Here is a 71,287-nt window from a genome sequence, read left to right as displayed (position 1 = left end):
TTATGTCGTTGAAGTCCCCGTAATAACAGAAGTCGGCGCGAGACACCATGACACACGTGGAAGCCTTGCTGAAGACTGCCGAGACGGCTTCGTCGTCGCCCAGCATGTTGTTCAGAATCCCGCAACGGCGGAGCAAACTGACGTCCCTCGCGGAGTTGATGAGGCAGCACAAGAAAGTCAGGTAATCCTTGACGTATTTGGGGCCGGCGTCCTGGAGATGCTCCTCGTGCGCGATCAAGTTCCTGAAGATAATCTCGAACGTCTCTTCGACAGCAAAATGCGGGATCTCGATTGCCCCGTTCACAAACCTTATGTATAACCAGGGGGTACGCTTAGCCTTCTTGAACCTGATCCCGGCCTCGTGTAGCTCTGTGGCAGAATGTATATACTCCCATCTCTTTTCGTCGTGGCAAATATGTCTATTAGACACCAATTTGGCAACAGAAGATGATGCGAAAAGGTGTACTAGACCGAGAAAATGCTTCACGTGGTCGGGTGAAATCCCGTACGATATTTTCAGAAAGCTCTCCAAACCCGGAGGCATGGTGCAAATATAATGTTCTCGGACACAATAGCCGTACCGTATGAATAAGTCGATGATGTTGTCTCGTGGATCTGGAATTTTCGTCATGGTGAACAAATGCACGACAATGAAGAACGGAAGTTGATTCTCGAACAGCATTAAGTCCCGCCATATACCGTGGAGGATCCAATCCATTCTGAAGATAGGGTCGTTTGTATCTCTCAACATTGTCATGGAGAATTTGCGGAGAAACTCAACAATAAAACAGCTGTCGAGAAGCATCATTTCCACAAACTCGTCGTTGCTAAGGTTTATGGAGTCAGCATAACACCCTTGTGCTCTTTTCTGCAATTTCCTCATGGCTGCGACGTACCTATCCACGCTTGCCTCCTCTGTCCGTTTAAGAAGCAACCGAAGATACTGCATTTTGTGTCCTTCCATCATCCATAGATGGCCTTTACCACGGTGATATGGTCCAATCGACAGTATTTCTGGTTCATAGGCCTTTTCACTTTGCCTACGTAGTCGATCATGGACTCTGTAAATATACCACTCGAAATGTGCACCAGATAGGTGAGTAAGCTTCTCGTCTAAACGAAGGGAGAGAGGATCGACGGCACATGCATCGGGCATCATATCTCATAAAATGGGTGGAAACCCTGTCCAAATTAAGCGGTACTACTAAATTAGAACACAATATAAACAGAATATACAAGATTTCTTACTATCGATCGAAAATTAGATGTAAAATGTTTTATCTATAAGTTGCAGGAACAGAAAAGGCCTGATAGAAGCTTACAGACCATGGCATACTGGACAAGGTTTCTAGAAATATGTTCGTGAACTTTCCTAAGCTTACATGCCATGGCTTGAACATTTTTTGGGTTTCACAGCATTCGAAACTCTCTCTCTCTCTGCCCGAAACCCTCTCACTCTAACTCTTGAGTTCTCATTAGGGTTTTCAAATGAGTATCTCTTCACCTCATGCCACAAAATATTGCATAAGGTACTAATTGGACAACTAAATTCTCTCGATTTTTTGGTTTTAAGTGCGAATTTTATCAAACGTTGTCACATTTAGGCACCTCAACTAATTCGCAGGAGACCAATTTCACTGTCTACTATTGGTTGCCAGTTTAAAATCAGTACATTCCTCATAAACTGGCCCCGCAAAAATTAATGGCACTTGAAGGTGTCCTGTTTAAAATTAGTACATTCCGTATAAACTGGTCCCGCAAAAATTAATGGCACTTGAAGGTGTCCAAAATTCGAAAAGGAACAAATCCCTAATTAAGTTCTTGACCACCAGGCTAATACGTTGGGTTCTAAGCTATGTAAACTTACAATGATTTTAAGAGCTGAAAGTCACGACCAGTTCCCTAGCTAGCAGCCACCTGAAAGGCCAAGACAATGATAGAGATGCAAAAAGGACTTGCAAAACAACAAAAATCTTACTTAAGGCAAAAAAATTTCTCAATATAAGAAAAGTGGCAACTAGGGTTCACCCTTTTTATAGCCAAAAAGATACTATAGGACTGGCATTCATTTCCTACCAATATAATGTCTTTGGCACTAACAAGACTTTTGACTTCTAGGTCATCGCTAGAGTGCAACTGGTGGCAAGAGCAACTTGTATAAAAGTATACATGGAGAAAGAATGCTAGGAATTTTATATTCAACAAAACAGTGAGAATAATTAATATTGGCGATAGACCTTATGATTTGATTTTAAAAGATAATTGTGATCAAATATATCATGGGTATATGATCATCGGATTATTTGTAGTCTTTTCAAGAATATTTATTTTCGAATTGCAAGATGAACTGGGTCGACCTCAGATTCAAATAAGGGAATGTTGACACATGACCCAAGACAAATTCAAAGAGAAGTCTAGTCCAAGAAGAGGTCCCAAAACAAATTCAAAGAGAAGTCCAAGTTAAGAAGAGGTCATTACCTTCAACCATGATGTACTTATATTAATTAAAAATATTAGTCACACCAAAATTCATACTGATAATGATTTCTGTAAATGCATGGATCAAAGCAAATTTATCTTCTATGTGAGTCAGTTTTTTCTTATTCTGATCATTCTATAAACATGGGCTTTGTGTCATTATTTTTAACATGCTTTATATAGTGAACGTTTCTGATTATCAAAATGATGGAGCTAGCCTATATGCTAATACGGAAAATCAGTTGCAAGTTTGGTTGCCCTATGCATTGAACTGACCAAAGAAATACGCGTGGTTGCAATTTGAAATCTAGGAAGACTATATATATGGAGTTTGGAATCAACTCCTCCAAAATCCACTTTATTTTTCCCCATCTTCGACAAAAACAACTTTTTGATTCAACTGATTAGTAGAGTATTGATTGGGACAACTTTGAAAAGATCTTCTCCATTTCCAAAAAATTAATAATAATAATGTTCTCCACAAGCTCATGATCAATCCCCCAAGTTAGCGGTGGTGGAGCGAACTTAATTTGAATGGAGTAATAATAATTAACTTCAAGAGGAAAACGTACGTAAAAGGATTAATTAGAGGGTTCAAAGACTGGACCAGTTCCCTAGAAGACACCTCAAATAAGAAAGTTTTACTTAATGTTTAGGAAAGAAAGTTTTACATAATGTTTAGAACTTTTCGTGCTTTGCGAAAATTTTCAAGGCATGAGGTGTGAATGCGGGTTAGTTCCTGCGACCATCACTGACTTAGGGTATTTCTCCTTTTACTGCCAAAACTGGTTAGGACTGCTAGCATCCATTTTCTAGCAATTCAATTGTCTTCGGTCCTAACAAGACTTGGTCTTTTGGATGGTCAATGCTCCCGGAGTGAAACCGATGACAAGATATCCAGCCCGTAGAGCATCTCCAACCCAACGCTCACTCTTTCTCCATTTTGGAGAATCAAAAAGACATATTTGTTTAAAAGGGGGTGTTTGGAGCACAACACTAGTTACACACTCTCTAATCCCATCTCTCCAATATTTGTCAAATACACATTCATTTCTTTTAACACCAAAAGTTTCCCTTCAAATCTGTAGTTTTTTATTGGGATAGATTGTGATATATCGAAGATTGATCGCATTCTGAAGCTATTGTTGGTACATTTTAAACAGTATCAATTTTTCATACATCGAATCTATAGGTATATATATTGAGCTATTTCCAATTTACATAAATCCATTTTGTGAGAGAGTTTCCATACATGGAACTCAAACTTCGGTCTCCATTTTGGAGGCCCAAAATGGTGATGGTATGGAGCCTTTCCATTCTATATTTTGTCACATATCCATTCTCCCTTTCGGAGTTTCAGTCCTTTAGAGGGTTGGAGATATATGCTCGATCTCTTAGAGTTCCACAATCGTATATTGGGATCCTTACATGCATGTGTGATTACTTGAGCTTAGCTATGCACAAACAAAAGTGCTACACACACAACGGTTGTGTAAAACACAACACACAACTAATCTCTAGCCGTCCATTACTGTAATAAATAGCTAGGATTCGCTCAAACTCTTCCCCATAAAAGTTAAACTTTTCCTTGGAAGAGTTTTTATAAAATCTAGACCGTCTAAATACATCTGGACGGTCAGAATTACGCACACAACTAACACAACGGTTGTGCAAGTAACATTTTTGACAAACAAACTCATTCAATCCACGGTATCCACCCACCCTAAATTTACTTAATTTAACCCAGTTAGAGCATCTCTTAGGGAGGTAGTATAATTATATGCCAAATATAGCTTTGGTGATACAAGTGCCTAGTTGAAGAGCTCTTTTGGAGGAGCTTAATACTTTGTTTGGTTTGCTTTTCGAAAAAAAAATTTCAACTCAAAAAACACTCATTATCTCTATTTTCAATAAACTCTCATTTCTCTCTTCGCCCATTACCCATATCTCCAATCATTATTCTCATTTCTCTCTTTATCTCTCTCGATTCATTACACTACTATCTCTAATTATTACCATAATTTCTATCTCCACTCATTATCCCAAAAACCAAACTAAAAATTTCTCAAAAACCCATCCAAACACAACATAAATTGTTTTGACCACAGGTGGAAAAGGTAGGTTTTGCACCACTGCCATTTGTGGATTCCATCATACAATATTTATTGTGCTAATCTCAATCGTTTCATCTTGTAGAGCCCGTAATAACATATATCCTAAAATGAGCTTGATCGGACATCAATCAATATGTCAAAAATTGAATTTTGATTTATAAGATGTGCAACTATAGATAGTTTCATGACTTTAAAATGATCCACCGCCCATTTTATGTACCAAAATTTAATTTTTGATATGGCTATTGACGTTTAATCAAATTAATTTTTTTGTGGATGTACTAAATTGTGGGCTCTCCAAAATGAACATTTCAGATTATAACAAAAAAATATTCAGTGAGGCCTACAAGCTATGACGGAAAAACCATTGTTTTCACGTATGGCGGATAGAATTCAATTTCCTGTTGGATAAGTCTTTTCAATAAAACTCATCCAGAATTTATATCTTTATTTGTATCACATCATACTTCTTTGTAAATTTAGTTACATGATGACTATCACTACAATATTTGTGCCTTAAAATATGTTTTTTTTCAAGGGCATAATTGATAGGCACATAAATATTCATATGCGCGCCTCCTATTTTACCATTGCTAAGTCTATTTATATTGTTATTTGAAGTTTTAATGCTTAATTTTTGTGTTGTAGATATTCGGAGAGTTTGATATAAAAATATGCAAAGTTGACATATTGAACGGTGTTCGACGTTGGCCCGTTCGAATGCAATCAAGTGGAAGGACTGGACTGCAATCGGAGTAATTATTCGCACGTCAATTGGCCAGGGAATTGTTGCTCATTGAAACCAAACAAATAAGAATAGACTTTGGTACACCAGTGGGCCCAATAGTTAGTAACTATTTTGACTAAGTGGGCCACTATGGAAATGGGCTTACACGGCTAGGAAAAGGAATAAAAAGAAATATAGGTTTTGTTGGAGGTCGGCAGAAGGACCCATGAGAGGAATAGGGTTTTATTTTATTATAAAACGTGAAGAGCAGCTTGTGGAAAAAAAGAGGAGGAGTGCTTGACGATTTCCTAAATCTAAATTAATGGGTTGTCCCAATCGTAGAGCGGAGACCATCGTAGGGCGGAGACCGTCGTAGCACAATATCCGGTAAGACCGGAGTCGAATCCACTAAGGACGGTGAAGTGTGTGCTATGGAACCTCGGGTTGTAGTATTTAAATTAGCTCTTAGGTAGCCACCCTTTGTCTTTTAGTTGATTAATTAACTAATACTAACAAATAACTTGCTCAAATGATTAAAAAGAGAGGCACGGTCGTAGGGAATCCGGCGTTCGCTACCCAATCAGAATCCGCTCGCTTTTCAAAGTTCTAAAAAGGGTTAAATTTAGGGAGAATTGAAAACTCCGAAAGATGCGAATCCTAAGGTTGCCGGTCTCGTACACAGCGGCGAACAGGTTTTGGTTCCCTGTTCCCGCTCACATGAGCCCTGGCAATGCCTCGGATCGTCCAACGGACGTAGTTTGCACCAACTCAATTTATTTAATTAAATTAATGTGCAGAAAATTGCGAGACGAATCCTAATTGGGTCGCGGCACGCCTTTACGCAGTGACCAAACCTCAGAAAAGCTACTCACTTTATTAAAAATAAAAGGAATAAAAATCTAGAATTAATCATGCTTCTATTACTCGATACGAAAAATAAACAAAAGATCCAAAATTAAACAAGAACCAAACTAACGACTTTAATAAAGAACGAAAATCAATATGAGTTACCGAAGTACGAATAATTGAACAATACTTTAAAACATGTTTGGAAAAACAACAAAAGCAATAAAACTAACAATATTCGGAACTCGACAGTCAACAGCCTTTTTCTGTCCGTGGGAAAATTGCCTCCTTTTCGTTCACAGCTCTGGGTCTGCTTTTTTTCTCCGACAGCGTGATCCCCAGAAGATACCACGGCAGCCCCTATCTTTGGTTTTTTTTCATCCGTGAGAATAGTGCTTCGTGCATCGGAAATCAGTCCTCCTCTTCAAAAGCTGCTGCTGCTTCCTTTTTATATTATAATATAATAAAATCTATTCCCTTTTTTTTTGTTCCAGCAAACTCCAATATTTTTTCATGGCCCACCATTTACTTGTTAACTAATAACATTGGACCCAGTCAATGGAATTGTAACCCGTGAACTAATTAGTGAACTCTTGACTCCATATGACCATTCAATGGTTTGCTTCAAACACCATTTAATATTCTAACTCTGTGCTTTTTGTATCAAACTCTCCAACTACCGGCTTCAAGATCTCGCAATCCAATCTTGATGTAAAATCCACCTTATTCCTGCAAAACTTAACAAAAACCCAAAAATAAGACAAAATACGGCATCAAATGGAACATGAGATAAAACGCGCCTCTAACGCGCTAATTCACCCTACTTAGGCGCTCATATCTATGATATCATGCGCCTATCAAAGAGGAACGGGTCTGCCATCAAGATTCTTTTTTCTCACGCCATCAAAGAACAAAAATCCGAGACCGGCGGAGATCAAGACGGACGGGGCTGCCGAGAATTTGGTTTGGATAATTTTTCTTTCCAGTTTTATTCCTTTCAAGTTATTTGAAGTTTTGTTCAATTATTTGCATTCCAGTAATTCGTTTTAATTTTTGTTCTTTATAAAAGTTGTTCGTTGGTACTTATTTAACATAGATCTTTCGTTTATTTTCTGTATCGAGTAATAGAAGCATGGTTAATTCTAGAGTTTTATTCCTTTTATTTCTAATAATGAGTGAGTAGTTTATCTGAAGTTTAGTCGTTGGGTAAAGGCGCGCCGCGACCCAATTAGGATTCGTCTCGCAACTTTTTTGTGTATTAATTTAATTTAATAAATTTAGTTTGTGAAAACTACGTCCGTTGGACGATCCGAGGCGTTGTCGGGACTCATGTGAGCGGGAACGGGGGACCAAAACCTATTCGCCGCTGTGTACGTGGCCGGCAACCTTAGGATTCGCATCCTTCGAAGTTTCCAATTCTCCCTAAATTTAACCGTTTTTAGAACTTTGAAAAGCGAGCGAATTCTGATTGGGTAGCGAGCGCTGGATTCCCTACGACCATGTCTCTCTTTTTAATCATTTGAGCAAGTTATCTATTAGTATTAGTCAATCAATCAACTAGAAGACAAGGGGTGGCTACCTAAGAGCTATTTTTAATACTACAACCCGAATTTTTAGTCAGCACACATCACCATCTCTGTGGATTCGACTCCGGACTTACCAGATATTGTGATATGTCGGTCTCAGCCCTACGCTTGGGGCAACCAATTAATCTAGGACTAGGAATCAGTCAAGCATTTTTGGCGCCGTTGCCGAGGACGGTAACGTGTGTTAAAGAATTCGAGTAGTTGGTTTTATTTTTATTTTCTTTTTAGTTTCTTTAGTTGTCTTAAGTCAACATAGGTAGAAGTGGGCAATCCTCCATCGTAGGGAAGCAATCACCTCTAAAGTCTAAGTACTACCGAGACAATATCAGGCGTCTCGTAGCCATTGAGAGAGAGCCAAGAGTAATCATGGAGGGAGAGTCTTTTAGTGATGATTCTTTTGATATCGGTGACCTTTTCGTTGATTTAATAATTGAGCCACCAATAGCAGAACCACCGATGTCGATGCGTGCACACATGCATCCTGAGATGACCACTCCTCTTGGTCCAATAGTTCTACCAACTGAGATGGTGGAAGCACGCAATGCTTTCACCATAAAGCCTGGTACGCATAATGCCCTTCCCCTGTTTTATGGGAAGGAGAATGAAGATCCGTATGAGCACGTCCATCATTTCGACGGGTTGGTGCACACCCTGGCCGCCACCACTACCCAGTGGGAGAATGCTTGCCTTAAGGTTTTCCCAGCCTCGCTCAGGGACAATACGGATAAGTGGCTGCGGATGCAGAAGCCACAGTCTCTCAAGACGTGGGCTGCTGTCCGAGATTTATTTTACAAAAAATATTTCTCGGAAAGTAAATCGAAGTACCTGACTCGCCAAGTCCAATCGAATAAGCAGAAAGAGGGCGAGTCATATTTAAGGTGCTGGGAGCGGTTCAAGGACTTGCTGTTGTCCTTACCACATCATGGTTTCGTGAAACAACAGTTGGTGTCATTTTTCTATTTGGGCTTGAATGTTTCTACGGTCCAACAAATTGAGTACCTCTATAAGGAGGAGGATTTTCTCGACAAGTTCCCAGACGGTGCGTGGGACTTTCTAGACGAGTTGGCTGAGAAATACCGAAGTTGGGAACCTTCCGACCTCGGTGATAGGGCCATGACTGCACAGGGACCCAGTGGGTCTGGCATTTTTCCCTCAAGTGTGCGAGAGTACAATGTCCAGTCTCAGCTAGATAAAATGGCTAAGCAGTTAGAGGACTTGAAGTTTAAGCAAGTCCATCAGGTGAGTGAGCTAAGAGTTGAGGAGGTTTGTGCCTTATGTGAGTGTCCAAGGCATTTAGTTACCATTTGCCCCGCTTTTCCTATGGTGAAAGAGACCTACCAAAGCAATCAGGCTGAGGTGAATGCAATAAACCAGCGTTGGGATCCGTATTCAAATACCTACAATCCAGGGTGGGCCCAAAACCCACTTTTGAGTTGAAAGGATCAAAAAGCCCCGGTGCAACCCCAGGTACCACCTCAGCCACAAGTTTAGCAATTTCGGCCTCTTCAAGGCTAAATGATCCAGTTTCTTTACCCCCCTCAGCAGCAGCAGGGGTTTGGTCCTTCATCTTTTGGACCACCCCCTGGCATTAACCATCCCCCACAGGATAAGCAGACTGATGCGATGATGAAGGCTCTCATGCAGTCTTAAATTAGCTTCACTGAGCAGACTAAGCAGGCAATTGGTGACATTAGGACCCAATTGACCCAGTTGACGGCGGTAGTTGGACAAGTCCAGCAGGAGAAGAGAAAGTTTCCTTCTCAACCTCTAGCTAATGCCGCCGGTACTCATTATGTGGGCGATTCTTCTGGCCCAAGTAATCCGAATCTCAGTCTGGAAGAGGCTAAGGCGATCACCACTCTCAAAAGTGAGAAAGTGATCGACAAGAACTTACCCCTAAAGCCGAAATTGGTGCCACCAGCAATCGTTCCAGACTTAGGAAGTGTTCCTGAGGTAGAGAAAGATGCGGAGTCTCCTGAAGTGGTGTTGCCTGCAACTGCGGCCCCCACGACTCCAACGCCACCCGTTGCTCCATATCCAAATCGCTTGGTGGCGAAACCTAAGGTCAATGTGAACTTTCAAATGCTTGAATTATTCAAGAAAGTTTAGTTTCCTATCTCCTTGATGGAAGCTATTGACGCAATTCCTCAGTTTGCAAAGGTCTTGAAAGATCTGTGCACGTCAAAGCGGAGAACCAAGAGTCAGGACAAAGTGCTTCTGACGGAGCAAGTGAGCTCCATTTTCCAGGCCAATATCCCAACCAAGTGCAAAGACCCTGGTTGTCCCACTATCCCTATAACTATCGCAGGCCAGAAATTTGATACGGCATTACTGAATTTAGGAGTAAGTGTCAACTTGCTCCCATATTCAGTATACTTGAGGCTTGGCCTCGGCGATTTGAGAGCCACACCTTTCACACTACAGTTGGCTGATCGGAGTGTGAGAGTTCCGAAGGGGGCGGTGGAAGATGTTTTAATTCGGGTGGACGAGTTCCTTTTTCCAGTTAACTTTATTGTCATGGATACATGCCCGATTCCGGAGGTCTTCGAGAAGACTCCTATTATCCTTGGTCGTCCTTTCTTAGCCACCTCCAATGCTGTGATGAAGTGCAAAACTGGAAAAGTCCAAATGTCGTTTGGGGACTTGAAAATGGAGGTGAATGTGTTTAATGTGGATAGCCGAGTCGATGATGCTAAGGAAGTGCATGAGGTGAATTTGATCGACACGCTGGTACAAGAGCATGTCGATAGTATTTTGTATAAGAATTCTCTAGAGATAGCCTTAACTGCCGAGAATGCATCATTCTTAGATTCTTTAGAGGTAGAGAGTTTGATGGAGATGTCTGCGATCGAGGATGTATGTGGCACCGCTTGGGACCCAATTCTTGAGCCGTTGGGTGCCCCATTGTCTTAAGTTTCGACGGGTAGCTTTTGCGTACCACTTTCTTCACTAAGAAGAGGACCCGGTCCCTAGCGATAGGGGTACCCATCATTGACTTGAATTTTGTGCACAATATTTGTATATTTGTTCTTTTATTTCTTATTAAGCAATAAATTTCAAAAACAAAAAAAATTGGAAAAGGAAAAAAAATTAGCATAATGGTCTGGTATAGCTACCTGGTCGAAGCTATGTGTGTAGTACTTAGGAGGTTGGGTCTGACGGCAGGCGCGTAGTTAGCAGCGAGAATTCTGTATGAACCATCTGACTTTAATGTCCAAACTCTGTGGAGATTGCTTCACAAACGGAGTGGTGGGTAAGGAATCTAGAAACCCCAGAGGGAGTGACAGTCTATTAGATGATGACACCACTTCTCAAGATATCGTTGAATCCTATGCATACTGTCCTTCCAACAAATAGGGAAACACAGTCTTTGGCCAGGGAGAAAAGTAGTACCCGTATCTTTCGCGTGAAGAAAGTAAATGATTTTTTTTTGTTTTCCTTTTATTTCTTACTTTATTTATTTCTTTTAGTTATTTTTCTTACTGTTTTGGAGGCTAATATTTTGCAGGTTGTTTGATCCAAGTTGGGGGGTCTCCCTCTATCTATAGTTTACTCTGCTTAGCTCCTCTTTTTCGAGGTAATATCTATCCTCTCTTTTATGTTTATGTCCTATCTTTATTTTTTCATGCTTTCAATGCGGACATTGAATAGTTCAAGTTGGGGGGAGAGATCACTTTGTTCTTTATTTTGTTAAAAAAAATTGAAAAAATAAAAATAGTAGGATTCTTTTTGCATGAGACTTGAAGGCTGTTGAGATTGGCTCTAAGTTGATTGAGTTTGTGATGTGATAGTCATTGTTTTGATATTGTGGTGGCATAGTAGTTCTTTTTGCTAGCCTGTCGCGAAGAATTGGTCATGACATTTATTTTTAGCACATTTGCACTTCACGTCTATTTGGGTTTTGGTTGCTTGTGAGCTGTGACTTGATTATTCTCGATGGCTAGTTTAGTGGAGACTTATACCCATGTGAGTTTAGAGTCTTATCTTTTCTTGGAATGGTGTCAAATAAATTCTTGTTTGTCTCGAGAGAGCAAATTCGTTGTGGATCTCATTATTTTTGTTGTCAAGTGTTGCGAATATTTTAAAATTGCATTGGGTTTGAAATTTACATGGTTGTATTGCCCATTGGAAAGGATTATAGGCCATCTTTGCTATTTTGAGCCGGTACACTTCTTCCTTTCATATATTCATCTCTTATGAGCCCGTTTAAGCCTTTTGCATGCTAGCATTTTTCTTGTTGAGCTCCACCATCTATATTGTGTCTTGAGAATGGCTAGTTAATGATGTGAACTAGTGAGAAAATAAGGAGATGAATGAAGCTGAGAATTGTATTTTATTGATTGGTGATCTTTCCCAAAAAAAAATTAAAAAAAAGAAGAGAAAAAAGGTGAAAAGGAAAGACACCAAATCATTGTAGAAAGGAAAATACTAGTTCTTATATGGGATTGTATTAAAGAGTTAGGAAGAGAAATGTGGCGAAGTTGAAAAGAAAAAAAGAAAAAAAGTAAGAAAGGGCACACATTATTTTGCCCTATTGTTTGAAGTCATTCTCGGACACTTGAATTCTCACCTAGCCTTGAAATATTTTCCCTTACCTGATGTTATAACTCGAATTGAAGTCCTATTTGATCCTATGGGCAATGAGCTGTAAATTGGTGGATAGAGAAAATTTTCAATACTTGGCATTCTATTCATGAGATCGTGTGTCCAATATAAAGAGCTTTCTTTTCGTGTCATTGTGTGCGGAGTATTTTGCTTTCATTTACATAACGTCTGTCCGCACATATTGAGAGTAATATGCATATTGTTTCGAGTGATTTCATTTATTGAGTGCATAACACGGTGAGATTTGAAGTCAAGACTCGGTCCAGAGAAAACTTTTAGTTATTTTTCACTTGTGACCGAAGCCCTTGATCGCACACGCTAAGTATAGGTGCCGTGACTCATATTTTTGATTTGATAGTATCTAGAATGCTTATACTCGTTATCTTTTTACGATGGCTACGTGTTCTTTGTTTGAGGTATCATTGAGCTGTCTTACGATTTTTCAGATTTCATGTAAAAGGATCCGCGGTGTTTTGTGGGTGATCACTGCTGAAAATCTTCTCGAGACTTCACTCGTCCTACCGGGGCCGCATGGGGGTTTAAAAGAACTATCGATTTTTGTTTTTGTTCTTTACTTGTATTTTATTTTCTTTGCTCGGGATTAGCAAAGTGTAAGTTGAGGGGTGTGATAGATACGTAAATGTTCATATGCGCGCCCCCTAATTTACCATTGCTAAGTCTATTTATATTGTTATTTGGAGTTTTAATGCTTAATTTTTGTGTTGTAGATATTCGGAGAGTTTGATATAAAAATATGCAAAGTTGACATATTGAACGGTGATCGACGTTGGCTCGTTCGAATGCAATCAGGTGGAAGAACTGGACTGCAATCGGAGTAATTATTCACAAGTCAATTGGCCAGGGAATTGTTGCTCATGGAAACCAAACAAATAAGAATAGACTTTGGTACACCAGTGGGCCCAATAGTTAGTAACTATTTTGACTAAGTGGGCCACTGTGGAAATGGGCTTACACGGCTGGGAAAAGGAATAAAAAGAAATATAGGTTGTGTTGGAGGTCGGCAGAAGGACCCATGAGAGGAATAGGGTTTTATTTTATTATTATAAAACGTGAAGAGCAGCTTGTGGAAAAAAAGAGGAGGAACGGGGCTGCCATTAGGATTCTTTTTTCTCACGCCATCAAAGAACAAAAATCCGAGACCGGCGGAGATCAAGACGGACGGGGCTGCCGAGAATTTGGTTTGGATAATTTTTCTTTCCAGTTTTATTTCTGTCAAGTTATTTGAAGTTTTGTTCAATTATTTGCATTCCAGTAATTCGTTTTAATTTCTGTTCTTTATAAAAGTTGTTCGTTGGTACTTATTTAACATAAATCTTTCGTTTATTTTCTGTATCGAGTAATAGAAGCATGATTAATTCTAGGGTTTTATTCCTTTTATTTCTAATAATGAGTGAGTAGTTTATCTTAGGTTTAGTCGTTGGGTAAAGGCGCGCCGCGACCCAATTAGGATTTGTCTCGCAACTTTTTTGTGTATTAATTTAATTTAATAAATTTAGTTGGTGAAAACTACGTCCGTTGGATGATCCGAGGCATTGTCGGGACTCATGTGAGCGGAAACGGGGCACCAAAACATGTTCACCGCTGTGTACGGGGCCGGCAACCTTAGGATTCCCATCCTTCAGAGTTTTCAATTCTCCCTAAATTTAACCGTTTTTAGAACTTTGAAAAGCGAGCAAATTCTGATTGGGTAGCGAGCGCTGGATTCCCTACGACCGTGCCTCTCTTTTTAATCATTTGAGCAAGTTATCCGTTAGTATTAGTCAATCAATCAACTAGAAGACAAGGGGTGGCTACCTAAGAGCTATTTTTAATACTACAACCCAAATTTTTAGTCAGCACACATCACCATCTCTGTGGATTCGACTCCGGACTTACTGGATATTGTGCTACGTCGGTCTCAGCCCTACGCTTGGGGCAACCCATTAATCTAGGACTAGAAATCGGTCGAGCAATAATCACGCTATGTTATTGGTAGGTAGAGTTGGGGGTGAAATTCCCGGGCAATTTTGGGGTGAAATTTTGAATTGCAAGAGAGTAGGAGGTGGGGCCCTTTACTTGGTTCGGTTGCCAGTGCCACATAGGCAATGTACAAATGGTGTACACAACTGGTGTACTCATACCACTTTTGATTTGAATAAGGGTGTATTTTAGAACGCAAAATAAGTACTTATTTTTAAATAAGGTAATTTTAAGTTCAAAAAATAATTAGCTTACTAAAATTTAAAAATATGTAATATGGATCTTGTTTGAAAGATCTCATTGAGATCTTTTAAACGATGCGAAAAAATTGAAAAATTATTTTTCATTTACCTTATTTTTTAGTTTGAAAATATAAAATAAGTACTTATTTTTTAAAGTGTTCTGGAATTAGCCCTAATAACCACACCAAGGGTTCATGGTTGAAAATTCTCTAGATTAAAGTCAGAATAAAATATACAGTATTTGTTTTTCTTGGACAATGAAAGTAGTATATTCGTTAAAAGACCAGAACGGAACAATAACCGGAACGAAATCGGATTTGGCTAAGTAGGTATAAAAAAGTAATAAAAAGGCTTGCCCAGAAGAGATCGTAAGTTCGAATCTCACGAAAGTCAAACATTCCACATTAGTGCCATTGGAGGATTGCACAGCGGATGGTTTTAGAGCCCCACAAATAGTCAAGTTGCGCACCAGCTGGTCCGAATGTCTCATTATAAAAAATATATGTAGAGGACGAAAAATGAAACAATATGCCTTTATGCCGATATTTCAAAGTCTTCCATTTCTTAGTTGGAAGTCATGATTTTGGACATTTAAAAAATGTAAAGCGGTCACGACCATCAAAAACTAAGTCCTATAAAGCAAAGTCTTTTTCATGCAAGTCATTTTGGGCATTTCAAACAGAAATGATTCCATATCGATATTTGTTGGAGCTGATTTTTTACAAAAACCCTCTAAAAAATATTTTAAAAAATATAAGCGATTCGGATCATTTTGTAGAACCCCGATGTGGGCCCCACAAAAATATGTGTAAGTAGCACTGTTGTCAAAACAGTTATTTCTCCATTTGTTTATCGAACCTATATTTTATAGGACTTGGATACTCTCAGTCGCTCAAATACCACGTTCAGTTTCACGAAAAGGATGAGAAAATTTAGCATTTATGTATTTTTTATTTGTTCAGTTATCAAGAAAGCTATACAACCCATAGTTTCAGCTTTTCTACTGGAAAATACTTTCTTGCAAAATAGGTCTCGCCAAAAGGAAGAAATTTTAGTTTTCATACGAGATTTATTGTCAAAAGAACACACACAATGAAATAAATTTTATTTTTCCCTTTTCGCCGTAACCCCATTCTTAGCAACTTTTTTTGTCCTTTTAGTTTTGTCTTTTTTTGTTTGTCTTTTCAAAATTTTAGTTACATTCACATTATATTTTTAAGATTGATTATTTGTTTCAATGAGAGAATTCTATAAAGTAAAAAAAAATTATGATCAAAATAAAAAAAAATCCACTAAAGACGAAAAAACACTAAACAACTGGTATTTTTGTGGAAAGTGTCATTTCATATATATATATAATTTTTTTTAAACGTTGGTCCATATTTTTAAACATTTCTAATTATGAGACAAGAGATCAATTTTAAAACTTAGGCCGAAAAACTAAACAAAAAATTAGAAAAAAAATTTAAAAAGGAAAAAAAAAATACTGGACAAAAATTAAAGGTTAGGAAGAATTTCGTCGACCAATGCTATTTATATTACATCAATTTCCAAACTTCCAATTCACAACAAAGAAGTAGATAAACTGTACTTCCCGACAATTCACAACAATTTACAAACAACTTTATTCATACCCTTTTTTTTTTTTACAATATAGGACAATAATTTCAAAAAAAAAGAAAAGAAATAGTCTGCAGTAATGAGATACAAATTTGATAATCGGGTCATCTTAAGCTTGTATTAGTGAGAGATCGATAAGATAAAATCACTGAGTACTTTAAGGGTTGTGGGGCCATGGATCATCCAAAGAGTCATCGAGCTTCCTCTCCATCTTATGATCTATTTGAACAAAAACAAATCACATGTTTAATTCAAGTAAATAAACAAAAGCTTGGTTGCAAAATGATTCAAACAGTACTCGGTTGCAAAAAACTAAAGTAAATAAACGCGGTAAACTTACAAGGATTTAGAGGGCTCGGATATTGTTGGACTAGTTCCCTAGCAGCCACTCCAAAATTCAAGAGAATGATGAAGATGTTCAAAAGGACTTGCATGCCAAGAAAAAGCTTTCTTAGACCCATTATTTTTCTCCCTAAGGGAAAGTTGGAAAATAGAAGTGCTACCAATTTGAATGGTGCAAGGGGGGTTCACCTTTTATAGGCCAAAAACAGGCTAGGACTTGGATCCATTTTCTAGCAAAATACTTGGACTTTTGGATGGTAAAACGCCGCCAGAGTGCAACTGGTGAGCAGATATTTGGTCCTAAGATTTGGGGAAATTACTGGGTGATCATGGGCCTATTCCCTCCACAGTCATCTCATCTATGGATGACTGGAATCTGAAGTTGGAATAGGAATATGATTATTATGAGTCAATATTCCTAGGAATTTTCTTGGATAGGAATAGAAATATGATTGGTAGGGATTAAACTCATAGGAATACAATACATGAAATAATTTTGTTCCGGTGTTTGGACTAGTTCAAAAATCTTACACAGGAATAAGTTATTTTGGAAATTCATCATACAACATTTCCTTTTTTTATTGATTGAGCCAGGAATCTAAAATTCCCATAGGGTAAGGGATAGATCAAATTCTCACTGAATCTGGTAATTAATGTGATTCCTGGTCGGATGTGTCAAGAATCACAATTATATTCCTATCTTTTCCAAATGTGGAAATCTTGAAAGTATGGCATCATATTCCTGTTACTAAAACAAGTCGAGCTGAGCATTAACGAGCCGAGCTGAACTCGCGAGCTGCTCGGTTCATTTACAGCCCCAAACGAGTCAAGCCAAGCCGAGCGTTAACGAGCCGAGCTAAGCCGAACTCGTAAGCTGCTCAGTTCATTTATAGCCCTTAGCCCTAGTGCTAGGGTTAGGTTTTGAGGGGTGATTTTGGTGTTGGCCATCAGAAGTTTACCAATGACTCGCAAGATCGGTAAGCTTTGATGTTTGAGGAGAAATTTTTCAGTGCCGGGTGGGTACCACGTCACCCACATTCGAGCCGTCCAAAAGTGTATTTGATGCAGGCCAATAATTTATGAATATATGAATTTCAGTATATTAGTTTGAATCTTTTTTGTTTTAGCATAAAGTATCTAGAATATTATGTTTTCCTAATTAGGTTTATTTATTGATTTATTCTAGGGAATTGATTTTGTCACTCACCTTTTTATTAAAGTCATTCCCCTTCTATCACAAAACAAATCATATTATATAGACACAAAGGGGAGTGATATTAACAAAAAGAGGAGTGGCAAAATCACTCCCCTTATTCTATTACCTTTTTATTGTTTTCTTATTCTCCAAGTCGAAGATTTAGGTTTCCATTATTTAGTTTCCTTTTAGTATTTCTAGGTTATTATAAATTGGGTTGTAAGCCTTAGGGCAAATCAGTTGTTTTTATGATTGATTAATGAAAATTGAGAGTTTCTCTATTTGTTTTTGTGTTTCAAATAGAGAATCTTTAACATAAGCAAGTTTGTGATCTCTTATTGCACTTAGTCTTGTAAAAGGAAGTTGTACTGCATTAGTATTGGACAGCCCATAGTAAAACACACTCTCTCCTCTTTCTCTCTCTTTTTTCTCTCTCCAAATCTAAGTCATCCAAAATCGAAACGGACGGCCCGGATGCACCGAGTAGGCACCACATGGTACCCGCTCGTCACTGAAAAATTTCTCATGTTTGAGGGTATGGGCCGATGGGAAACAGCTTTTGCTAGTACTTTGGGCTGTTCGTTCAAATCTTGGGCAGTGAGAATCTGACGGAGTAGACGAGACGATGTGATCACGGTCAGACGAGACAGAGACGATGATTTGGCTACCCATAGTCAAGTGACGGACGAGATGGGACAAACCTAAATCGGACATGATTTTGCCTAACAAAGAGATTCTTGGCACTTCATGCCTAAAATCAACGATGACGAACGAGACGAGAAGTGACGCAAATTTTTAGCCAAACAAGACAGACGAGATGTGATCGATCAGACGAGATGTAGACGAGAAGAGCCCTTTAGGCTCTGAAGATGGAGGAGAAATACCAAATAAGACGAGATTTTGGTAAGATAGACGAGAGAATCACAACCAATTCGTGATTGGAGGCCAATAAAGATGAGATATTTGCTATAGAGACGAGATGACGAGGAATGATACGCCAAGTGGTTCAAGCTATGTTCGGACCTAAGTTCGACATGTGAAACAAAGAGCGACATACTCTTTGTGTGATGAGATCAACCAATAGAGTGGTTGAAGAGGCTCAATGAGAGGGAGCCATTACGAACAACAGACGGTTGTTCCTATAGACTAAAAAATTGACAAAGGATGGTTGTCCAGCAAGGCAAGGTGTCAAGACAATGAAAGACAAATGCACTGGACGAGAGAATCAAGCTTAAGGGGGGATGTTGAAATATGGTAAGCTGGATTCCTAGCTAAGGAAAAAGATTGTGGAGAATGGCAAAAACTTGGAATGAATTAAAGAAAAACGTGGATATATCCTAGCAGCCTTTGAAGACCAAAGAGCATCCAAGTTGATAGCCAAGGCATGTGTGGCATTAAAGGCTAAGAAGAAAAAGTCTCCAAGCATGGGCTTGGAATAGTGATAATCTATGTATGGCAGTGGATAGATATAGGGAAAAAGAGAGAAAGATAGAGAGAGAGGAACGGGGACCCTCCATAGGGGGTTTCACCCCACCAATGTAGTGAATTTGTTTGTGAGGAAGAGTGAGGAGAAAAGAAACAGAGAGAGTGAGGGTGTGGGTGTGGGAGCAACCCCAGACGGGGATTCTCCCCCATAAGCAATGCATTTGTGCTTTGTTGTTAATCAATAGATAAGAGTTTGTTTAGTGCATGAGTGTGTATCGCTTCCGCCTTCCAACATTTAGTTCATACCTATTTGTGTTTATGTTTCAAAGAGAGAATCTTTAACATAAGCAAATTTGTGATCTCTTCTTACAAATAGTTTCGTAAAATGAGGTTGCACTGCATCAATGATGCAAGCAATAATTTATAATTATATGAATTTTAGTTTATTATTTTGAATATTTTTGTTTTAGCATAAATTATCTAAAATATTATGTTTTCTTAATTAGGTTTATTCTATTACCTTTTTATTGTTTTCTTATTCTCCAAATCGAAGATTTAGGTTTCCATTATTTAGTTTCCTATTTAGTATTTCTAGGTTATTATAAATTGGGTTGTAAGCCTTAGGGCAAATCAGTTTTTTTTGTGATTGATTAATAAAAATTGAGAATTTATCTCTATTTGTGTTTGTGTTTCAAAGAGATGATCTTTAACATAAGTAAGTTCGTGATCTCTTTTTGTAAATAGTTTCGTCAAAGGAGGCTGCACTACATCAGTTGGTATTAGCGCTCTCGTTCCAATCCTGACTATGGCCGAAGGACGTGCTAGAGGTCACAGTAGAAGAGGAGGTCATACAGCTTATGTTGATGAAGTCTATGAGCAAGATGATGCTGCTCGAGGTGCTCGATTGGAGGAAAGGTTTCTACAACTTGAGCAGCAAATGGAGAAGGCGTTTGGAGCGCTAATCGACTAGATTGCTGCCTTGTCTGTTTGTGGAAACCCGCCTCACTGTCGTCCAGTTCAACCTCGATTTCCGAAAGAGGAGGAGGTATCGGATGATATTTATATCACCAAACCTTTAGTTGGTAATCATCAGTCGAGGGGAAGGACAGTGGTGAATGAAGCTACCATTGGATGGCCATTCACATCAAATTTTATTCCAAATCTAGTAGTGAGTTGGAGTAAGCCACTAGTTTTTTACGAAGGACCGGTGGAGAAAATTACTCTTAAGGAAAAAATAAGAAAATATTGCAAAAAGAAGTTGTTACCATGCTTGAAGGTGCTAAAATTGGTTGGGATAATCAATGCGTGGATCTTTTTTGGAAATATATATTGGAGTTGCTGTGAAAAAAAATATTTGGGTTGCGTACTTAGAGAAAATTGGGAGGGCAATTGTTACTTTTAGTTTTCAAGACTCGTCTTTACAGTTTGGGTTCGAAAAAATTATTTGAAGTACAAGATTAATGCGAACAAGATTCGACGAATTTGATTATATAAACTCGAGGACGAGTTTCTTCAAGACAGAGAGAATGAAGCAGAGTGAAAATTGAAATAATTTAATAAATAACTTTCTCTAATTTTTCTTATTTTGATTTTAGTGATTTTGTTAAGGAGTTTCAATTTTAGGAATAAGTGTTCTAAGAAGCATTTAGTTTCTTAGTTTGTTTTGAACTACCATTCCTATTTTGTAGGATACTTGGTCGAGAAGAATTAGGATTGATTTTTTTTTCCAGTAATATATGCTCTATTGTAAATTGAGATGTAAGTCTTAAGGCAAATTAGTTGTTATTGAATTAAAGAAAAATTGAGAGTTTTCTCATTATCTTTTGTTTGAAAAGAGAGTACCTTTAGTTCATACCTATTTGTGTTTATATTTCAAAGAGAGAATCTTTAATATAACCAAATTCATGATATCTTCTTGCACTTAGCCTTGTAAAAGGAGGCTGCACTGCATCAGTATTGCACAGCTCAGAGTAAAACACTCTCTCTCCTCTCACCCCCACTCTCTCTCCTCTTTCTCTCACATTTGTCTCTCTCCAAATCCGAATCGTCCAAAATCGAAACTGACGGCCCAAATGCACTGAGCAGACACCACGTGGTACCCGCTCGTCACTAAAAAATTTCTCATGTTAGAGGGTATGAACAGATGGGAAATAGCTTTTTCTGGTACTTTGGGCTGTTCGTTCAAATCTTAGGCTAAACATTGGGGAGTGCAAAAGGTTGTTTTGGGAACAACGGCCTTTTGCAACAGGTTGAGGGGTATATTGAGATTTCTCTACATGTATTTCTTTTCCTATTATATACTGTTTTATATTTTTGATTGACATAAAGTCAATCCAGTTATAAGATGGACTATATAATGGGTCATAATTTTCGATTCATTTCAAACGACACATAAACAGGCAACTTAAATTGATTAAAGATCCAACTCATTTACAAATCATCCAAACGTACTCACCACCCGTTTGAAACCCTGTCTTCAATGTAAAGCTGCCGACTAAGGTTAACTCAACTCATTTGCAGAGTCGTATTAGAGGTCTCAACAAGTACTCTTTGTTTTAGAGTTCAACTCATCACTGCGTGCTAACAATTTCCTGCAGTTTGGATCAGCGTGGACGTAGTTTTTCCTCGGCTTTAATTGCAGTCGGCAGTCCTAGTGGATGCTCCCAGAGTATTCGGTTCATTTGGTCGTGACTATATATTTTGTATATATAAAAGAACATTATATTGGATATTCAGGCTAGCTAAATCTCCATTCAATGTGAGACATTTTCATAAGGTTTTAGGATGCACTTTTCCATTATTGGGTTTTAGTGGTTTAAGCACTTTCATAGAATTTATGATTTTATACTCTTTCACAAGATACCGGTTTAAGTTGTGTGGACTTGTAGCTTTACGAAATTATGACTTGTGAGCTTATGAAATGTCAAGAATTTAAAAGCGGTTGCACTTGCTTATAAAATAGCTGTAACATTAATTATGAGTAATTGACAACAAAAGCTTGAAGTATCTGCTGTAACAAGGCTAAAGATGAACTTTAAATTCTCAAATCGGGTTCCAACCAACACCACCCAAAACAGTAAATAATTTCTCTAGCAATCACTTTACTCGAACATGAATATACTCCTATATGTTTGTCACCCGCCATCCAGGGGTGCTAAACGTACGAGTCGTGCAGGTGGTTAATCAAGTTTAGTTTGAAATCTCAACGAGTTTGAAATCTCAACGAGTTTTAAAAATATATTTGAGCTAGGCTTGTATATGAGATGAGCTGATCTTAAACGAGTTTTACTCAAGTTAGATACGAGCCGATCCCGAGTAGTTTGAATTTGTTATACATTATAAGTCGAGTAGTAACTCGCTTGAGCTTGGTTTGAAATCTTAATGAGTTTCAAAAACGTGTTCAGCATGATTTGTTTACGTAACGAATCAATCTTCAACAAGCTTTTAAAGAAGGAACACGAGCTCAAACTCAAATAGCTTAGTTCGTTTAGCAGCCCTACCGCCATCTAGAACAATAAATTGGCTCATCGTTTTTGACAAAAGTAAGCAAGACCAGATAGGGTGGTCTGTGCCAAACTGAGTAGAAGCAACAAAACAACACCAAGAAACGAAACGATCTTCCACGGGCTATTGAAGTAATCCCGCCGGAGCTTCGTGGTCCATATGTTCTGCCGGCACTTACAATACGCATTTATGTCGTTGAAGTCCCGGTAGTAACAGAAGTCGGCACGAGACACCAGGACACACGTGGAAGCCTTGCTGAAGACTGCCGAAACGGCTTCGTCGTCGCCCAGCATGTTGTTCAGAATCCCGCAACGGCGGAGCAAACTGACGTCCCTCGCGGAGTTGATGAGGCAGCACAAGAAAGTCAGGTAATTCTTCACGTATTTGGGTCCGGCGTCCTGGAGATGCTCCTCGTGCGCAATCAAGTTCCTGAAGATAGTCTCGAACGTCTCTTCGACAGCAAAATGCGGGATCTCGATTGCCCCGTTCACAAACCTTATGTATAACCAGGGGGTACACTTAGCCTTCTTGAACCTGATCCCGGCCTCGTGTAGCTCAGTGGCAGAATGTATATAATCCCATCTCTTTTCGTCGTGGCAAATATTTCTATTAGACACCAATTTGGCAACCGAAGATGATGTGACATGGTGTACTAGACCGAGAAAATGCTTCACGTCGTCAGGTGAAATCCCGTACGAAATTTTCAGAAACCTCTCGAAACCCGGAGGCATGGTGCAAATATAATGTTCTCGGACACAATAGCCGTACCGTATGAATAAGTCGACGATGTTGTCTCGTGGATCTGGAATTTTCGTCATGGTGAACAAATGCACGAGAATGAAGAACGGAAGTTGATTCTCGAACAGCATTAAGTCCCGCCATATACCGTGGAGGATCCAATCCATTCTGAAGATAGGGTCGTTTGTATCTCTCAACATTGTCATGGAGAATTTGCGGAGAAACTCAACGATAAAACAGGTGTCGAGAAGCATCATTTCCACAAACTCGTCGTTGCTAAGGTTTATGGAGTCAGCATAACACCCTTGTGCTCTTTTCTGCAATTTCCTCATGGCTGCGACGTACCTATCCACGCTTGCCTCCTCTGTCCGTTTAAGAAGCAATCGAAGATACTGCATTTTGTGTCCTTCCATCATCCATAGATGGCCTTTACCACGGTGATATGGTCCAATCGACAGTATTTCTGGCTCGTAGGCCTTTTCGCTCTGCCTACGTAGTCGATCATGGACTCTGTAAATATACCACTCGAAATGTGCACCAGATAGGTGAGTAAGCTTCTCGTCTAAACGAAGGGAGAGAGGATCAGCGGCACTTGCATCGGGCATCATATCTCATAAAATGGGTGGAAACCCTGTCCAAATTAAGCGGTACTACCAAATTAAAACACAATATAAACAGAAGATACAAGATTTCTTACCATCGAAAATTAGATGTAAATTGTTTTATCTATGGCTCCGTTTGTTTTTCGATGTAAAATGTTTTACAATATAAAATATTTTCCATGTAAAATATTTTTTTAGAAAACAAACTTCAAACTTTTATTTTCCGGTATTTGGTTGGCACTTGAATTATATTTTTAGAAATTGACAAAATAGTGTAGAAAGAGAGAGAGGCTTAAACGGTGGAGAGATTTGAGAATATTATAATTGAACATAGGTCAAGACTGACGATCAAAAAAACTGAGCAGTGAGAATTACAGTAGAAAGCAGCAGGTTCAATTTGGAAAATAACTTACGAAAGATTTAAGAGTAAGTTATTTTCATCCAATTAATGAAAAATATTTTACATGTAAAATATTTTAGATGTAAATTGTTTTATCTATGAGTTGCTGGAACAGAAAAGGCCTGATAGAAGCTTACAGACCATGGCATACTAGACAAGGTTTCTAGAATTATGTTCGTGAACTTTCCTAAGCTTACATGCCATGGCTTGAACATTTTTTGGGTTTCACAGCATTCGAAACTCTCTCTCTCTCTACCCGACACCCTCTCTCTCTAACTCTTGAATTCTCATTAGGGTTTTCAAATGAGTATCTCTTCACGTCATGCCACGAAATATTCTTGCTGGACAACTACATATATTCTCTCTATTTTTTTGATTTAAGTATGAATTTTATCAAACATTGTCACATTTAGGCACCTCAACTAATTCGCAGGAGACCAATTTCACTGTCAATTATTGGTGGCCAGTTTAAAATTAGTACATTCCTTATAAACTGGCCCCGCAAAAATTAATAGCACTTGAAGGTGTCGAACACAAAATTCCAAAGGGAACAAATTTCTAAGTTTGATCTTGACCACCAGGCCAATACGTTGGGTTCTAAGCTATGTAAACTTACAATAATTTTGAGAGCTGAAAGTCTCGACCAGTTCCCCAGCTAGCAGCCACCTGAAATGCCAAGACAATGATAGTGATCAAAAAGGACTTGCAAAACAACAAAAATCTTACTTAAGGCAAAAATCTTTCTCAATATAAGAAAAGTGGCAATTAGGGTTCACCCTTTTTATAGCCAAAAAGATACTATAGGACTGGCATTCATTTCCTACCATTATAATGTCTTTGGCACTAACAAGACTTTTGACTTTTAGGTCATCGCTAGAGTGCAACTGGTGGCAAGAGCAACTTGTATAACAGTATATATGGAGAAAGAATGTTAGGAGTTTTATATTCAACAGAACAGTGAGAATAATATTGGCGATTGATCGTATGATTTTAAAGATAAATGTGATCAAATAGCGGGTATATGATCATCGGATTATTCGTAGTCTTTTCAAGAATGTTTATTTTGCGATTTGCAAGATGAACTGGGTCGACTGAAAAAGACTGCTCCCAGATCTTGAGATTGGAAGCAAAGAAATTTGATGGCTGTTTTTTTCTTTTTCTGTGTAAGATCCCATTTTGGTAAACTTCAAGGATTTGGGGATATTTTTTGTTCTAGGCTTGCAACTTTTTTTTTTGGTGAATGGTTCTTCATGTATAATTCTTACTTTGGTTCTTAAAAATGATGGACTGATGGAATTATGTGATTGTTTTGATTGACTGTGAAATCTGGATTGCAAAAAATAAATGTGGAACCTTTTAACGAGCTCAAGCCCGAGCCGAGCTGACTCATTCATGTACTACCGAGTTCAGCCGAGCCGAGCTCGAGCTTTGCAAATGATTAACGAGCCGAGCTCGAGCCCAGATTTTCCAGCTCGATTCGAGCTCAAGCCAAGCTCGAGCCTCCCTATAAATGATCGAGCCGAGCTTGAACACGTTAAAGCTCGACTCAGCTTGGCTCGGCTCATTTGCAACCCTACCTACATGCTAATATGGCAAATTGGTTGTAAATTTGGTTGTAATATGGGAGTGTCCCAACCCCAAGGGGTTTGACCAAGTGATTGTGAGAAAGTAATACTTCGTAAGTGTTTCTTCATGGGGTCACGGGTTTCATTCCCACGGAGACCAAATATTCCAAACCTAGCATGGGGCCATTGGGAGTTATACTCGGTCATTATCTCCAGGGCTCTAGAATTAGTCGAGGTACGTGCAAGCTGGCCCTGACATCCAGTTATAAAAAAAAAATGGTAGTGCCAAGATTTTCCTCTCTCTCTCTTTTATTTTTTATGTATCTTCTAGTTAGTGGTGGCCGCTGAGGTTAAGGTTGCCCTATATATGCATTGAATTGACCAAAGAAACACAAGTGATTGCAATTTGAAACCTCAGAAGACTTATATGGAGTTTGGAATCAACTCAATCCTCCAAAATCGACTTTAATATTTTTGATTCAACTGAGGCTGTGGAATACTAGTATGGATTAGGCGCCAACTTTGAAAAGATCTTCTCCACAAGCTCACTTTCCAAAAAAAAATAATAATATATAGGCTATGTTTGGTAATACTGTCACTTTTCTGTTTTTTGTTTTCTATTTGTTAAATTTAGTTTTTACTTTTTCTTTAAAAAAAGTGAAAGCAGAAATCATGTTTGTGTCAACTTGTTTTCAAAAAAAAGAAAAGAAAAAGAAAAGTAAACCTGATTTTGCAAACCAGACAGATTCAAGTCTGATTGAAGGAAATTCAGAAAAACATCCGAGATATAACCCACATTTAGCTAAATAAACTTTAATATGGAGTAGTTGCAAACCAAGAACTGTTATATCAGCACCTAAAACACAGATTCAGCACTTAGATCACCAAATTTCAGCATCTAGAATACAGATTCAGCACTCCTTAAACACTATTTCCGGCACATACTACCAGTTTTCAGCTCGTAACAATAAATAAATGTATTGATTTGATCAAAGAATACCATGATCAGCTCTATCGAAGAACTCTTCGGATAAAAGTCAACAAGGCAAATTAAAATTTTCTTTGAAAAGCTAAAAATGAGTTGGATGGATTCAAACATGCCGCAAAATGTTAGCAATTCGATATTTGTCTTAGTGAAACGAGAATTTAATTTTTGAAGGAGTCCATTGATTTAGTTGGAAACTCACGACAACACAATAAACAATAAACCCAGCACCCAAAATTTCCAATTCTTTCAAAAAAAATTGAATTCAGGTGTATTTACAATTTCCAATTTCCAATTCAGGTGTATTTACATACATGTACAAGTACAACTCTCTCTCAAGAGAGAGAGAGACCGTCAATCAATGGCCACTTGGAACCAATTTTTTTTTTTTTTTTAACGTTGGGAAGAGACAAGGTGCAGTTGGGAAGAGATCCGAGGGAAAAAAAAGTGGCGAAAAAACAAGTGACTTTCCCGCGCGCGAAACCTAGCAGCCGGTTTTTAATTTTGAAAGAAGTGAAAGTAAGGTTTTGATACTTTCTCAAATTTTCAAAATAGTAAAAACTGTTTACAATATTTGGAAATGAAAGTAGTGCACCAAACATATTTTCATTCCTATTTTTTGTAAATTTTGAAAATAAAAATCGAAAACAGAAAACATAAGTGGTACCAAACATAGCCATAATGTTCTCCACAAGCTCATGATCAATCCCCCAAGTTAGTGGTGGTGGAGCGAACTTAATTTGAATGGATTAATAACTACAAGAGGAAAAGGTACAAGGAATTTTAGAGGGTTCGAAGAGTGGACCAGTTCCCTAGCAGACACCTCAAAAGCCAAGAAAGTTTTACTATGTTTAGGAAAGAAAGTTTTACATAATGTTTAGCACTTTTCGTGATTAGCAAAAATCCTCAAGGCGTGAGGTGTGAATGCGGGTTAATTCCTGCGACCGCCACTAGGTGTAGGGTATTTCTCCAATTTTACTGCCAAAACTGGCTAGGACTAGCATCCATTTTCTACCAATTCAATTGTCTTCAGTCCTAACAGGACTTGGACTTTTTGATGGTTCAACGCTGCCGAAGTGGAATTGATGACAAGATATCCAGCCCGTTGAGCATCTCCAACCCATCTCTTACTCTTTCTCCATTTTGGAGAATCAAAAAGTTCTGCTTTGTTCGGTTATTTGTTTTGTTTTGTTTTCCAATCATTACCCTACTTCTTTCTCCAATCATTATCTTATTTCTCCAATTATTACTTTCTCATCCCTCTCTATCTCTCTCCAATTATTTCCCCTCTCTTCAATCATTACCCTATTTCTCTCACCATCTACTACCAAAACTAAACTAAATTAAACTCTCAACCAAACAAAGCGTAATTTGTTTGTAAAGGGTACTGTTTGGAGCACAACACTATTTACACATCCCAATTCTCCAAGATTTTTCAAATACGAATGCATTTCTTTTTAACACCACAAGTTTTCTTCCAAATCTGTAGTTTTTTATTGGGATAGATTTCGATATATCGAAGATGGTCGCATTCTAAAGTTATTGTCGGTACCTTTTAAACGGTATCATTTTTTAGACATCGATCGAATCTATAGGTATATTGAGCTATTTGCAATTTACATAAATCCATTTTGTGAGAAAGTTTCCATATATGGAACTCAAACTTCAGTCTCCATTTTGGAGGCCCAAAATGGTTATGGTTTGGAGCCTTTCAATTCTCTATTTTGTCACATCAATTCGCTCTTTTGGAGTTTTGGTCCTTTGTAGATGGTTTGGAGACGCTCTTAGAGTTTCGCAATCGTATATTGGGATATCCTTAATTACATGCATGTGTGATTACTTGACCTTAGATATGTGCAATCCACCCATTCTAGAGTTACTTAATTCAACCCACGTAGAGTATCTCTAAGGGAGGGAGTATAATTTTGTGCCAAATATAGCTTTGGTGATACATGTGCCTAGTTGAAGAGCTCTTTTGGATGAGTTTAAGTTGTTGTGGGTTTTGCACCACTGCCATTTGTGGATCCCATCGTATATTTATTATACTAATCTAAATCGTTCATCTTGCATGTAGAACCCACAATAACGTATATCCACGCCTAAAATGAGCTTGATTGGACATCGATCTATATGTCAAAAATTAAATTTTGGTTTATAAGATGGACGACTATAGAGACAGTTTGAGTTTAAAATGATCCACCGTCCATTTTATAAATCAAAATTCAATTTTTGATATACCTATTAATTGATCGATGCCCAATCAAACTAATCTTTGTGGATATACTAATTTGCGGGCTCTACAAGATGAACGATTCAGATTATAAAAATATATATTCGATGGGGCCTACAAGCGGTGGTGGAAAAACCATAGTTTAATTTCCACGTATGGCAGATAGAATTCAATTTCTTGTTGGATAAGTCTTTTCAATAAAACTCATCTAGAATTTATATCTTTATTTGTATCACATCTTAATTTTCTTTGTAAATTTAGTTACATGACTATCACTACAAGTTCCAAACCACAAGGGTGCAATATTTGGAGTCCTAAAGTAGTATGCATGTTTCACAACGATCGATTCACAAACAACTTTATTTCAATTCCACGTTTTTACAACTGATAGGAGGAGAAGTGAAAAACAAGAAAAGAAAAATAGTAGCTAGCAGCTTGCAGTAGTGAGATTCAAGTGCAAGCATCACCTCGATCGGGACATCTTAATCACCAAGCCAACCTCTTCATCTCGAATTAAGCTCGAGTCGTTGAGGCAAATCATCCATGTCTAGGGATGGTAGCCCCATGGAGTATCCCCCGACGAAGGACTACGACCATTGATCAGCTCTCTGTCCATCTTATGGTCTGTCAATTGGAAAACACAAACTACATGTTAATCTTAGTCACACAATATTCATAGTAATTTAAAGGCATTTCAAAAGGCCTTTACCCCAACAGCATTAGGAGGTGCTGCTATATATGAGAAAGGAGGTCAGTAATTCAACTCCGTGTTAATTTAACTATTCTAACAAAATGACTTTCGCCGATCCAAAAGAAGTAAACTTAAATGCTTGATTAATCACCGAGGTATTTATTGGCATCATGCCATGAAACTTTGGCATATCGTGGTAAGAAAATGGATGCAATAGCCTTTCTAGTTCAGTACACTGTAAAACACTTAAATTAGGTACACCATTTTTTAATTATATATAGTTCAGGGTGTCTAGCTGGGCCAGTTTAAGACATCTCAATTGATCCCTGAGCAACCAATGTATTGTCATCTTGCGAGGTCTAATTAAAGCTTGGACAAATACCCGTGCAAACTAGCCCCCATGAGAATTGATGGCATTGTGGAGGTCGAATGTCAAATCTTACAGGAGTCGAAATCCCAAATCTTAGGCATTAACCATTGATTGGCCAACTTGTGGATTATGTAAACTTACAAGGATTTAGAACGCTAGAAGGCTCGATCAGTTCCCTAGCAGCCACCTGAAAAGCCAAGAGAATGATAGAGATCAAAAGGACATGCAAAACAACAACAATCTTACTTGAAGTCATTTTTCCTTGAGTATATGCGGAAAGGGCAATTAGGGTTTCACCCTTTTATAGCCCCAAAAAAGTTATGGCATTCATTTTCTACGAATTTATTGTATTTGGTCCAAAGAAGACTTGGACTTTTGGGTCAACGCCCAAGTTCAATGGGTGATAAGAGCCGTGGATAACAATGTTTAAAAAGAGAAGTGCTAGAGTGTGTTGTATGGGACCGGGGGATTCTGTAGTGCAGCCCACACTGCAATCTGTAAGACGGCTGATTCGGCCGTCCATTTTAGCGATGAACGACTCAAATTTTCATTTTCCCATTCCGAGTGTTTGTGTGTTTCACAAGTGTTTTTTTCTTTTTAAAAAGGATTCTCTCAAGTTCTTAATTTTGAATGGTACTTTTGAGGCAAGTGGAGCCCACTTTGATTGAACTTTGGCAGTCTCATTCGACTTCTGCATTTAACAAAATCATATTGAAACGATAATTATATCCTCTAATACTACAGTAATATTTGACACAGAATGTAGGATTTAGCACTTTTCATGCTTAGCAAAAATCCTCAAGGCGTGAGATGTGAATGCGGGCAAATTCCACTGAATGTAGGGTTCTCCTTTTACTGCCGAAACTGGCTAGCATCCATTTTCTACCAATTCAATTGTCTTCCGTCCTAAAAAGACTAGGACTTTAATTTTGATAGTCAATGCCGCCGGAATGGAACCGATGACAAGATATCCAACCCGTAGAGCATCTCCAATCCATCTCTCACTCTTTCTTTATTTTGGAGAATCAAAAAGTCGTATTCTATTTAAAAAGTATGTTTGGAGCACAACACTATTTACACAATCTATTCCCAATTCTCCAATGTTTTTCAAATACACATTCATTTCTTTTAAAACCACAAGTTTCCCTCCAAATCTGTACATTTTTATTGGGATAGATTTTGATAGGAAGGGGATAATGCCACGATCTAAAACTCTCCTGCCACAACAAAAACTAGTGAATGCCTTATTTACCCCTTCCACTCATTTTGACCCAGCAAGCCTCTCTCTCCCCCGTCTGCTATTCTCTCAAACAATCTACAGGAGTACAATGGAGAAAAAATGCCCTTCCTCCACGTAACCACTCTTTTTTCCTCTCTCTTCTTCTATATTTGACTCTCTCACTCTCTCTACACACCATTTCTCCCCAACCCACCTCTCTTCTTCTTCTTCTTTTCTCACTCTACATGTTTTTTTACTATTTCTACAGATCCAGACCAACGATTGACATCTCCGCCTAAAAATTTTCTTACCCGTTTGATTGCCGCTCGTTGCAAGTCCTTGCGTGATACATACACTGATGGGTGTCAAATGATAGCACTCGTAGTCTAGTACCATGCGCAGTCTTGTTCTCAAATGCCTTGAGATTCTACCTAATTTTTACATAGTATACTTTCAAATAAGAGAATCAGACCGAAACGAGGGAAATTTGATTTATAGTCACCTACAGTCGACAACAATTCCATTTTAGAGGAAGGTAATCTTGGGAGCAAAGCAACGATGAGGACTCAAACTCATAGATATAGTGTTTGTTTCGTGATGTCGATGATTCGATGATCTAGTTGACGATAATTATAGAGATTCAAAAGATTCATGCTTTGTTTGGAACTCTTTTAAAAAAAAATTGAAAAAGTAGTAGGGGTAATAAGTGGAGAGAGATAGAAAGAGAGAGAAATAATTGGAAGTAGAATAAATCTTTTCAAAAATGCTTTTCAAAAAAAGAAGTAAACACTATCAGTTTAGAGAAAAGATAATTAGAGGGGCAATGAGTGATAGAGTTGTCGAGTTAGTGAAACTGGCCGACGGCATTCAACGGGGCAAATAATGCATTTCATAGTTTTTGTCGTGGCAAGAGAGTGAGAGTTTTAGATCGTGGCATTATCTCTATCCTTTTGATATATCAAAGATGGATTGCATTTTGAAGCTATTTTCGGTACCTTTCAAATGCTATCATTTTTTATACATCGAATCTAGGTATATTGAGCTATTTGCAATTAACATAAATCCATTTTGTGAGAGAGTTTCCATATATATACATATTTTTTTTTTTTGAAAATGTCAATATCATTTCATAAGCCCGAAGGCGAAGATTACATCGCAAATACAGGAATGCACCAAAACTACCTACTCCGGGATTAACGGACACCCTGCAAAAGCAAATCAGCACTAGGTGCCGACATGAGAATCCCGTCCGGGACTAGGCAGAAAGAAAATCGAAACGACATCCCAGTACAAACCATTAAACAATGAAAACAGATGTAATCAGAAAACAACCAACAGATCTCAAGCGAAAAAGAATCTAATCCTAACATTTGTCGACTGAAAAGAGAAGCTCGATGGTCGGAGACCAAAACCTCCTTCGCCCCTGACCTACAACCGTCTTCGCTAGCGCAAGCCGGCCCTCGACGGAAATCACCCAAATAGGCAGCCTTCCGGTTCCATGGACTGCTCGACTGGTAACCGCTAGGCAGATTATCCGATGAAACCCATCCACAAACCAAACCAGAACAAGAACGAAAAAAAAAGATTATTTGCCCACCACCACTACCTCACCAGATCCGGGGGAAACCCAAAATCGGTACACAACCGGACTGAAAACCAGCCGGTAGAGGAGACGAAAAAATCGTCGAAAAAATCGTCGAAAACCCTAACTCCAAAACACCTCACCTTATTTGAACCCCTCACCGACTACCAGCTACCAGATCTGAGTCTCCACCGCAAGAACCGAACAGAGAAACCCACAGGCCATGGCCGGAGTCCAAGCGCCGAGTTCAACAGAGGACGAAACTGAGAACGGAGAGGTGAGAAACAGTAGAAAGGGCCGGAAGGAGGAGGGGATTAGGGGAAAAAGGGGGAGGAAGGAGGGAGAGGAGGGGGGCGGCAGCCCCTCCCCCCAACGGAAAAGCCTAGGAGCTGGAAAAGTTTAGAGAGAAGGGAGAGCGGCTCTAGAGAGAGAAAGGGAGACTTAGTTGAGATTCCATATATGGAACTCAAACTTCTGTCTCGATTTTGGAGGCCCAAAATGGTGATGGTTTGGAGCCTTTCCATTTTATATTGGGAAATTTTTATAAATAGTCCCTTTAGTTTGCATGAATTTTCATTTTTGTCCCTCTAGTATCAATTGTGTTACTTTTAGTCCTATAATTTGCATTCTGTCTCAATTTCGTCCCTCTCGCTTATGGCGTTAATGAAACAAACGGAATTGGAGGACAAAATTGTCATTTCTCCTCACAGAAGGACTAAATTGAGATTTCATGCAAACTAGAGGGACTATTTCTATAATTTTATTTTTTACTTTTGTTTTTATACATAAATTTAAAATACATCATATATAATATATTTCTCATCTCATTTTATATTGAATAATAAAAAATATGTTGAAATTTTGTAAAGTTTTTATTATATACATCACAAAAAATATGAGAAAATTCGAAAAACAACTCTTATGTTAATTGTCTTGGTCTTGTATTTTTTTTTTCAATTGAATTTTCACTATCGTTATTTTTTTTGTCACATGATTAAAAAGAAAAAGTTGTTCAGTAGTATTTAGAAATCTTGTAATTGTGTTTAATTAAGCAATGAAACACTATTAAATATTAAGAGATCAAATACATTAAAATATGGGTATAAGTGTATTTATTTTGGGACTTACTCATAAGATCACTCATATAACAAATAAACACAGATTTTAAACATTTTTTTAATTGGGTGAAAAAATAAGAAGATTATAAGAACATGATACAAAGACATGAGCTAAGGGGTTGATTTGTGCATTTTCTAATATTTTTGTAATGTGTAATGAAATATAAATTTTTCAATATAGTTTGATTACCCAATAAAAAATAATTCAGTTGTCAAATACATTACTTATTGTAACATCCTTTTTAATTGAGGTGCTTAAATGTTATACTTAATAACCTAAAGGACTAAAGTGCGATTTTTTTTTATTAGAGTGGTGCATGTGTGCCGTGTGTTTGTGTGAGGTGGTGTGTGTGTGTTTCTTTTTAAAACAAAAGAAAAGAAAGAAAACCCATCAGGAGAGGTTCCAACGTGAGAGAGAGAGAGAGAGAGAGAGAGAGAGAGAGAGAGAGAGAGAGAGAGAGAGATCAGCCGGTGGAAGAAGGAGAAGAGAAAGGGGAAGTGAGAGCTAGGTTGAATTGGAAACTTTGTAAGGTAATTCATGATCTTCTTTACTTGAATTTATGATTTTGTTGTTCAATTCCCTACCTGGCATCTAGTTAGAGGTGAATTGAATTCATGGGAGAAGGGTTTTTGAGGTTGGAATTGGGTTTAATTTCAGAAAATTCGGGGTATGATATGAATATGCATAACTGTGTTGAATCAAATTGAAACTGTTCTGTTTTTGACGAATTTATTCAAGGTACCTAGAAATTTTATAAATTCTTGAAAAAAATCCTGAAGGTTCATCTGTGAGTCTATTGCATCGTGTTAAATTTTCAGAAAATAACTCGAAGTGGTTTGGCCTACAAAATTCGTGGACTGAACTGGTGTCTGATTCGCGTCTGTGCAGACAGCACAGACACGTGTTGGAAAAACGGGCATAACTTCTTGCTCGGGTATCGGTTTTACGCACCGTTTCTTGATTCCGAAACTAGACTCGTATATCTTTCTGAATATGCATGGGTTGTGTCGTGGTTCTTTCTAGATTATAGCAGTTTTTGAATTAAAGTTCAGGTTTTGGTACTTCTGAAATTCTGGACAGCTTTTGGCTTGAGTTTAAGCATGCTGGGTGGACATGGGTTCTCATGAGTCTTAAACATGGATCAATTGGTGATGTTTTGGTGTTGGAATTATTGGAAAATATTGAGTATGTGATTTTTAATGAGCTTTCGATCGCAGACTGTTCTGCTGAAAACTGTGAATTCTGCTTTAGATATGTAACTTCATTTGAGCGTATCTTGGTCATTCAGACTCTGTTTAGGACAAATTTTATATCAAAATTCATGTACCGGAGGTGTACTTTCTAATGGTGGTGGTTTCATAATCTGGTTTTAACCCTATAAGAAGTTATGGTCGAAATACAACAGGATGGTCATGGTTTCAAATCGATTTTAAGAGTTATATCATATTTATACTCTTACGTTGAATTGGGGGCACTTCTAAGCCTTAAGATGGACATATTTGTATTCGTTGGGTATTGTCTAATACCTTATTAGTTTTATAATTTGGTATCAAATGATTGTTAAATGGTTTAGGGGTGTTGGTGGCATTGTTAACCTCATTTGACACTTGTTAGCATGGTGAATGTATTATGGGGTGTATCATATATTTACTTAAACATTCCAAGGGATTCATATGCTGATATGGTAGCTTGTGGCTAGGTAACAAGCCGGTCAAATAGGAGGTGCCGAAATCGTAAGTTTGGTGTATATCTCGGTCGATGCAAAGGTGAGTGTGTCTGATATGGTTATCTTTAATGAGATATTGCTGTAATGGTGAATGTATATCATACTATTGTTGCTTAGCTTATGATATGTGAGAGTTTGATTCATAGATGTTGTTCTATATTGAATTGAACTTGAATGTTGGCTTAGTGCCCGGTGATTGGCTTTATGCCAAAAGGCTTTTATGCCTTAAATTATTGGCTGTGTGCCCGGTGATTGGCTTTATGCCATATGGCTTTATGCCTTAAACTATTGGCTGTGTGCCCGGTGATTGGCTTAATGCCAAAAGGCTTTATGCCTTAGATTATTGGCTATGTGCCCGGTGTTGCTCTTAATTTCTTGATAAACTGTTGACAAGTTGAGATTATCTTTTTAGCTGTTGGATATTACTGTTATGTTGTAATTGGAGAATGTGGTGATTATATCTGTTACGTACATTTAAGTATCCCAGATATGTTGAGAATTTATATTTTGGTTGTTATTTATTCGGTTGTTGCTATATTTTGTTGAGCATTTCTATATCTCACACACTCTGGCTTTCCTTTTTGGTCTGCCAGGTAGCAGGTTGCGTAGAGTGGGTCCACTACCGGTCATCGTGTTGAGAAGTGTTTGGGCTAGCATTAGATGATGTGGATGAACGAGTTGGTTGTAGGTAGTAAACTAAAAAGTTGATTTATGTAAGTTATAAATAAGTCGTTGGTGGATGTATTAAAGTGTAAAATTTTTAAAGTATTGTAAAACTATATTGTTGTTTAGTTGTGCGAGATCGTGGTTGGTTGGTCGATACGTCGACTCATTTTTATGTTAAGGTGATAAGTCTTCCGCTGGGTGTTATTCTGACAGGTTGTGAGGTGTGGTTCGGTTTTGGTGTGGAATGTCACGTGGTCGCGTCGACTCGGGCCCACATTGGGTGCCGTTTGCGGGGCGGGGCGTGACACTTATGGTCTTTATTTTATTTGCAAAAAACGAAAGTAAAATGTAAAATTTTAAAAATAATCCATCTGGTTTGCATAAAATTTCAATTTGGTCCTTCTGTGAGAGAAAATGATAATTTTGCCCTTCAATTCCCGTTTGTTTCATGGACGGCGTCAGGGAGAAGGACGAAATTGAGATGGAATGAAAATTATAGGGTTAAAATTGATACAATTAATAATAGAGGGACGAAAATGAGAACTCGTGCAAACTAGAGGGGCCATTTTTAAAATTTTGCCTTTTATATTTTGTAATTTTGTAACAACCATTCTTCCCTTTTGAAGTTTCGGTCCTTCGGAGATGGGTTGGAGACAATCTTAGAGTTTCACGATCGTGTATTGGGAATCCTTGCATGCCTGTGTGATTACTGGACCATAGATATGTACAAACTCATTCAAATCCACGGTATCCATCCACTCTTGATTTACTTAATTCAACCCACTTAGAGCATCTCTTAGGGAGGTAGTATATATAATTTCATGCCAAATATAGCTTTTGTACCGTGATAACATGCCTAGTTGAAGAGCTATTTGCAATAAACGCACTCCAGTGATTCTCGAAGGCTCCGTTTGTTTGGGAGTAAAATATTTTTCATTAATTAGATTAAAATGACTTATCCTTAAATCTTCCGTAAGTTATTTTTCGAAATGAACCCGCAACACTCTACTGTAATTTTCATGGTTCAGTTTCCTTGATCATCGGTCCTGACCCACGTTTAATTTCAATATTTTCAGATCTCTCCACCGATTAAGTGCCCCCCCCCCCCCAACTATTTTGTCAATTTCTAAAAATATTTTCAAGCGCCAACCAAACACTAGAAAATAAAAAGTTTCAAATTTGTTTTTTGTCAATTTCTAAAAATATTTTCAAGCGCCAACCAAACACCAGAAAATAAAAAGTTTCAAATTTGTTTTCAGAAAAAATATTTTACATGGAAAACATTTTACATCAAAACAAACGGAGCCCAAATGTTAAATTTTAGCTATAGTTTTGCCCCTTCCAACCAAAAATTCTCGCTTCGGCCTCACAGCCTAAAGTAGTCAGTTGATTAGGCCGAATACCGAGTTAGCAAGATACAAATTGTTGGGACGGTTTGCAACTTGCCTGGGAGCGAAATTTGATCGGTATTCTTGTAGAAACCGACTCCTTGACATTGGTGCAACTCCTCAAATAGAAAGTGTTGTGTAACCATGAATTCAGTAACATGCTCTTTGATTGCAGGGTGTTGCTAGACCGGCTTAAGGCAGAAGTCTGTCATGTCTATCAAGAGAGTAACCGAAGTGCGGATGCTATTACAAGAGCTAACCTTAGTAGTAGTGATCATAATTTCTTTATTATTCAGTCGATTCCGAACTATTTGAATCAAATCATCTTGATGACGCTAGGGGAGTTCCCTAGGACTATGTATTAGTTTTTGTTGTTTCTTTAATGCCAGTTCAATAAAATAAAATAAAATAAAGATACAAATTGTTGGATATTGGATATTCAGGCTAGAAGGCTATTGCATCCCAATTCTTCTTTTCTCACGTTTTTTCTCAGCGGAACACATGTTAATATATATATATCCATTTGATGTATGAAACTGGCTAAACTAGTTAATAATTTTTCTAATTAGCACATCTAAACGAAGCACGCATCTTAGACTTTCTCTCTCTCTAACTTAGACTCAAGCGCCGTCTACAGGGTTTGGGGGGAGGTTCCTGTGTAGTGTTGCCGGCGGAGGGACCATGGCCGGAGGCCCCACTCGACCTCGGTTCCCTCTGGGCCTTCCAGATCTAATGGTTTGCGTTCAGAGGTGGAGCTTGGTTTCAGGAGGTGGTGCGGCGTGGGGATTTGCACAATAACGGTGGTGAAGGCGCACGGGTTGTAAGTTTTCTGCTTTTCTGTTTCCTTCTCCTCCAGTGAGGTCCGGATGTGTTACCGATTTGGGTTTCCCAAGATCCGGTGGGTTTCCGGTCTGGGTCTCCCCCAGATCCGGTGGATGGTGGGTAATAACGGTAGGGTTTGTTTGGTGTTTCCGGGTGCAAGGTGGGCTGGCTTGTTGTGGGTTGTCTACCGCGCCCGAAGTTTCAAAGTGCCAACAGGAACTCGCACTGGAGCATCCCTTTGCAGCTACGAGGGATTCGTCCCTTGCGCCATGAATGCCAACATTAGCCATTTAAAGGACCGATCCAATGGTTTGAGCTCTGGGTTGCTCATTTACTGATTCTCGAATAGACCATACGTCGCATCGTGTTGGTCTACTTTGGCAGTAATGCGTCTTTGAGCTTGTATGCCCATTTATGGTTTTGCTCGTTTCCTAGTTTTCAGTAAATTTAGTTCTTACTGATTGTTATGATTATTTCATAGAAGTGCAGTTAGGCTTTTTGGAATGAAATTTGTTGATTAAAAAAAGAGGGTAATTTTTTACCAACCTCTTTTGGATAAGTCTTTTCAATGAAACTCGCCTAGTTAATTACTCTGTATTATATCTTCTTTTTCTCGATAACTCAAGAATCTCGACCAGCTTACACGCACTTTAATCAATTCTGAGGGGCCCAATCTCACCTTCTATTTGCTAAGAGCCCAATTAAAACAGGAGCTCAATCAGTATAAGCTAACCCTAAAAGAACTGATAGCACTTATGAAGTTTTAAACCTGAAACAAGAAATTGAATCCCTAACTTTCATATGAAGTTTTAAACCTGAAACAAGAAATTGAATCCCTAACTTTCAAGCGTAGACCCCAGGCCAACCCCTTGGGTTGATCCAGTTATATCTTTGTTTGTATCACATCAAGAAGAACCAAACCACGAGGGTGCAATATTTGGACCAAAGTATGCATGTTTCGCAACAATTCACAAACAACTTTATTTTAATTCCACGTTTTTACAACTGATAGGAGGAGAATTGAAAAAAAAAAGAAAAAAGAAAAAAGAAAAATAGTACTAGCTAACTTGCAGTAGTGAGATTCAAGTGCGAGCATCGATCGCCTCGGGACATCTTAATCACCAAGCCAACCCTTTGTCTCGAATTAATTAATTAAGCTCTCGAGTCATTGAGGCAAAACATCCATGTCTAGGGATTGTGGCCCCATGGATTATCTGGATTCTTGATCAGCTTTCTGTCCATCTTATGGTCTGTTATTTAGAAAGCACAAACTACATGTTAATCTCAGTCCCAAAATATTCATAATAATAATTTAAAGGCTTTCTAAGCGGTCTTTAGCCCAACGGCATCAGGGATGCTGCTATATATGAGAAAGGAGGTTAGTAATTCAATTCCTTCTCCAATGTGTAAATTTAACTATTCTAACAAACTGACTTGCGGATCAAAAAAACAAAAAAATTGACTTTCGCCAATCCAAAAGAAGTAAATTTAAATGGTTGATTAATCACCAAAGTATTGCCATGAAATTTTGGCATATTGTAATTAAAAAATGCTAATAACAACCCAATAGACTGTCAATAAGACAAAAAAAAAATGACCAAAAAACAAACACAATTTTCTATGTGTTTGCCTTGAAAAATGTTTAAAATATTGTATTGGAAACTTTTTTTTTTTTTAAATATTCTTCTTGTTTTTTTGACAACTTAATTGACTGTGAATAGCATGATCAATTGTACTCCTTTCGTTCCACAAAGTTGGTCCCTTACGAAACTACATGCAATTTTTAAACTCAAAAATAATATGCCTTTACTAAAATAATTCCAAAGTAGATGAAACCAACTCGGAAATAATGTTGGAGGTTTCGAATGTAAAACCTAAAAGGGGTCGAAATCCTAAATTGTAGGCCTTAACCGCTGATCGGCTAACTTGTGGGTTATGTAAACTTACAAGGATTTAGAGCACTAGAAGTCTCGACCAGTTCCCTAGCAGCCACTTGAAAAGCCAAGAGAATGACAGAGATCAAAAGGACTTGCAAAACAACAAAAAGCTTACTTAAACCCATTTTCCCTGGGTATAGGGAAAGGGCAGGTAGGGTTCACCCTTTTATAGCCCAAAAAATGTATGACACCCATTTTCTACGAATTTAATGCACCTGCCCCCAAGAAGACTTGGACTTTTGGGTCAACGCCCAAGTTCAATGCATGGGTGAGAAGAGCCATATGTTTAAGAAGAGAATGCGAAATTGCTAGGCTCGAACTTGTTTGTTTAGCATCCGAGTAGAGCTTGGATAGCTTTTCTCGAGCCGAGTCTTGAGCCGTTCAGCTCGTTTGTAGCCTTAGATTGTGGAGAAAGAGTGTAGATTTTCGATTTGCAGAATGTTCAATGAGTTTCGACCTCTAAAAAAATGTTTGATATCTTCGAAAGCACTTTCAGAAAACATCTCTTGTAACAAAACACCTTATTTTCAAACGCTAATGTGATCATTGAATGCGTCATATATACCCTGGCCATGTCCTTTTATTTCCAGTCTTTTTTTTATACTGTATCTTCTTTACTTCTTGTTTGATTGTTGGGCTTGCCGGTTGCCCATATGGCATTGAACACGCCAAAGAATTGTAGACGTATGGGGCTCATCAAACTGGCTTCTTTTTTCCTCAATCTTTGACAAACAATTTTGCTTTATTTCGAGGTTATGGTCCCATATTGACAAGATCTCTTCCACACAAGCTCGTTCAAACTGAAACCCAAGTCACATGAAGTGCGGGCGGATACGGGTTCGGAAGTGCGAGCGTGAAAGCGTTTCCCAAAAACTTTCTCTAACAATTAAAATTCGTCAGTGCGAGGATTGAGAGCGCGAGCGTAGGCGATTACTAAAGCGTCAAACGCACAGTTATTGGTAGTGGAACAAAGCTCACAGAGTGCAACTAGTGAGTGGACAATTCAGTCCTTGGGGAAAATTGTTGAGTGGTCCTGTGTCCCAACAATACCTCAACAACGTACCACACGTTAATATTACACACGGGGCTTTCCTTGATTAAGTATTCACTATTCCATTAGTCAATATTGATCCAAACCGGAAATAGTTTCGCACATGCTCTTTAGATGCAAATGAGCGGTTCGGATTATTTTTCTAGGACTTCATATGTGTTCAAAATGCTTATGTACGAGATGCATGTATCTACGTGTATGTACTCATAGACTTTTCACATTTTATATTGCAGAGAGCTTAAAAGTATGATATCTATAGTTATAAAAGTATGATATCTGTACTAAGCTTACATTTTATATTGCAGAAAGCTTAAATTGCCCGAACAGAATTTGTTTATTCACCGAACAGGTACAGTAAATTGGCTCATCATTTTTGACAAAAGTAAGCAAGACCAGATAACATTGTCTGTGCAAAACTGAGTAGAAGCAAGAAAACAACACCAAGAAACGAGATGATTTTCCACGGGCCATTGAAGTAATCCCGCCGGAGTTTCGCCATCCATATGTTCTGTCGACGCTTACAATACGCACTTATGTCGTTGAAAACTTCGTAGTAACAGAAGCTGCCGCGAGACACGAAGACACAGGTGGAGGCCTTGCTAAAAAATGCCAAGACGGCTTCATCATCACCCAGCATGTTGTTGAGAATCCCACAACGGCGAAGCAAACTGACATCCTTCGCAGAGTTGATAAGGCAACACAAGAAAGTTAGGTAATCCGTGATGCACTTAGGGCCAGCGTCCTGCAGATGCTCCTCGTGGGCGATTAAGTTTCTGAAAATAGTATCGGTCTTCTCTTCGACAGCGAATTCTGGGATATAAATTGTACCGTTTGCGAACTTTATGTCGAACAAGGGGGTATGCTTAGCCTTCTTGAACCTGATCCCGGCCTCATATAGCTCTGTTGCGCAATTTATGTAATCCCATCTCTTTCCCTCATTGCAACTATTTCTGTTAGAAACTAATTTGGCAAACGAAGATGATGTAATAGTGTGAAACAGTCCGAGAAAATGCTTCACGCCGTCGGGTGAAATCCCATATGAAATTTTCAAAAACCTTTCGGGACCTGGAGACATGCTACAAAAATATTGTTCCCGGACGCAGTAGTAGAACCGTATCAGTAAGTCAATGATGTTGTCTCGTGGATCCAGAATTTTTGTCAAGTTGAACAGATGCACGAGAATAAAGAACGGAAGTTGATTCTCAAACAGCATCAAATCCCGCCATATACTATGAAGGATCCAATCCATTTTGAAGAGAAGGTCGTCTGTACCTCTTAGCATTGTCATAGAGAACTTGCGGAGAAATTCAATGACAAAACAGCCGTCGAGAAGCATCATTTCCACAAACTCCTCTTCGCTAAGGTTTATGGAGTCTGCATAACATCCTTGCGCTCTTTTCCGCAATTTCCTCATGGCTACGACGTACCTATCTACGCTCGTCTCCTCTGTTCGTTTAAGAAGCAATTGAAGATACTGCAATTTGTGTTCTTCCATCATCTGTAGATGGCCTTTACTGCGGTGATATGGTCCAATCGACAGTATTTCTAGTTCGTAGGCCTTTTCACTCTGCCTACGTAGTCTATCATGAATCTTGTAAATATACCACTCAAAATGTGCACCAGATAGGCGAGTAAGCTTCTCATCTAAACGAATGGAGAGAGGATCAGCACTTGCATTGGGCATCATATCTCACCAAGATGAAGAAGCCCTGTCCAAAGAATCACCAAAAGATTTTTCAAGGACAATGTAAAAAGAATATAGTACAAGATTTCCCATTATTGGTAATTATAGATTGATGTTCTTGTGAGTCTTGGTTTGACACTTAGCTAACTGACCTGAGGTAAGGGCCGAGGACAGAATAGGAGCAAATACATAATACAATACATTATTACAACGGACAAATAACTTTACTTATTTCCTGCAGAAGAGAAATCACTGAAAATAAAGCAACAATTATTACTGTCACTTTAACTTTATTTCTCTTAATACTTATTGCACACAACACTCCAAATAGTAGAACAACAGCTGGCGCTAATTTGAGTAGTACTGGGAATCATCCAAGTCATACTGGCAGAGTAAAACTCTGTAGGTTTACTGTATGATGATACAAACCTTAAGATATAAATACATGTTATATAGGCATTGGCAGTATCGGATGATACAAACCTTGAGATATAAACTTTCTTCCCTCGATACATGTTGAAAACTGGTGCGAGCCATTAATGCACCGAGTTACACAAGGTAAAAATCTTTGCATCGTTTCTTTCTATTCATGCTTGATTTGTTCGTTGTGCGATTTTGTATGTGCGTTGGTCCTGGCATACTTGACGGGTTTTCTAGAAATGTATTTCATGAACTTCCTAAGCTTACATGCCATGGCTAGAACTCAATATTTAGTCTAAGCAAGCAAAAGCTAAACACCCTTCAGATTTGACCTTTCATGATCAATTTACAGTTGGTGATAGATAACTAAAGAAACCTTAAGGGCATAGAGGAGAAACTACAAATTTCCATCTACGGGACGGGAAGAAAATTAGTAATCCAAAGTCCAAATGACACAAATCATATGATATACGGAGTAAAATTTTATTATATCACAAAGAGGGAGTCCGATTTTGTTCACCCACCGAAAAAATGGGTGAACAATACCCACCTCCTTATTGGTTGAAAATTAGTAATCCAACGTCCAAACAACGCAAATCACGGTATAGCCAGTTCGCGAATCAAAAAAATGTTTTTATTAAAGGCCCCGAATTTAAGTGATAATAGAGGAAAGGATGAGAAAATGTATTTGCACAAATCTTTTTTCATGATAATACAAGTATTCTAGATAGAAGAATTAAGCAAACCAGTATTTCTAAATTTTTCAGCTATATATACAGTTATATAGATCTATTAAAATTAAAGTCGATTTCCTATTTATATGATCGCAGAAAGGTTTTTTCTTTTCAGCTGGAACCACAGTTCCGAAAAGGGATTTCCATGTTTGCAAGAGGCTTTCAAGAACTTCTAGTTTGCATTACTGAAATTTATCAAACCCTTACCCAGGACATCTCAAAAGGAGAGGCCTATGGCACTTAAAAAAAAAATGGTGACAAAAACGATGACTACCTAACAAATGCATAGCTAACACACAAAAATAAGTACAACAGATGTACGTAACTAACCAAAAAAATGCGCTACCATTTTGGAGTTTACCATATACCCCTATTCTTTACTTACCAAAAAAATTTGTGGAACTGAGATTAAAAAAATTGCACTAAAATTTAAGCAGGGCGGCTCCACTCTCCCGACCTGGTTTAAAAAATTGCACTAAAAATTTTTATGTTTTCACGTATAATTTGGTTTTTCTTCAATATAGTCAGCACTAAATTATTCAAATGTAGTCAAAGTAACTGAAAATTCACTTAAATTTGTGTGTAGCTAGACAATATGCTCAACACAACAACCAAACAAATTTTCAACCAAAATAAACTAGTTTCTTTTTTCATAGAGCTTTGTATGAAAAAAAAAATTAAGAATCTTTTACGTTTTTGTTACCGCTGAGCTAAAATCCTAAAGCTACGCATAACATATGCACAAAACATAAGTAGCTTTCTATGTCTCTCAGTCTCAAAATACAGTGGAAGTTTCTTTTTAATACTTGCAGAAATCACACAGAACTAATCCGTATAAAAGTTCTCAAAATGAATCACCATTAAACTTCGATGCATGCGTAACAGCGTGCATTTTATCGAAGTAGAAAAATTGTAAAGTAAATCGCATGAGATACACGTTTGAGGATACTGGTCGAACACTTGGTGGGCAACAGAAAACACATTTAAAAATGCAGAGGAAGACTCACCGAGTGGACGAGTACACACCTTTTCTGCGTAATCAGAGACAGAAAAGAGAAGCAATTCGCATGCCTTCCAACCGACTTCTTCTCCAACTATGAAAAGGCAATTTCTTCTCAATTTAGAGACCCAACTACCCCGAAGCCTATAAAAGTAAACATACCAATAGGGTTTTCGGAATCTTTGGGCGGTTATTGGCCCCAAGCTTTTAAATAATGGTTTTCGAAGACGGAACGATTAAACATTGCTGTGTAATGGTATCGGAAGTATTATCGTTACATATCTAATGGAATCGGTTGTAACAGTCGTGAATTTTTTGAAAATTGATGAAGTAACTAAACAAACACCCCATAACGGACAAGTATCCGCTGTAATGGCCGTGAATCAGTCTGTGAATCGAAAACAGACCGATTGGTGACACGGTGAGATGTTTCATCTCTCCAGTTCATCAAGATGTAACCGTATCGAGAAGCTCAAAAAACTGTTACGAACAGCCTGTACGTTACCTTCCGGCCAATTTTTAAAACCTTGATTGGCCCCCTCCAAGAGTGTAATATGGGAAATCCCCCTAGTGGAGGGAGTGAGTAGTGAGTGATGTGACCGATCCCAGCCGCCTTATTTGAAACATTTGGCCAGTCAGTAGAATTTCTTGCAAATTTTACTTACTCCTTATGTGATGTCGCCTCCTTGTTTTCAATTATCAGCACACTAATTGAAAACAAAAAGTGGTGTAAGCTGGAAGGAAGACTAGCTAGACAGAAAGTCACAAAAAGTCTAGAACCACCACACACACTCATTGCATATGTCCACCGCTAGTAGATATATTTTCTGAATTTATAGAGACGAAAGTGAACAATTTATGGGTATATTTTACAAGGCCCCATAAAAATTATTTTAAAATTTATGAATATTTTTCTGTATTTTTGTGGGATCTAAAATAGAATACGCGTGGCGTGTAGTGGACTTGTGTGGTGGAACAATGCGGTGGCCATAGCATTGTTGCTAGCTAGAAGTTTAAAGTCTTAATTTTTGGTGAGGCATAACAACCCTAGAGACAACACAATCCACTCTGTAGAAGTAATAATGATCGTATTTTTGTAAAACCACACAACTCACTTTGCAGTGATGTACGCAATTGAGACATAACAGACCAGTAAACCTGAACCTCATAATTTTTTGAATAAAAACAAATATTAGTAAAAAAAAAAAACTTTACTGGGTAATTTTTGTTTTTATTCAAAAAAACTATAAGTTTCGCTAATTTTTGTTTACTTTTCTTATTCCTATCGATGAGAAGAATTAATAAGTCACATAAATTTGATGTAAAATTTAAAAATACTAAAAAAATTGAATAAATATTTTTTTTTAAAAAGTCATTTTGACTTATTAAGCCAAAACCACCCAAAATAGCCTCCAAAAGAATTACACAAGTTTTCCTCAAAGCCAACCTTTGGAGTATTTTTGATGTAATAAATGGTAATGAGTGAAGAGCGAGATAGAAAGAGAAAGTAATTAAGAACCGTGAAGGGCGAAAATATTTTTTTCAAAGATGGAAAAAGAAAAGTGGCAAGGCCACGGTCGAGTGCGCGGCTGATTGATATAACTAGCAGCCTAGTATTGTTTCCACGTCTGACCAGACATAAAATACCTAGAAATTATGCAACCATATGAATATTGAAAGTTTGTTCGATGTCCTTAGGGCATTCGTCCTCCTATATATTCCCGAAGTGCCCGAATTTAGTACAAAATCGAGCGTAGGTTCCACATACTTTTATGAGAGAGAAAGAGCAATTTATATTGCGGAAAGCTTAAAATTATGATATCTATAGTTATAAAAGTATGATATCTGTACTAAGCTTACATTTTATATTGCAGAAAAGCTTAAATTGCCCGAACCGAATTTGTATATTCACCGAACAGGTACAGTAAATTGGCTCATCATTTTTGACAAAAGTAAGCAAGACCAGATAACATTGTCTGTGCAAAACTTAGTAGAAGCAACAAAACAACACCGAGGAACGAAATGATTTTCCACGGGCCGTTGAAGTAATCCCGCCGGAGTTTCGCCGTCCATATGTTCTGTCGACACTTACAATACGCATTTATGTCGTTGAAAACTTCGTAGTAACAGAAGCCGCCACGAGACACGAAGACGCAGGTGGAAGCCTTGCTAAAAACTGCCGAGACGGCTTTATCGTCACCCAGCATGTTGTTGAGAATCCCACAACGGCGAAGCAAACTGACATCCTTCACGGAGTTGATGAGGCAACACAAGAAAGTTAGGTAATCCGTGATGCACTTAGGGCCGGCGTCCTGCAGATGCTCCTCGTGGGCGATTAAGTTTCTGAAAATAGTATCGGTCTTCTCTTCGACAGCGAATTCTGGGATATAGATTGTACCGTTTGCGAACTTTATGTCGAACAAGGGGGTATGCTTAGCCTTCTTGAACCTGATCCCGGCCTCATATAGCTCTGTTGCGCAATTTATGTAATCCCATCTCTTTTCCTCGTTGCGTTTTTTTCTGTTAGAAACTAATTTGGCAAACGAAGATGATGTAATAGTGTGAACCAGGCCGAGAAAATGCTTCACGCCGTCGGGTGAAATCCCATATGAAATTTTCAAAAACCTTTCGGGACCTGGAGACATGCTACAAAAATATTGTTCCCGGACGCAGTAGTAGTACCGTATCAGTAAGTCAATGATGTTGTCTCGTGGATCCGGAATTTTTGTCATGTTGAACAGATGCACGAGAATAAAGAACGGAAGTTGATTCTCAAACAGCATCAAATCCCGCCATATACTATGAAGGATCCAATCCATTTTGAAGAGAAGGTCGTCTGTATGTCTTAGCATTGTTATAGAGAACTTGCGGAGAAATTCAATGACAAAACAGCCATCGAGAAGCATCATTTCCACAAACTCCTCTTCGCTGAGGTTTATGGAGTCGGCATAACATCCTTGCGCTCTTTTCTGCAATTTCCTCATGGCTACGACGTACCTATCTACGCTTGTCTCCTCTGTTCGTTTAAGAAGCAATCGAATATATTGCAATTTGTGTTCTTCCATCATCCGTAGATGCCCTTTACCGCGGTGATATGGTCCAATCGACAGTATTTCTGGTTCGTAGGCCTTTTCGCTCTGCCTACGTAGTCGATCATGGACTCTGTAAATATACCACTCGAAATGTGCACCGGATAGGTGAGTAAGCTTCTCGTCTAAACGAAGGGAGAGAGGATCAGCACTTGCATTGGGCATCATATCTCACCAAGATGTAGAAACCCTGTCCAAAGAATCACCAAAAGATTTTTAAAGGACAATACAAAAAGAATATATCCAAAAATTTCTCATTATCGAAAATTATAGAATGATGTTCTTGTGAGTCTTGGTTTGGCACTTCGCTGACTGACCTGAGGATGATACAAACCTTAAGATATAAATACATGTTATATAGGCAGCAGCCGATAATACAAACCTTAAGATTTAACTTTCTTCCCTCAATACATGCTGAAAACTGGTGCGACCCATAAATGTCGTCCCTAGTTACACAAGGTAAAAATCTTTGTGTCGTTTCTTTCTGTTCAAGTCTGTTCATGCTTGATTTGTTCGTCATGCGATTTTGTATGTGCGTTGGTCCTGGCATATATACTTGACAGGTTTTCTAGAAATGCATTTCATGAACTTCCTGAGCTTACATGCCATGGCTAGAACTCAATATTTAGTTAGTCTAAGTAAGCAAAAACTAAACACCCTTCAGATTAGACCTTTCATGATCAATTTACAGTTGGTGGCCGGTAGATAATTGAAAGAAACCTTAAGGGCATAGACGAGAAACTACGAATTTCCATCCAAGGGACGGGAAGAAAATTAGTAATCCAAAGTCCAAACAACACAAATCATGGTATAAAATTTTATTGTATACCTAAAAATTGAGTCAACATTACCCGCCTCCTTATTGGTTGAAAATTAGTAATCCAGAGTCCAAACGACACAAATCATGACATACCCAGTTTGCCAATCAAAAAATGTTTTTATTCAATGCTCCGAATTCCTATAGTAAGCAATACTAGAGAAAAAAACGAGAAAATGTATCAGCACAAATCTTTTTCATGATGATACAAGTATTCTAGATAGAAGAATTAAGCAAACCAGTATTTCTAAATTTTTCAGCTACATATTTATATAGATCTATTAAAATTAAAGTCTATTTCCAATTTATATGATTGCAGAAAGGTTTTTCATTCAGCTGGAACCACAGTTCCGAAAAGGTTTTCCATTCTTGCAGAAAAAAAAATGCGCAACTACTTAAGTACATGTACGTAACTAACCAAAACCAAAATGTGTAACTGAGACCATAAACATGCGGAACTAATGAGCCAAAAAAACATTCGTACGAGGCACCAACCCCCATATTATCCGTCCTATACTTCCGAGGTACACACACCCAGTCACCCCTAGTGCAGTAACCCAAAAAAATACGCAAGATAAACCAAAATTTGGCACGGGCGGCTCCACTATATCCCGACCTGATCGAGTTCAAAAAATGCACTAAAAATTTGTATGCTTTCATGGATAATTTGGTTTTTTTTCAATATTGTCGGCACTAAATCATTCATATGTAGCCAAAGTTTTTGAAAATTCACTTGAATTTGTGAGTAACTAGATAACATAGCTCAACACAACAACCAAACAAATTTTTCAAGCAAAATAAACTTGTTTCTTTTTCCATAGAGCTTTGTATGAAAAAAAAAATTAAAAATCTTTACGTTTTGTCACAGCTGAGCTAAAATCCCAGAGCTGCCCCTGAAAATACGCATAACATATGCACAAACATAAGTAAGCTCTTTCTATGTCGCACCTTGGTCTCTCAGTCTCAAAATACAGTGGAAGTTTCTTTTTAATACTTGGCAGAAATCACACAGAACTAATCCGTAAATAAAACCGCATGAGATATACGTTTGAGGATACCGGTCGAACATTTGGTGGGCAACAGAAAACCCGTTTAAAAATGCAGAGGAAGACTCACCGAGTAGACACCTTTTCTGCGTAATCAGAGACAGGAAAGAGAAGCAGTTTGCATGCCCTCCAACCGACTTCTTCTCCGACTTCAGCAACTTTGAAACGGCAATTTCTTCTCAATTTAGAGACCCAACTACCCCGAAGCCTATAAAGTAAACATATCAACAGGTTTCGGAATCTTTGGGCGGTCATTGGCCCCAAGCTTTTAAATACTAATGGTTTTGGAAGACGGAACGGTTAAACATAATCGGAAGTACTATTATCCTACTATGTCTAACGGAATCGGTTGTAGCGATTGTGAATTTTGAAAATTAATCAAGTGACTAAACAAACACCCCATAATAGCCAAGTATCCGTTGTAATGGCCGTGAATCAGTATGTGAGTCAGAAACAAACCGATTGGTGACGTGTGAGATTTTTCATCAAGACGTAACAGTATCGAAAAGCTAAAAAAACTGTTACGAAACGGCCGGTACGTTACCTTACAGCCAATTTTTAAAATCTTGATTAACCCCTCCGCCAGGTAACAACCAAGAATATAATATAGGAAATCCCCCTAGTGGAGGGGGTGAGTTGTGACCGATCCCAGCCACCTTATTTGAAACATTTGGCCAGTCGTAGTTGAATTTCTTGCAAATTTTACTGATGTGATGTCGCCTCCTTGTTTTCAATTATCAGCACAATAATTCATTGTACTTTGAAGAGAGTTATGTACACATTTACACTGTCGACAGAAACTTCAAAATTAGGACACCTTTACTACTAGTTTGAGCATAAATTAGACTTCTTTTCGAAGATTGATTTGGTCGTCATGAACAAAAAGAGAGGTCACGTGCACCACCGTCAAATGTGGTGCAAGCAGGAAGGGAGACTAGCTTGAATAAAAAGTGTAGGACCACCGCACACACTCATCGCATATGTCCATCGCATAGCTAGTAGATATATTTTTTGAATTTGTAGAGACGAAAGAGAACAGTTTATTTTTTCTAGTCCCATAAAATTATTTTTTATGTATTTTTTTGCAACCTGAAATAGACTATGCGTGGCGTGCAGTGGACTTGTGTGGTGGAACAATGCGGTGGCCATAGCATTGTTGCTAGCTAGAAGTTAAAAGTCTTAAATTTTTGGTGAGGCATAACTACCCTGGAGACAACACAACCCATTCTGTAGAAGTAATAATGATTGTATTTTTGTAAAACCACACAACCCACTTTGCGGTGATGTACGCAATTGAGACATCCTAACAGACCGGTAAACCTGAACCTCATAATTTTTTGAATAAAAAAAAATATTAGTAAAAAAAAAAAACTTTACTAATTTTTGTTTTATTCAAAAAACTATAAGTTTCGATCAATTTTCTTTTACTTTTCTGATTCCTGTCGATGAGAAAAATTAATAAGTCACAGAAGTTTGACGCAAAATTTACAAATACGAAAAAAATTAGATAGATATAAAAAAATAATTCATTTTGACTTATTAAACCAAAACCACCCAAAAAATAGCCTCCAAAAGAATTACACAAGTTTTCCCCAAAGCCATCTTTTGGAAGTACTTGAGATTCTAATTTCGAAGGATCCTGATTTATGAGAACGATGTTATTTTCCAAGTAAAGAGAATTGACTATTTGTCCTAGCATTTAGTTCCTGTTTTTGAAAATTATTTTTGATGTAATAAATGATAATGAGTGGAAAGAAAGAAAGATAGATAAAATAATTGAGAACCGTGCAAGACGAAAATATTTTTCTCAAAGATGGGAAAAGATAAATGGCAAGGCCACGGTCAAGTGCGCGCCGGTGATTGATAACTGGCAGCCTAGTATTGTTTCCACGTTTGACCAGACATAAAATACCTAGAAATTATGAAACCATATGAATATTGAAAGTTTGTTAGATGTCCTTGGGGCATTGGTCCTCCTATATATTCCCGAAGTGCCCAAATTTACAGCCCCTTTGGATGGAGAGATGAGAAAAGAAAAAAAAGTGGGTGTGTTCTTCCTTATTAGTGAGAAAAGAAAAAAAAAAAAAAAGGTGTGATTTCTCACCCTCCCATCCACATAACAGTTAGAAATCAAATTCTCACAGGCGACTGGTAGAATTCTGGCGACTCTCCGACGAGCTGAAATTCTCTCCCTCTCATCTCTGGCAAACCTGGTACTCTCTCTCTCTCTCTCTCTCGCGCGCGCGCGCGCGCGACGCACAGTCACTCGTTTGACGACGATTCGACGAAGGGGTGGACCACACGCTCCCCTTTCTCACGAAATCTCGCCAAAACGGAATTGGGCTTGGAAAGGGTTCTGGTCTCTCACCCTCTCTCGCCTTCTTCCCCTTCCAAACGAGGGAAAGATTGAGCTCTCTTCCCCGTTTCTTTTCTTCTCTCGCGAATTCTCGCTTACCAAATGAGCTCTTAGTTCAAAATCGAGCGTAGGTTCCACATACTTTAATGAGAGAAAAGAGCAATTTGCATAAGGAACTGAATAATCTCGGTAGAGCAACACGTACTTAACAAACTATGTACATCCTGCAAAAGTATTATTCTGCTTTGAGCTTGTTCGTTTGGGGTATTCAAAATCTCTGTGCACAATCTCCAATAAATTAACAACAGGAGAACAAATGTAGATGATGGAAGAAAAAGAAAATTTTCAGAGGAAAAACAAATGCTCTGTACCGTTTTCTTCTTTGTACTCTTGTTTTGCCCATGTATAATAGATCTCGTCGTAAATTTCATAGTAATAAATTTTCAAAACACAATTCAACGGCTGCAAAAACATAAGCGTGCATGGGTGCAAGAAAAAACCCAATACCAAGGACTCAATAGTTGCTATCAATTCTTTTGAGGTCAGTTTATACTAATTTTGCCTTAACTTTTAATTGGGCGCTCCCCTAATAGGATAGTGGAATTGGTCCTTAGAAATTAATCAACATGCACATAATTTGACTCCACACGGCACACATATGCTATCAAAAAAAGAAAAAGAGAGGACTCGGTGCCCCACACTGGTGGCATGAGCGATTAAACTAATGTTTAGGGTCCTATTCTGCAAAGAGAAATAAGTATTTATTTTTCAAATAAGTTCAAATTTTTGAATTAAAAGTGATGTATTGTAAAAGAATGACATGTCTCGTAAAATAAAAAATAAGTACTTAAAAATAAGAATTTTGACAAAACAAAGCCTTAAATGAGGCAGGATTCTCTGTACAGAAAATTCCTTTGCCTCTGTACCAACAGTTTTTTCAATCGTAAAATTTAAAATATAAGAAAAATCACACAATGCAAGGCCGAAAAACAGAAAGACTACGGCCACCGCAGGCAAAATGCGGTGGCCGGCCACCGCATGCCATTTGGGGCCCACTCCGGGCCCCGCACAGACGATCCGATCCGTTCAATAATTTTTATAAAAAAAAACCGAGTGGGTTGCGCGAGAAATCAACTCGATCCGATATGTATAGGTGCTCGGATCAAGCTTCTTATCTTTGGAAAATCAGAAAAAATGGAAAGATTGGTTTTCCGATTTTCCAAAGATGAAAAGTTTGATCCGAGCACTTACACATATCGGATTGAGCTGATTTCTAGCGTGACCCACTCGGTTTTTTTTTTTAAATTATTGAACGGCTCGGATTGTCCATGCAGGGCCCAGAACGGACGGTCACGGCGTGCAGTGGCCGGCCACCGCATTTTGCCTTCGGTGGCCGTAGACTTTCTGGCCGAAAAACCCCTCTGTTCAGCCATACAGAAGTACAAGGATTTTGACGAACCCTCGGAAAAATAAGCCAACGTTGACTTTAGAAAGGAAACCTCTGTTTGGAACTTTGAAGTGTAGTTGGCGAAAAATTATTTGGTGGGAATCAAATAATTAGTTATCATGCTCCTGGGCGTGGCCCGGCATCAATCTCCACCAATCATTTTCCTCGAATGCCGTAGGCCCCACATCCCAATCAACCAATCATGCTCCTCCAATGTGCTCTCTCTCTCCTCCCCTCCCCTCTCTCTCCTCAATTCTAACATTCACAGTTCTCACAATCGCCGACTTTCAATCAACAAAGTCTCCCTCCTGTCAGAATTTCGTCACCGACCACCGCATCTTCCGCCGCTTCAATCATGACTCATATCCTTCAAAATCAAATCTTCATTAAAATCTTCTTTTGTTTCAATTTCTCGTTTTTAATTCGATTAAAGATCGAAACTTTTACTTTCTCGAGTAACAATTATCCCTTTTCCGATTGAATGAAAATTTTCTACGCCTGATTCATCCCATCTATAAAAAAAAAAATTCTCAATTTTGGATCAGGGTTTAAATCAAAGGCCGTCACGTAACAGGATTTTAAAGCTTTCCTCGATACTGTTATTTACGTATGTATATGGTGGATTTTGTTCGATACCGGCCCGTATATGGTTGAATCACCGCCGTTACGCTTCCGATGCCGCGATTTAAAACCCTGATTTGGATGTGATTATATATGTAATTTATTTATGTATGTATAATGCGTTTATGGATATAGATTTGCTTTGATTTGGCATGGGTTTTCCTTGATTCGATTGAAACGCGGTAACCAGAGGGAGAAAGATCGAGAGAGAGCTCAGGCTCGGACCGGAGGGAAGGCTAAAGGCAAGGAAGATGGATTGACCCCTGAACAGCGCCGTGAAAGGTTCGGATTTTTCCAAATATTAAAACCAATCTTTTTCCGTTTTTGCAGTAATTTGGGCTTGATTTGATTTGGGTTTTCCTTAGAAATCAATCTTTTTCTGTTTTTGCTGTAATTTGGGCTTGATTTGGTTTGGGTTGTCCTTAGAAATCAATATTTTTCTGTTTTTTTGGATTAATTTGTGCTTGATTTGATTAGGGTTTTTCCTAGAAAAAATCAATCTTTTTCTCTCTCTTTTTGCATTAATTTGTGCTTGATTTGATTTGGGTTTCTTTATCGTTGTGGATGCGTAGGGATGGGAAGGCGCTTCAGGAGAAGGCCGCGAAGAAGGCGGAAAAGGCGGCTGGGAGTGGCGATGCCGGAGGTAAAAGCACCAAGAAATAACTGAATGGGGAATGTATTTTCATGGGATTGCCTTTAATTCGATGTTGTGTTTGATAAAGATGCTATTTTGGGGTTGGTGTTTTTGACCTTATGTATCGTGAGTTTCTTGTGTCCTTTGCATCTATTTTTGGTGTGAAGATTTAGTGTTTGGATTCTTGCAATCTGTTCATAGTTCGTATCCGTTTTGGGGAATAATGTTATTGTTCTGACACACTGGATTTCTTGTTCTGAAAACTATGTGGCCAACTCCAAATAAAATAAAAGTGTTCTCTACTTTGTCTGAGGTGCAGCTTGGATAATAATCTAGATTTCGACGCTAATTATGATGTATTTTCTATATGCTTCCGAATGTCGATAGAAGTTTAATAAATCTTGTTAAGTTGTGGATGAGAGCTCGCTAGTGTTTGTTTTAACTTGTTGGTAGTTAAGATGAATTTATTGCTTCGACGAAAACATGCAATTATGGTGATTCTTGATCCCAGAAGGAGAAAGATGCCGGATGTAACTGTAAGGCAAGAACATTTAATAATGAGATTCTTGCTTCCAAAAGGAGAAAGATGGAATTCCTGAGGATAGGAACATCAGAGCATGCAAATTACTGTGGTTCTTGCTTCCAAAAGGAGAAAGATACAGAAACCATTCTAGATACAAATTTCTGAGTGTGGTAAAAGTAATTTTTCTTTTTCTAGTCAGCACCTGGAGTTTTATTGGGTTGGAGCGGATTGGATCTGTTCTGCTTGGGGCATGGTGAATTCTGGTTCGCTTAAGTAGTTCATCAACTTTAAGAGGGTGTGAAGTCGGTTAAAGAGAACATCTCCCTTGTTAAAACCTAAAAACCTTTGTAGGAATGAGACTCTTTCAGTCAATGAGTGACGTGTGAGCGATAGTGTTACTAGACCCGCTTAAGTAGGTTTACTAAGAATCGCAACACATTTGTTGTACACCACTTGAATGGTCTAATACAAAAATCTATCCGGACGAATCATGGGTGCTTAACTTATTGAGCTGCTGGGAGCCTCAGAATTGCTTAGGGCGACTCTGCACTAGTCTTATTGCTGTCCATTCTGGTATTCCAAACGGTATGCTAACCAATCTAGGTTTCTGGCATTTCAGTTTCATTAGTTATTCAAAAATACGAACTAAAGAAGAGGAGAGAAAAAATTCAGAAGATTATGGGCGTGTTGTATTATTGTTTGTACAATATACTTGACCTTTCTTTCTTCTATATCTGTAATTGCCATATCTTTATTATCTTACTCAATGCTATTTTGTGCCCATCTGTGTACATTGTGTGTAGTTTGTATGATTTTGTTACTTTATAACTACTAATTTTAGAAAAGTACGTTATTATGTTAATTGCTAGAGTCAATATACGCATATTTGGCATATCTATGGAAGGGAAATGTCGCAGGTAATTTACTGGTAGCAAAGAAGGTACAGTAATAAGTAGCTTTTGTACAAGCAAAATTTAAGATGCTGATATACTACTGTTTACTTGTGGAAAGCATTTTTTTTTTCATTCAAAATTTTGTATTGATGCCCTAGAATTAGGGCCGCAAACGAGCCGAGCCGAGCCGAGTTTTACAGTGTTCAAGCTTGTTTATTAAGGTTTTTAACGAACCCGAGCTCGAGATTGAGCTCAGTGAAAACTTAACGAGTCGAGCTTGAGCCAAGCGGGCCTTGGCTTGACTCGAGCTCGAGCTTGTTCACGAGCCTCAACGGACCAACAAAAAATGTATATATATCCTCGCATAGGCTTAATACAACCAAAAATATTTTGATTGTGAAGGTATATATCTTTCATTTTCCTATGGAGTGGGGGTGTACTGGTGTGCGTGTGCTCTCGCCTCCCTTGGTTGACTGGAAAGTGAAAACAGAAAGAACAAATTATGAAATAACAATAAAAATCCTAAACTTAAGTATATATACCCCAGCTCGTGAGCCAACTCGAGCCGAGCTTATCCTAGCTCGAGCTCAGCTCATTTACCAAATAAGCTGAAAAAATCGGCTCTAGCTCTTTCGTTTAACTTCCGAGCCGATTTTGAACGAGCCACTAATGAGCCGAGCTGTGAGCAGCTTGCGAGCGGCTCGGTTTGTTTGCAGCCCTACCTAGAATAAGTTGATAATCCTGATGAGATGTATGTTGGACTCTGCGAATATACAATATTTACTCGTAATTGACAGATACGTAAATTGTTACTAAGATTTTAGAGAAAAAATTGTTATTGATGTATTTTGGCTACTCTTGCTTGAAATCACTGTTGGGGAATCTGGCCTGGGAATTGTATGGTGCGTAGATTCTTGCTTAGATGTGGTTAAGACGCTTTTTCAGTTCTTCTATAAGTGCATCTAAGTTTTATTTGTTCATCTTTCATTCTTATTTTTCCGAGTACTTGTATCTCTACCTGCACTTGTTCCACGGACTCGGTTGCTCGCATATGTTAAGTGTTGGAGTCATCTAACCTCCATACCAAGGACGCGGCGATACGTCATAGTAATATTCAAATTTGTCGATGTATTTCTTTAATTTCCTCTAGTAAATAGTGTTTACGAAGTGCCGTAGGTCATTTAATGAATGCTATAGGAGTTCCACTTGTAGTTGATGGTAAATAAAATTACAGAATACAATTGTTGGGTGAATGTCCAACTAAATATGTTGGAAAAGGCTCCCATACCCTTGTCTGAGTGTCGACTGCCCGACACGGATATTTTAGTTATGTAGATGAAGGACCCATGTAACATTAGTCCGGCATAACCAATAAGAAAACAGGAGGAAATCGAAGCCATGAAATACTCCTCTCTCTCTCTCTCTCATCATCATCATCATCATCATCATCATCTGTTTGAAAAATCATCTTCGTGTGTCTAAAAGCTCATCATCCTCTTGACAAATCATCCTGTTGTACTTCTACAATCCGATGCATGAATATATCTGCCTCTCATGAGCATCAGTCGTATGCAGCCGGAGCTGTTCCGGATCAACTGATCATGCTTCTTGATTACTGGTAATTTATTCCGTTTGTCAATTAATACGATTATCGACAAATGTGCCAAGTCAAAGGGGAGAATTGAAATGCACATATGTAATTTGAAGGGGTTCCATTTCGGAATTGCGAAAGGTAAGGTTTCGGATGGATGCAAAGCATGATGTATATCGGTACAACATTAGGTTCATCTTTGGTTTTCGCCTTCTAGTATTCCCTCTCATTGTGTGAGAATTGCCCAGAAGTTTTGTCTTCCAGTGTTGTAGCACAGTAATACAAATTGTGCAGCGTAGAGTGCAAGAAATCAAGTATCCGAAAACATCACTAGCTTGTACTCTGACCCTAGTGGGGCATGAGATTGAAATTCCCTGTCTGTGAATCAGTAATGATATTTCCTCGCGTATTCAAGTGTCCAGTACAGAAAATGGTGATGGTACTTTTTTCTGAATAAAGGGTGAATATACCATCTCTGCTTCTTCGATTATCATGCATTTTTCTGGGTATCAACTTTGCCACGGTTTTCACCGGTAAAGCCACCTATGCCACATCCTCGGCTCAACTTCAATTGAAAATATATTCATCGCAAGTACTTTCGGGAATAATTTTATAGTTTCCAGCACTACGAGAAACCACAAAACCGAGGCTATTTTTTTGAAAGCCAAGGTTGAGAAGAAAACTGGAGGCAAGGCTATTGATCTCATGTTGTGATGTAGTTGGAAACTTCTGTGCAAGATGTCGCCTTCTCAGCCATCAACGGTAGTGTACGCTCAAAGAAAAATGCAGGTACTGAGTAAAGTAACCAACACCTAAATCCAAAACTCAGAAAAACAAATGCAACTTTCTTTGTTCCAAAGATCATGCCAGTGATGAGTATCAGGGCAGATCTAGAAACCCCAGATCTACTTGACAGATTAAAACATAAATTGCATGCGTACACAGCAGTACCTGGAAATTATATAAGACAAGGAACAAATGCAAGCTGGTCATCATTCACAGTAGCAAAATCATCTTTTTTTGCAATCTGGTCATAACACTCCGGCTTCATTCACCAACTTTATACTCCATACAACAAATTGAATGCAGAGAGAGAGAGAGAGAGAGAGAGAGAGAGAGAGAGAGAGAGAGAGATACATGTTATCCACAAATGTCTATTTGCAGAGTGGAACGACTACAAAGCTACTACATAATTTGACGAGAACGGATTACTGCACAAAAACAAAGAGAAAAAACGTTTCCTATCTACCTGATTCACAGCAATTTGGCCTCCGGAGAAAATGATCCAGCAAAACTGCCCACCTCTGACAAAATTGATCATGAGGCTTCTGTGAAAGAGAACATTGCTGTTCAACCAATCCAGCAGACTTGGATCGAACTCAAAATATTGGAAGACAACCAATACGGAACCTCAGATAGCCATTCCTGAAGGACTAACAAACTCGGGGTACCTAACCATGATGTCGAAGTAGCTCAAAATATTCAAGCATTTATTTAGCCACTTGATTACAAAGAAAGAAAAAAAAATCGAGAAGATTCATTTTTCCTTGTTTGGATGTGTTGGAAAACTGGAAAAGGACAGTGAAAATATGAAGGGGGGGAGTAAGAGCAATTCTTTATTTCAAAGAACAGGTTTCCTCGTATAAGGAAACGACGAGGAAACCTTCCTAACCACCACGAAACCTTCCTAACCACCACGAGAAGAACGAGAGGGAGAGAATTACACCAACATTTCGTAATGAAATATTTTTGTTAATTCTTTTCGATGGCCACAGAAAGTGCATGGGTGGACAAGATTTTATGAGATGTATTTATGGGACCACTTTTAAAAGATTTTGTCCATCCGCACACTTTCTATGGGCGGTTTTTTGGCCAGGCCGTAGATTTATCCCACCCTTTTCTTGTTCTTCATTCTTTTCTCTTTCACCTTTTCTTTTCCCTCACTATTCCTGCCACCAAAAAGACACTGCATTTGAATTTTGAAGCATCAAAACTCATACCTTACGAGCTTTTGTGAACTCCTATAGACACACTTCGACAGCGCTTCTTCTTTGACACAACCTGAAAACAGAAATTCAGGGGTCAGGCAATAGTTTTTCAGGGAGCATCCAAGATTATCAAAAGTTCTTCAACGACTAATAAGGGATGAACTGGTTGGTAAAGATGGAAAGAGTCCCTTCTCACACTATCTGGAAGAGAACCTTTACCAAAATCATTACTTCCAGTCTTCCACTATGTTTTGCTTTGAGTAACATCATAACACTAGGCAAATCAAAATTCCTTTATCTGGTCATCAATTTCCAATAGTATGAGTAGGCTTTTTAAGCTTGGCTTGTTAGAAATTTAATTAGTTTCCTCTGCAAGCTTTTCTTTTTTCGGCCCAATCACTATTTTATAAAGCATCTCCTGAAATGCTACCAACTCAACAATCTCCCAGTCCTTGAACGGATGTCTATAGATACATTTTAGAGCATCTGCTCCACTCTATGCAAATTGCATGCCACCACTCATCCCCAATAAAATGGAAACATGAAGTCCACATCCCCATCACTATCGTTCTCATTCAAGTAAAAACCACATCCCACAAAAACCCAACTTTAAGATTTTCCCGTAGTCCGTACCATGATGCACATTATAACACACCTATACTAATTCTAAAATAAACCACACGTTAGAGGGATAAACCAAACCTTCAGAAAAGAATCAATCTGTTAGTCTACAAGATGTTGTAAGTCATAGATAATATCTACTGGTGATAAGAAACCACTCCAAGGTTAGAAAAAAAAAAAATTTAAGAAACCACTCCAATACACCAGAAGTAAGCATATTTATCAATCATAAAAACAAACTACATTTGTACAAATACAAGATGAAAAGACAGTAGGCTACAGATGGATCAACATGATGAATAAAATGTTCTCAAAGATTTCATCTAATTAGCCCATCAAATCTCACACAACAGTGAGAGCTACAAAAAGTTGCATTAAAAGAAATGACTGAAAGGTGGTTTTCCAAGGAAAAGAACTGTAACAGATTGGACTACAACTACTAGAGTAAGCAAGCTTTAATCTTAAGTAACTGCTCAAATGAGATGTCAAATTAACTGGTAACAATAGTCTCCAAGACTCTAAACAGGCAGGGGCACCGAAGAATAATATCAGTTCCATGACGTGACGAGTTAAGTCAATCATCCAAAGATAACAACAGTACACTAATCAATGCATAAACCATGGCTCCAGATTCTGGATGTAGTTTGCTGTCAAAACAGAAACATGCAGCAGAACACATTACTTTGGCAGTTTGGCACACCAAAGTCCAAACTTTTTGACCCGTCATAGTTTCTATCCTAAACGATTGTCTGAGACATAGCCTACCAAATGGTTTTCCCGTTAGGAAAAAAAAAAAAAAAAACTTATGCCTCCAACCTACACCAAATGTTTTACCAATCATATGCACGACCCTCACCTCATTTGATATGCTTTCTCACACAGTTCCCTCAGTCTATATTTTAGTTATCACCTTAAACATTTTCGACTCTAACTTTACTACGTCTTCAAAACTTTCTCGGCCATTTCCTTTTTGTACGCAAGTGCACCCCCTCGGTGACCAAAACAGCTAGTCAGGCAACCAGTTGTGCTTTCTCCATATCAAAAAACAAATACTAAGTTACCAAGTTGGGTGAAGTTGCACCCATGTCGACAGCAAATAAGCCAAAGCTCAGCTCCTCCCAACCAAAAACACATGCTAGTCCATAGAGGCACTGTCTAAATGAGACCTCATCACATGTAGTCTTATATACAGAACAGCCCCAAGGTACTACCACTAAGGTGGTATACAATTAGGTTTCATTCGGTTAAAATCCTGCATCCGTCCATGGCAGTGTATGAATGCTCATGGGGAAAGATCAACCAATAAACTTCCAGCAGAAAGTATAGAGATCTGAGAGAACTCCATAACGGCAGCAAATTTGGTCATACCTTGGAGAATGGTAGTGGCAAAGAAGTCTGGCGCACAGCCTTTCTTGGTTCTGTTAGCTGTCGAATCTCTCTAAGTTGGCGCGTTATATCTTCAAGAAGTTGCAGTTGAAGCTTTTCCCTTTCAACAGGCTCCATAGAGAAATTAAGTTTCTCTCTTCCTTCTTGCACAATTCTCAACTTTTCTCTGAGCCACTCCACTTCCGTGTCAATTTTCAACCTTTCATTATCAACAGCTGACATGGAACTTCTCCGCAGATCAGAAGTAGTAAATTTGCACGATGAGCCACCCAAAGGTGGCAGCCCCGCAGTCATGATCGAACTACTGCTTCTGTTGAAATTTGGCTTGGTGTCCAACAAATTAGAGCTTGGAAAGTCGGTTACACCATCTTTTCTCTCAATGACAGAAGCATCTAATTGTGCATCACTTTTTCGGGGAACATTTGAAGCATCGCTATCCCAGAGTGGTTCATTATTTTTGCCTCCATCTATAACATGGACATCATGAGCATGAGCCTGCATATCAAGTATCATGTCTTCAGGACTTCTGCTACCCTGAAATGCATCATTTCGATGCCACTTCAAAATTTCACCATCATTTGGAATACTTACAACATTTACATTATGATTTTGAATAGTTTTTGTTTCTGTTTCTTCTTGTAGATTGGCATTATCATTTTGCTCTTGGTCTTCACTTTCTAAGTAAAGGGTATTTTCAGAAAATTTGTGTTTTCGTGAACTACCTGACATGTGTGAAAACTTGTTGTCTAGGTCTCCCTGCTTTGAAATATCAGCTTCTTCATACCATGAACATTTTTCCTTCTCAAAAGATGAGACCTCATTGACTAAAGTTTCATTTTTTACAATTTCCTTCATGTCAATGGATTCACTAAGCTGCTGAAGCATCAGAAATGGATCTTCACCCATATCAAATGAAGAAGCAAGCCCATCTCTCTGTTTGTTTAAAAAATCTGGGATATCATTCGGTAACTGCTCATTTTTATTATACATCTGCCTATAAGCTTCAACTTCCTTTTCCAAAAAATGCTTCTCCAACTCCCTCCTCACAAGGATTTCTTTGAGGATGTTCATTTCTTCAGCGTCATAAGCTGATTTCTCTTCTATTATTCTCTGGTACTGCCGAGCCTCCATTTCCACGGATGCCTTCTCCTCTTGTAGACGCAGTATCATAGCCATGGCCTCATCTGCAGCGGAAGCAGCAGCACTTCTCTCCTTCTCTAGCTCAAGGAAAAGAGCAGCACGACCTGCATGCTCTTCCTCAAGCGCTTGCTTCAATATTCTTATGGTGTTTTGCTCATTACCATCATAACCCAGCTGTATTTGCACATTACTCTTTATCTCTTCAAAAGATGATTCATTTCCCTCATATGGCTGATATTCATACAGTGGTTCGCTAAACTCAACACCTTGTGATGCTTTCTCATCAACGTTTGTAATACTCAGAACTTCATCATCATCTGCAGTCACAAAACAAGAACAATAGATATGTCAGCATCTAATTAGCAATAACCTAGGCATGGATCTATGAATCCTACCATTTAAGTTCTATAAAAATGCAATTTGAAACTGATACACCTAAACTCCATATGTTAACCCTCGCCATATATGTACCAATGGAAGTGAATTTCCTTAAAACAAGGCAACTTCCTTCATTTTTCTTTTTTACCCCAGTTTATTTTGTCTTGCTTCTTTATCGTCATTGTTATTTTGCATTCAATCCATCCTAAGTTAGAAAAGAGACCAAAATTGCATTATAAATGATGTTCAATAAGTGATCAACTAAGTATGAAATACAAAAGAAAAAACTCTCAAAATTATTTGAAGCCTATAACCAAGTGGCGATTTCTTTCCCGACTAGTTTATGTAGTTCTTTTGATTAGATCCAAGGGGGAGTTCAACCCATGGAAAACAAAAGGATGTGCAGGACGATAGGAAAGTGTTAGTCCTTACAAGCACAGAAGAATAAAGCTTGATTCCTGTCAACCACAGGACTCCCTATCTCTCTACCAAATCTTGGCTTCACATTCTAAATGTTCAAGGTTTGATGTTTCGGTTCATCTTCCTCCCCTACACCCCTGTGGGGCACCCCACGGGGTCCCCGGATCACATCTTCCAACCCATCTACTGTTCCATAACCAGGTCGGGATCATGCACTGCATCCCTTTTAGAGACTGTTTTTATGCCTTGGTTAGTGAACATTTCCAGGTCCCTTCTTGAAACCCCAAGAATTTATGAATCCATTTTCTGAAAAACCAATTGAAGGATTCCAAAACTAAGGACTTTCAAATCCCTTTTTGGTTTTAATCCCTTGATTCCCTTTCCATGCCTTTCGCCCTTTCCCATGCATGGCCTGAACTTTTACAAACTTCCCAAGACATAATTTCACCAGAAAAGATATCTTTCATTTGGGGGTCTCAGAATGCAGAGAGCTGATTGTTCAAGTTAAGTTTCCGTTGAGAACCCTATATGGGAAGTAAGAGTGCTCATACAACACCCAGATTTTTTGGCTTTCCCTATTCAACTAAAACAGTAGCGGTGTCAACGTATGTTGATTTTGAAGACACACCCACATTCAGATATCAGTTTCCACATATACAACATTAATGCCCAATCGTTAGCTTTTCACTTTTAATGCTGGCTCTTTGATAAAGGTATAATAAAACAAAGCTGGCATGCAAAGATGCAAAATTCCAGAAAAAACTAAGAAATCAATGGAACAAATCAAGATCACAATTGACACTCACTGTTAAGGCGATCAGCACCAGCTCCAGAATCAACAGGCAGCGATCTGCATTCAATGGCCTTGTTACCAATCTGATTAATGCTTGAATGTGACTCAGCATCTCCACTAGAAGGGTCCATACTCAATACAGGAGAAACTTTTGCATAATCTGCACAAATTTTCCGCCGCCTCCTAAGACGGCTGCTTGGCCTCTGATTTACAATCCCCTTCCCCTTAATATCAAACCTTCCTTCTTTAACATGGACTAATTCATTCCCTGCATCAATCCCCTTGGCAGATTCATTCCTCAGAACCAAGTCCCTCTTCCCCACATTGGCACCCGACATCGAACTACATGACGGCTCGCCTTCCATTTCCAAAAAACCATTTACACAGTTTTTGTCTCTATCTCTAACCAACTTCAAATTCAATTGGTAGTCACGGTCTTTTGGCCAAATAGAATCGAAAGGGAACTTGCTCTTCACAGACAGTTGGACCGAAGAGACCGACTCTACTGGGTAATCAACTAAAAACCTCTGCACGCAGTAATTGCTATTGGGGGAACCAAACAAGCCATTACAAGGGCATGGTAAACTTAATCCAAAGAAACCCAGAAATTTTGATGCAAAAAACGCAAGAGTTGATGCACAGAGCAGTAGATATGCAATAGCAAGATCAAGAAAAGCACCCACTAACCCAATAAATGTCCATGAGTGCATAACCTGGCATGCCATATGATTTCTACAAAATCCCTAACTTCTCATTTAAGATCCAGCTCCAGATAACCACCACCAAACCCCCTTGTTTGGTTTCCAGAGAAAACGTGGGAAAGACAAAAGAGAAAAACTGAATCAAGCCTCAGCAGAATCTGTTGACTTCCCTGAGAAAAAACCCAGTAAGCAAAACTTTTAAGTCAACAGACAAGTCTTGAATCATAGGAATAAAAGGTAACCAAAAAAATTTGATTTTCGTCACCTCAACTTTCTAGGCCAAAAAGGATGATAATTTACAGAAACCCACAAATATTAGAGAGATATAAACACAATTAGAACCAGAGAGAGAGAGAGAGAGTTACCAATTGAGAAGACAGAACCTTGTAATTCCTCTTCTCCTTCTGCTAACTTCTTGTTTGCTAAACTTCTCTTTAAAGAAGCTCTGAGATACAATGTTGATAGGTATCTGTATATGTACCCACAAGAATATAGATGAAATTAAATAGCCATCCTATTCAGTAATCCTATTCAGTATCAGCTGTGCTATTAACACAAATATTTATCACACAGATTCTATACAGATTTTAATATGGTGTCCACTGTAGTTTCCACATAAACTATCTAAGCCGTTCATTAAATTTAGAATATTTTTTCGAATGCTCCTGCCTAAAATCAGCTCAACCCAATAAGTATAAATATTCGATCCAATCTTCTAACTTTTCATCCAATCTTGACAAATGTTGAGAATGAATGAAAAGTTAAAAGATTGGATCGAGCACTTATACTTATCAAATTGAGCTGATTTTTCTTAGAAACTCTCGGAAAAATATTATAAATTTAATGAACGACTCGGATCATTTGTGTGAGATTTGTAGTGGACCCCATACTAAATTCTGTATGACAAATGTATGTGCAGACAGACTTACTAATTCGTAAAACCACTAGAATTAGAACTTAAGTATGTATGTATGACAGAACTCCTATTTAAGTTCCCCAAGAATATATATGTATATACATTATATATGGAAAAAAAAATTCACTAGTTGTTTTTTTTTTTTTTTATCCGCAAATTCACTAGTTGTTAATAGCACTAGTCACGTTCAAAATTGTTCTAAACAATCTGGATGTTAATGAAACTTTACCGAGAAAAGTTGATCGTTCAGAACACTTTTGGACGGACACGATTGGTTGCTGCGGTAAAGAACCAACTTCCCCATAAATAAGTTTATCTCATAATATATATATATATATATATATATATATATTATGTGATAAAAATATATGTATGTAGAGAACAAAAGAGAAGCAATATATGGAGGAGCTTTTGTTGTTTGTTGGTTTGCTCACATGGGAAGAGTAGCCTTTTTGCTGTGGATATGTTCGTAGCCTTTTTGCTGTGGATATGTTCGAAGTTGATACGGCGTCGTTGAGCAGCCGACTCGTTCGTCAGCATCGTAACTGAACTTATCAAACCCCTTTACAGAACACCTTCTTAAAAAATAATTACTTATTTCACATTTTCAAGCTTAAAAATAATGTCAATAAAAAATAATTTTTCAATTTTTTTTGCACCGTATTAAAAATCTCAATGAGATCTATCAAACAAGATCCATATTGATAGGAAAATAATTTGCATAAATACATAATTTTTGAGCTTGAAATTGTCTTTTTAAAAAATAAGTATTTATTTTCGCTTCCCGGAACGGAGTCTCGGTCCAACAACCAACACACGTTTTGTCGTGTTTTCGCATGTGGCCTGGAAAATTCCTACCCTCTCGTGGGAAAATTATCAAATGCTTTTGGTCTAGCATCACGCGGTGTTCTTGAGAAATTTTCTCATATCACTATCCTATCAATTCAAAAACCGTCTGTACCAATAGTAGGACTCTTTGACGTATTCCATGTTTATATCTCTAGCACAACCATTTGATGAAAGGGGAATTAAGAGGCCAGCCTCAAGAAATAGGTTCGGATTTAATTTAGTCCTGAAAAAAATATTCCTTCTTTATTTCAGTCATTTTTCTTGACTTTTCATACATTTTTACTATTTTGCCCATTCTTTTTCACTTTTTGTGTACATATCCATTTTCAGTAAAATTTATATTTTTACAATCAACTCCTGACTCATATTATTTCGGACAAAAATACCCTTAACTATGTGAATTGATTATGAGAACTGTCAATTCTCATAGCCAGTTAACATAATATTTTGGACAAAAATATCCCCACCAGTTCATATAATCCGAGTTAACATATTATTTTGGACAAAAATACTCCTGAACTATGGCTATGAGAACTGAGGTTATGAGAGCCATATTTTTAAAATAAATTCCTGAATCATATTATTTCGGATAAAAATACCCTTAGCTATGTGAACTGGTTATGAGAACTGCCAAGTCTCATAGTCGATTCTATGAGAACTGCTAGCTATGTGAACTGAGTTATGAGAACTGCCAATTCTCATAATTAGTTTTATGAGAACTACCAATTTTCATAATCAGGTCTATAAGAATTGGCTATGAGAAGTGACTATTCTCATAGAAAATTAGTTTTGTGAACTGGTTATGAGTACTGGACTATGTGAATTGAAAAATACACAGTTCACATAGTTTTACCACATACTAAAATAAACAGTTTTCATAAAAATGTATAATTCTCATAGAAATTATACAGTTTTAATAGATGGTTTTTATGGACAATACACAGTTCTCATAAAAAAAATATAGTTCTCATAGATTGTTCTCATGAACAATACACAGTTCTCATAGAAAAATACATAATTTTCATAGAAAATAAACACACGAACAAAAATTGAATAAAAACGTAAAGGTAATCAAAATCATATATATTTATAAATGTTCTCAACGCCATGTCTTAAAAAGGTAATCAGAGTAAAAATAATAATAATTCACATAGGAAATAAATTGATTTAGAATTGAATTTTTAACTGCAAGTCTCATAGTCAGTTCTATGAGAACTGTTAATTTTTATAGTCAATTCTATGAGAACTGACTGTTCTCATAGAGAACTAGTTTTGTAAACTGCTTATGAGAACTGGACTATGTGAACTGAAAAATACATAGTTCACACAGTCTTACCATATACTAATTAAAATACACAGTTCTCATAAAAAAATATAGTTCTCATAGAAAATATACGGTTCTAATAGACAGTTCTCATAGAAAAATATGCAGTTCTCATAAAAAAATACACAGTTTTCATAGATAGTTCTCATAAACAACACAGAGTTCTCGTAGAAAAATACACAGTTCTCGTAAAAAATACACACACGAATGAAAATTTAAAAAAAAAAAAACCAATCAAAATCAAAATCCATCCATATCACAGCTTATTTTTTTCTCAAGTGCCCAATATTTGATCAAACAAGGGAGATCACACTCTCACACACGGAATCAATCTCTACACATACAATCAAACAAAAATTTTAAACTGAAATGTTGATTTTGAAGAAAGTCTGTGGGCCTCTATCTCCTCGTGAATTCTATGCAAAATGGAGTATTCTGGGTTTTCTTCATGTACAGATGGAGTCAACCTAATATTCTATGAAATCCCCAAGGGATTTAACATGTACCATCACAACATTTGGAGCTATGTGAAAACTTGGATCTCAATGGGAGACGACTAGATTTTAATGGGAGACGACCAAAACGAGGGAAGATAGTGGAGATATCGACCAACGGCAGCAACAACACAACGGTGGTAAGAACACGAATTCTCGTCGGAGACGGCGACGGCGGCGGTGGTCGGCGATGATCCATCAGTGGAGGGAGAGAGAGGTGTTTGGTGTGTCTAGATGTCGTGGCAATAGTTTAGAGAGAGAGGGGGGAGAGGATGTTCTCAGCTTTTACGTCTGTTCATGGAGTTGATCTTGGCGGGCAAAAAAGTCAATAAGTAACATAACTGAGCCATCCAGCTTCGGAAAAAAAAATCAAGATTGGGATCAAACTAAACCTAAAAAACAGGATTGGTCTCTAATTTTCTATTGATGAAACGTTGAGAGAAGTGGGATAAACGGCGGATTCAACTAGAAGGATTCTTCTTGGTCTAATAGCTACTGCAGTAGGTTTGATACGATTGCATCATTAAGTAATTCTTTATTAGGGTCAGCTCACATTATATTCTTTGTCTTCAGTATTTTTTTAGTACAGCTTACCTTTCATAATTCTTTTTCTGGCTTTTCGTCGTAATTTTTGAGATTAATTGTTCGTCTCGACAAGAAGAAACGAAAAGTTATGAAAATATAGACTGAAGTTGCAAAAAATTCATATAAGAGGACACTATAAACAACAACAAAAAAAATCAGTTGTTTGGTATTTTTACGGTTTTAGTGAACCTTTTTTTTTTCTTTTGGTCTTATTTTTTTTGTATTTTATACTCATCTCGTCAAGACGGATGATTAATCCAAAAAGTAAAATGTGAATTTAACAAAAATTTAGAAAAAGAAATATCAAAATAAAAAAATAAAAAAATACCAAAAATAAAGTGGGAAATCACCCTAAATCTCAATTTTCAAAAATATAACGGGAAATCGCCCTAAATCTCAATTTATTACCAGGAACAATAATTACAATGATTGAAGCAGTAGCTTCTCTCCGTTCAGTTGTCAGGAAAGTGTAGGAAATGATGGAAAAATCAACTTTCTCATAACTTTTGTAGTGTTTAGTTGCCAGAAAAGTAGTGGAAAAAATGTTCTTAAGTTTTCCTGCAAGATTTACTTTCTTGTAAAAGTGATCCGGCCAAAAGCATAGAAATTTGCGGGAAAGTTTTCTGCATTGTGGGGCCAAAATAATTGGAGGGAAAAAAAAAAATGAATGACGCCAATACCAAAAAAAATACAAATTAAGTTCTTAGAAAGACACTTTGAAATTTACGTGAGCAATAACAATTTCGACTACTGTGATGCTTTCTAAGATAATTGTTGTAGAAAAAATTAGTAATTGATTTTTTTTTTGGAAGTATTTATTTATCTTGTCATTAGTCTTTAATTTTGTTTTGTACTTACTGATCATCAGTTTATCAATGAGTTTTTGTATCGGCAACTAATCAAGCATAGTTATTTAACATTTGTTTATTTAGTTATCATCTACTTATTTTTTAAGCTTCATGTTAAGGCTTTGCAATAGATAAAATATATTTTATGGTATGTGTTAGTTCTAAAAGTTACTTTTAGCCACGGAAAATAAAGAAGTTTCTCATAAGTGTCTTTTTTCCGACAAATGAACCACT

General features: G+C 37.9%; 5 protein-coding genes and 3 long non-coding RNA genes across 17 annotated transcripts in view; 2 read left to right on the top strand and 6 right to left on the bottom strand.

Annotated features, from left to right (window-relative positions):
• LOC131317043 (UPF0481 protein At3g47200-like) overlaps positions 1-1,156 on the bottom strand; it is a 1,323-nt gene extending 167 nt beyond the window's left edge. Inside the window, exon 1 of the mRNA XM_058346622.1 lies at positions 1-1,156. This exon is cut by the window's left edge and continues 167 nt beyond it. Coding sequence (XP_058202605.1) covers positions 1-1,156 — 1,156 coding nt within the window.
• Positions 1,157-22,625: 21,469 nt separating this feature from the next.
• On the bottom strand, positions 22,626-24,030 carry LOC131318102 (UPF0481 protein At3g47200-like). The gene has a single exon (XM_058347914.1). The coding sequence runs from the start codon at positions 24,008-24,010 to the stop codon at positions 22,685-22,687; it is 1,326 nt and encodes a 441-aa protein (XP_058203897.1). The 5' UTR covers positions 24,011-24,030; the 3' UTR covers positions 22,626-22,684.
• A 5,490-nt stretch (positions 24,031-29,520) lies between these two features.
• LOC131318147 (uncharacterized) lies at positions 29,521-30,517 on the bottom strand. Its single transcript, XR_009197519.1, has 2 exons — positions 30,387-30,517; positions 29,521-29,808 (listed from the first exon to the last, which is right to left on the bottom strand). It is a non-coding gene; the product is annotated as an uncharacterized LOC131318147 (long non-coding RNA).
• A 4,385-nt stretch (positions 30,518-34,902) lies between these two features.
• LOC131318133 (uncharacterized) lies at positions 34,903-36,711 on the top strand. Of its 2 annotated transcripts, XR_009197505.1 has the most exons (3): positions 34,903-35,099; positions 35,865-35,931; positions 36,485-36,711. It is a non-coding gene; the product is annotated as an uncharacterized LOC131318133 (long non-coding RNA). The 2 variants fall into 2 exon arrangements; XR_009197504.1 differs by lacking the exon at positions 34,903-35,099 and having other exon boundaries at positions 35,263-35,931.
• Positions 36,712-39,723: 3,012 nt separating this feature from the next.
• LOC131318126 (uncharacterized) lies at positions 39,724-41,100 on the bottom strand. The gene is made up of 2 exons (XR_009197496.1): positions 40,715-41,100; positions 39,724-40,017 (listed from the first exon to the last, which is right to left on the bottom strand). It is a non-coding gene; the product is annotated as an uncharacterized LOC131318126 (long non-coding RNA).
• A 932-nt stretch (positions 41,101-42,032) lies between these two features.
• On the bottom strand, positions 42,033-50,753 carry LOC131318081 (UPF0481 protein At3g47200-like). Of its 7 annotated transcripts, none has more exons than XM_058347885.1 (2): positions 50,612-50,753; positions 42,033-43,464 (listed from the first exon to the last, which is right to left on the bottom strand). In XM_058347885.1, exon 2 carries the CDS (start codon positions 43,440-43,442, stop codon positions 42,123-42,125), a length of 1,320 nt encoding a protein of 439 aa, XP_058203868.1. In that variant the 5' UTR covers positions 43,443-43,464; positions 50,612-50,753; the 3' UTR covers positions 42,033-42,122. The 7 variants fall into 7 exon arrangements, with proteins under 7 accessions (XP_058203868.1, XP_058203864.1, XP_058203867.1 ...); XM_058347881.1 differs by lacking the exon at positions 50,612-50,753 and adding an exon at positions 49,333-49,350 and having other exon boundaries at positions 42,033-44,169; XM_058347884.1 differs by lacking the exon at positions 50,612-50,753 and adding an exon at positions 44,410-46,177.
• Positions 50,754-54,489: 3,736 nt separating this feature from the next.
• Positions 54,490-55,905, top strand: LOC131318080 (uncharacterized). Its single transcript, XM_058347877.1, has 3 exons — positions 54,490-54,710; positions 55,149-55,251; positions 55,542-55,905. The coding sequence occupies exons 1-3, from the start codon at positions 54,704-54,706 to the stop codon at positions 55,630-55,632; spliced, it is 201 nt and encodes a 66-aa protein (XP_058203860.1). The 5' UTR covers positions 54,490-54,703; the 3' UTR covers positions 55,633-55,905.
• Positions 55,906-59,575: 3,670 nt separating this feature from the next.
• Positions 59,576-66,527, bottom strand: LOC131318078 (probable myosin-binding protein 5). Of its 3 annotated transcripts, none has more exons than XM_058347874.1 (5): positions 66,403-66,527; positions 65,350-66,207; positions 62,588-64,062; positions 60,611-60,671; positions 59,576-60,061 (listed from the first exon to the last, which is right to left on the bottom strand). In XM_058347874.1, the coding sequence occupies exons 2-4, from the start codon at positions 66,059-66,061 to the stop codon at positions 60,612-60,614; spliced, it is 2,247 nt and encodes a 748-aa protein (XP_058203857.1). In that variant the 5' UTR covers positions 66,062-66,207; positions 66,403-66,527; the 3' UTR covers positions 59,576-60,061; position 60,611. The 3 variants fall into 3 exon arrangements, with proteins under 3 accessions (XP_058203857.1, XP_058203859.1, XP_058203858.1); XM_058347876.1 differs by having other exon boundaries at positions 65,350-66,195; positions 66,403-66,491; XM_058347875.1 differs by lacking the exon at positions 66,403-66,527 and adding an exon at positions 66,303-66,326.
• Positions 66,528-71,287: the final 4,760 nt, after the last annotated feature.

This window comes from Rhododendron vialii, chromosome 2a (assembly GCF_030253575.1).
Source record: "Rhododendron vialii isolate Sample 1 chromosome 2a, ASM3025357v1".
NCBI classification, from domain to species: Eukaryota; Viridiplantae; Streptophyta; class Magnoliopsida; order Ericales; family Ericaceae; genus Rhododendron; species Rhododendron vialii.
This window is presented reverse-complemented; position numbering and strand designations above follow the sequence as displayed.

Coding starts and splice junctions, on each gene's coding strand:
- LOC131318102 (XM_058347914.1), bottom strand. CDS start 24,010: ATGATGCCCGATGCAAGTGCCGCTGATCCTCTCTCCCTTCGTTTAGAC.
- LOC131318081 (XM_058347885.1), bottom strand. CDS start 43,442: ATGATGCCCAATGCAAGTGCTGATCCTCTCTCCATTCGTTTAGATGAG.
- LOC131318080 (XM_058347877.1), top strand. Junction 55,252..55,541: donor CCTGAACAGCGCCGTGAAAG/GTTCGGATTTTT, acceptor GTGGATGCGTAG/GGATGGGAAGGCGCTTCAGG.
- LOC131318078 (XM_058347874.1), bottom strand. CDS start 66,061: ATGGCATGCCAGGTTATGCACTCATGGACATTTATTGGGTTAGTGGGT. Junction 64,063..65,349: donor TGGTGCTGATCGCCTTAACA/GTGAGTGTCAAT, acceptor TTGTGACTGCAG/ATGATGATGAAGTTCTGAGT. Junction 60,672..62,587: donor TGCCACTACCATTCTCCAAG/GTATGACCAAAT, acceptor TTCTGTTTTCAG/GTTGTGTCAAAGAAGAAGCG.